Here is a 70694-nt window from a genome sequence, read left to right as displayed (position 1 = left end):
TGTGTGGAAATACCAAGTCCTATACATGACATATTATACACACCCCTGCAAATAAAACCTCACATTTACAGCTCTTGAAGATACCATAAATCTTATTTTCTACCAAGGAAGCCATTGGGACAATTGTCTCTTGAAGCCCTGCATTATCCTGGCATGGCTAGCCCTCAGAGTGTAAGAAGAACTGGGCTGACATCCCAGGAATGTAACTGACTGTGATGCTCTATGTCCCTATTTCCACTCTAACATGATTTTGCACATTATGTCTCTGAAAAGGTCAGAGTTTTTCCACGACACTTATGCAAAAGAGAGAAAAAAGAAATGTTAACTATGCTATTTGTTATTTGAGATATTTATTTATAAAGAAATATAGCTGTAAATGTTGAAGAAATATGATGCCCTTTAACCCAAACAGAAGTCAGTCTAGAGCCATTATAAATTACAATTGCTGCTATTAAAGTGCTTTAGAAAAATTGCCTGAAACATCTGTATTATATCGGCCACTTGCCAATAACAGCTTTATTCTGTCGGGTGACTTGGGGGCTGCCTCTTGCATGTATTAATAAATACAAGAATATCTTTTCTCTTTTTTTAATTTTTTATTGCATTGATCTGCACTTTGAATACACCTTTGCAAACAAACTGTCCTCATATGAAGAAGCAGAAGCAAACTCCTCACACAAATGGATTTACTAACCTGCTAGCTTTGTGCAGTACCTTCGTGTTACCTCCTACACAACCTTTTCTGAGTTTAGTTTAACTTTTCTATGAGATTATGAATTTCTGACCCTATTAACACTCATTATGTAAAATTCAAGTACTGTATGTATGCTGTATGCTCTTATAAGAATCCTGAAATATTTATTCTGTGCTTGTGTATGTGAATGTCAATGCAACTATTATTAGAGTGGACATTAAGCTTTACCGTTGAATGTAAATTCATTATTTCTTTTTTGTACACTTGTGGAAAAGTGGAGTAGTGTTAATTTTTTAAGCCACTGTTGATTATCAGTTTTTTGTGTATGAAACACAAGTAAAATATCTTTCTTAAATCAAGCTATGCATGCATTTGAGGATTTATTGGTAGGAATCTGTGAAGCTTAAGCTCTGTGAATTACTAAACCTAAGGGTATAAATGGAGTGCTGAATGTGCTTGAGGATGTTGATATAAAACCAATACATGTATTTTTAAATAGCATATAGCTGATGAGGGAATTCCAAGGAGTTTTCTACGTTATTATACATTCACAGAATAAAGCTGAAGTGTCGTATTAATTGGAACTGTGTAAGAAGCTACATAGCTCTAAGATTTCTAACAGGCCCTTTAATCTAGCATCAAAGAGAACAACTGGATTTCTTGAGACATGTCCTGAATGTTCTAAGTTTCCAAACTGCTGACAGTTCAGGACAATTCTTATTCATTTTTAAGAACCTGCAGCAAGTCTTAAAACACCACAGAAGGTACAGCTCTAATAGAAGAACTTTTATCTCAGAGCATAAACCACCAATGGCCTCATGTGGTCTATTTAGAGTTTTCTTGTGCTACCAGTCTTGGTTTACTGTCAATGAAAAAAATTATACTTGAGAAAGAGAATCCTAGATTCAGTTCTAAAGCCTAGCCAAGAGGAAAAGACTTAAGATTTGGGGAGGGAGCTGTTCTTTCATGCAAGTGTTCTATGCAAGTACATTTAGACTGACTTTTTTTATTTGGTGACTAATCCAACCATTTCCAAAATGTGCATAAACTGGAGTTATGGTGGTAACTCCAACACATAGAAGGATGCTCTTGGTTTGTTCTCATCATAAAGTAGTTCTCCTTAATGCCTCTGGCAAAAATCCAGCACAAAGATTAAAGTCTTACAGGAATCTTTAATATTTGATTATTTTTAGATATCAGTTTAGTCTTTATTTTTTCTTCTGAGTGCTTCTCTTTTCCTCTATACAACCTAATCTGATTCATTTTTCATCCGTGGTTATATGAAGCTGATTTTCCAAGATTTGCTTCTGTCAAAATGAACCAAGAGCTGCATTATGTTCAATTTGCCTGTTTTAACACAAACCTACATTTGCCAGTGCTGTCTTTGCTGCAGATGTTTACTGCTGGAGGTATTTATGTTTGCATAATTTGGTAGTCAAAAGCAGAATATGTGAAGAGAAGCATTCCAGTATAGAGATCTGATACCACAGCAGGAAAACTCTCAGAGGAGAAAAGATGCTCTTACTGGCATAGTTTAAAAGGAGGCTGGATTGCACCAATAGAATACACATTATACAGATTCATTGGGTTTGCAGAAGACTGAATCAGGCAGCTCACCAGATTTTTAGGAGATATTTCTGTATTTGGACCCTATAGTACAACTGGAATGCTGAGACGTTTTAAGTGAAGTTTGACTATTTCAAAACTAGTGTACAAATTATACCATTGACATCCTTGATTTTGGTGTCCAGGAGGAGGAGAAACCCTTGTCACAAAGTGTTTGTGGTGTAGGAAGGGGGCAGACTTTGCACATTCTGCCACAGTTTTGGGAGGTGCTCCTTAAATACTATGTAACAATGAGAACTGAGAATCAGAGGTGGCCAAGACCAGTAAGAACCAAGACACAAAAATCTCTTTTATTCTCTTGCTGACAATGAAAGGAGCAAGACAAAGTACACTGCAGAATTTGTTAACAAGGTAACTGCAGTTCTGGGGCCTTTTACCACCTGAACAATTTGTTTCTCTCAGAATCCATGTATTTTCTGTGAGTATATTGTCTTTGGAAGTCTGTTTTTATGCATACAAGATCAGTGAACAAAACTATTGGGCTTTTATAACAATTAAGTCTGAGTTATGTTGTATATTAATTATATATTGACATTAAAAAGATATCTTACTTTACATTAGGTTTCTTTCGGCTCAGTATTTGGGTCATCGCACATCACAGGGGAGGATCCAATTAAAGTTTTCCAATGTTCTTACATAAGGGGAAGAAAATAGAACCCCAAATGCATTTTCCAAATATTATATATGAAAATCCATTATGGAATTAATTGCAGTCGGCATTGATATCTTTTAGGATTGTCTTTCATTTTCCCTTCTTTTTCACTCATTTGATGCATTTCAAGAACTGCTTCCATTTTTGGAAAAAGCTGTTACATGGTTAATTGATTTTCTCCCCAGGAGAAATGTGAGTATGCTACCTTTATAAAACAGTGCTTTTTCCATAGAATATATAATTCATGTTGGCTGGTCAAAAAGTTAGTCCTGCACATTCTAGGACTTAACAGTCTCAAAGTTCCAATAAATAGCATTTCCTCTAGGAAACCTCACTATGTTTGTGCCCTAATCTATATGTAACATAAGTACATAATGAGTCCATGATTCTTCTTGCTTCATGCCATCTCAACACTTCAGTTAAGAGTTTTCACTGTTTGTAAGATCACTTGTTCTCAAACTATAATTGCATTCTTCAAATGTAAAGTCAATTACTGCCTTTCTTTTATACAACTGGCCTCACTTACTTGAACCCAGCCATGTTTGTGTCAACAACTGGGTAAAATAAACCATGCACATTCTTCCTTCCTAGTCCCTGGCAGCCCTGTTCCAGCTCTTTTGGTGATGTTTTGTGTGCCTCAAGTGTTTTGGCACCACTTGAGCAGCACCAAGGAGAATTAGAAAGTCCTTCCCTGTTAATTACAGGAATGGTGCCACACAAGAAGCCCAACGTGACACGGTAATTGTTAAAACACATCAATCACACAGCCACCCTAGACTTCTAATCCTGCAATAGTTTTCCTATTAGGTAAACCCTTCAGCTTTTCTGGGACTGAAATTCCACTCATGCAGCCTCAGTGGGAAAAACATGTGTGACTCTGGAGGAAGCTAGACTGAAAATGTGTGTAGATATAATCTTAACTAAGTCCCTAGTGCTTCATAGCCCTCCCTTAAGAAAACAAGAAGCAATCCCTGCCTTGAAGATCTTTTTTCCACAGCATCTAAAGAATCCTACCTAAAGTCTCTCTGCCTGTGAAATGGTGTGCTGAGCAGTTCTGTACTTGGACTTAAGGTTTTTCAGACATCACTGCTCCTACCCCCACATTATCTATACTGTCAAAGCTGTTACTGATGGGTGTCAGAACCTTCCCCTTCATCACCTATGATATGAACAGCCTTAGGACCCAAGAGCTCATTCCCATGGGCTAGCACAGGAGGCTCAGGCCCTGTCTGGAACAGCTATGCCAACCTGGCCCTTCCCAGACACTGTGAAACCCAGTTGTGGGGAGCTTCAGCTGGAACCAGGGCCACATTGTGACAGGATGAAAGGGCTTAACTTTGCTGAACTTGCTGCCAAATCCCTCCCTTGTGGTGTGGAAATTACCTGGGGTGCATGTTAGATAAGGTACAAGCCTAAAATTACGGAATTCTGTTTGTCTGCCTAAAAGGGACAATATTTAGGTACTGACATTTGAGGAAGTGATCCACAGAGCTCCTGATGGCTGTTTATTGGATAAAGAGGAGCTGCCTAACCCAAAAATATATATAAATTGCATTAGATCAGCTATCTGTAGACTCACAAAAGTTCTTTGTAGGACTGAATTTAAGCTGCCACCAAGCGTCACAAAAACTACCTCAATCTCTCAAAGCCACATGTAAGCATCTTCTGTTAATCTACTTGAGTGCAGTTGCAATATAAATGCAAACCTGAGGTTAAGCTGCATGTTACTCTGAAGGGTAACTGCACTGAGAACTGGTAGGCACAAGTATCTCCCTCTGTTTTCAGAGAGTAAATGGCACAAAAAGGTGAAACCAGTTTTATTTTTATCCTTAGGTTCTCTGCAAACACACAAGGGGGTCTGAGCTTGTCACATACAGTCATATTCTGTCCAGCACCACACGCAATGCGACATTTATTAGCCAGAAAGTGCTGGGAGTGTTATGTGGGTGGATTCTTCCATAACATTAGAATATACAAGAGATTCAAAGTGTGAGAGGTCAACCCAGGGCACTAAAGGCACTTGCTTTCAGTCAGAGGGAGGGGGCAATTCTGCCTATAGATCTTGCTAATGGCCCCCTGGGTCAAACAGGCTTTCACAAATAGCCTGTATCATCTGCATAGCTGTCAAATGTGCTGTTTGGCTGATGCAGGAACTGCTGACCTGTGAGTTAGATTGCTCCAATTGTTTTTACCTAAGAAAAAAAAATAAAATTCCTTTAAAGTATCTTTGCTTAGGCCCTTATTGCACACTCTGGGCTCCCCCTGTGAACCTGCCAAGCCATGGAGGAGCTGGCATTCATTAGTATGCACACAGGCTAATGCAAAGCAACCTGGAAGTAATGGGATATTACAGTGCTGTAGTGCAGAACCTTCACAGCCTGATCAATATTGATGGTGAAGTTAGTTCTGCATTGATTAAATTACAAAGCAAAAGCACCACAGCAAGTGAGTTTTGTGGTGAAACACTCATTGCCACGGTCTCTACCAGAATTGTTTCATTTCACCATTTTCAGCTCTTGGAGATGTGGCAGTTCACATTTCTCTGACTGGTGACTTAGGACAACCCCTTCAACGTGTAGACATGCTGTCAAGATCATCTTCTGTATGACAAAAGACAAGCATGAAATCACAGAAATAAAATAGGAATTTGATCCTGCAGTAAGCAAAAGGCACCAAGTCTTTTATCAGCCTCTAGCTTTTCACAGTAATGAAATGAAATGTGCCACAGTAAAAGCTGGGGGCAAATTTGCCTTCTCTGGCATGTTTTGAAAGCAGTGCAGCATTAGAAACACTGGTTTCCTCAGTCACTACAAGACATTTTCTGCTAGTCACATAAATGAGCTTCTTCCTCAAATATACCCAGCCAGGTCACTGTGATCATATTACTGCTTTCCTCCCTCTCCCCTCCCTCCCCCCCATTATAAGATCACTGTGATTCACTATGAATATGGCTAAAAAAAGGCACATATAGGTTCCAGGCATTAACAGGCACTATTTCTTTCCACCCGAGCAATGTTAATAATAAAGTGTCTGTTCTTTGTACATTCCTGCTGCAGGCAATAACCACATCAGATCCTACAAAGAAATGAGTGCATGAGGCATGCTGCTTTTAGAGACATGGTCCAGAACTGGCAATTTTAGGTTGCCTGCTTAAGAATCCAGCACTGTTGGAGAATATCTGCTAGTCCCACTGAGCATACACAACCAGGGTTTATTGTGTGGCAGAACCCATCCTGAACAATGAAACACAGTTTTATACACATTTAATGGTTCTGAGGTGGTTTATTTTTTGTCCTAAGGCAAAGAAATTGTTCAGATGGACTGATTGTTTTGATTGAGGTTAGAAATCTTACATATTTTACTAACATGTGCTTTTCATTCTGTGACTTTTAAAGTCGATCCTTTAATGCTTTATTTAATACCCTTCTCACTCATATAATTTTAAAAAAGATGTTATCTTATAAAAAGTCTGTTATATAATGAACAGTTGAGCTTCTTTTAATGTACAGCTTACTGTGTTTCAGACTAGGAAAGGAGGTTATTCTATGTTCAAACCCTGAGGATAGAGAAAAAAAATAATTTTAACAAAAATGTAAAAGAATAATTTGGTTACAAAAAAAAGAGAGAAACAACCATGTACTTATCAGTGTTTGGGAGTTCCACATCTTAAGAGCCTAGTAGCTACATCTGAACTTTTTTGCGCAGGATAGCAATAGTTTGGTTATGAACTTGAAATTTGTTTGCTAGATTTTTGAATCCTGGAAGAATGATTTTTCAAGCTGGTGGAAATCTACTTCTAACACTTAAAACCTGACAGATAAGTAAACAGGCAAGACACCCTCTCATGAAAAAGACTGTCTTGAACCACAAAAATAGCCATTTGTAGTTCTACTAGTGGGAAATTGATCTTCCAATGTTGCTGCCCTCCAAAATAGGCAAGAATGGCAAATACGTGCTCACAGTGCCTTCACCTCTGTAACGTGAACTCCCTATGTGCAACCCTAAAGCACATCATATAAATCCTTTATTTACATCATTTATATCCCTTCAGTCATCACCAGACTCTGGGACAGTGCTTTCACCTCTGCACCCGATGTCCTCTTACACTAGCATACTGTAAATAACTGCTAGGTCTGGCAGGTTAGATTTGTAGTGGGACAATGATGGGTTAATTTGCTTTCCTTTTCCACCTGTACCTTTCATCTAACTAGGGGCCACATTGCTCAGTAGATAACAATAGGAGGCATTTAAACAACTAACAAACATTACTCAGTGAGGGCAGGGCGAAGTCTAATGGCCAATTAGCGCTGCATTATCTATACCTCATGACAGCTTGCTTGAATCCACACTATTAGCAATGACAATGGAGACATTGAGTGGGGCCTGAAGAAACCGTATTGTTCCAGTTGGAAAAGATTTCGGGATTTCCTTATTGCACTGGAGGAGATGCTCTTTCAGTTTCTCTTCTTTCTGTCTTTTTTTACATTCACTTTCGCCCAATGATGACTTCTTCTGTCAGAGTTGAGTGCTGTCAGCTGTGGATCCTTTGGGTAAATCTGTGTGCACATAAGCCTGCTTCCTTACTGGCTGTGCTGCAAGGCTAAACTACTAATTTATTGTTGAGTGCTGAGATGGGAGGGTTTGCTATTATGAAGATGGTTAAATATCTTCCTTCTCCTCCTCCGTCCATTTTTTTTTCCAGTAAATAAATTAGTTACATTAATTTGTTTGCTTCTCTTATAAGACACAAGTGCTTATAATCATTTCTGTTAGGAAATCACTGGAAGAGAGAGAAGGAAGGAAATACAAGCTATCCTCTGATATTCAACTCCCCAGTTATCACTTCACACTGGCAGTGTCGGAGAACGACATGCATGATTTCACAAAGGGTTCGAGATGAATAGACCTCTAGAGTATCAGCGACTTTCAGACTATGGGAGCTCAGTCCTAAGTAGACACTTCATTCTGTGAGACAAGGAGTGAGCTGAAGTTGTATCTCTACCTTTGTTCTTCCTTTTTGGCAAGCAGCAGCTTTTGACTGCAACACAGAGGAAGCATTTTTGCATTTGCAGTTTCTATTTTGTCGGGGCAGGGGAAGAAACAATTTAAAAGAAGAAGAAAGTGCTTTCACCTAAACTTAAAGAATCTTAGGTTTAAAGAAAAATGTTGTTGTTTTTTTTTTTAATTTTGCTTATTCTCTTTAAGTCTTGTAACAATATTGCAGAGAAAACACATCACATTAAAAAACACGTGGGCTGGGAGGATAACTGCAAAGGCAGTAGGATAAACAGCTGAGCCACATGTGCTTTTAATTGATACTAATCAGTTAAAGCGTTTCAGTTAGGCTAAAAAACGTCCACTTTCATTCAGCTTGTGAAAGATATTGAATTGTTTGTTCTCTCTTCTAAATGATGTAAGGGGGTTTGAGGTGGAAGAGCAGTGTGAGCCTCGGGTTTAAAAACAATAAAGCCCCAGGCTGTCCGTGGTTTTTGCAGGTACTATGTTTTTTTTTTTTTCAAAGAAGGGGAAAGAATTTTGTTTCTGTATAATCTCAAATCGTTTGTGGCATCAAAGCTTGGTAGCATTCTGCCTCAAAAAGAGTCTGGATCTTAGGTAAGAAGTTAAAAATAACCTGGTGGTTTCTATAGTTCAGAATAACTGTACAAGTATGACTTTGCAAAGTGTGGGTTTCTCCTTTCTAAATGTAGATATCTGAAAGTGGAATAGTTATTCAAAGCCATTTCTTCATTTATTAGATATCATGAGTTTATTTGCCTTCTTCCACACATAACAAAGAACAGCATTCCTGGATGATAGCTCTTCTGAGTGCTTTTGGAACTGATTTCTCACTTGGACATACTCATTCTTCTTTTCTAAAGGATCAAAGTCCTTTTTCTTTTCCATTTTCAGAAGGGAGGGTGTGTATATAGAGTTACATCGGATCAAGTAACCAATTACTTAACTGACTAAAGTCATGTAATAAATGAAGCAATTTCTCAAGAAGCTGCTAAAATTCTGGCTGAGATTCCCTGGTTACAAATAAGGTTGTGCTGATCATTAATGCTCCAACAAATTCAGTGGTCATACCAGGCATGGAAGAGGAAGACAGGACAAGGCTTTATCCAAGCCATCAAGATAACTTTTGATATTTTAAAAAATGTTACTCAGTTCCACAGTGGTGATGATAAATTCTGAATTTAAGAAAATACATTTCAGAAGTCCACACTAAAAAAGTGCTGAGAAATTATGTGAAGTCACAAGATGAAGTAGATAATTCAGTGTTGCAGTATAATCAGGAAATCATTACCAAGAGAGCATTAGCTCTGTACTACAGGAAAAAGTTTCAAGTAGTATTTGGGTCTGGTTATGTTCCTCATTAGACAGAAGTTATTTCATTCAAGGAATCAGCTGTTTCCTCTCACTGTGAAAAATTTTAAGAGAGCCTTTCTAAGATGGGACCTTGCATAGCTGGACATGGGTCTCAAATCTAAACTGTACCTATCAAGCTCTTTGTTTCTGAAAAGCACGAAGTAAGAAATCTTAACTATTTCTGAATATTCATTTCTAAAAGGAAATCCCTTATTTCTGAATATATAAAATGTTATGCTGTCTTACTTAGTCCCCAGTGTTACAAATTGTTCTGAATAAATTTACTCTAAATCATAGGTGTGAAACTATGCTAAAAAGTGCTGTATTCACAGTTAGCTGTTCTCAGACTTTCCAAATTAGTCTGTTTCTTCTTTTCTGTAATTTTTTTTAATCCCTGTTTATGTTTTTATGCCCGTTAAAAAAGCAAACATAGAAGTCTCACTGTAAAACAAATAGAGTAACCCACTCATTCAAACAGAGCAGCTTGAAGGATGAAATCATCTAAGTTATAAATAAGGCAACAGTTTCTTCATTAGTGTAATGAGCACTTGTATTTTTGGACAAGACATTTGAGACCTTCTTTCTAGAGAACATTAAGCTTTCAAAACTTTTGGGCCTGGCAGGTGGCTGTAGCAAAATCTTAGGCCTGTTGTACCCTTGGAAGTAGGCACTCCATAAGCTGGATATAATTAATATCGGCTTGTTTGGAATTCAAACATGAGCACATCTGTATAATTATCAGTGTATAAGCATTTTAGTACCTGGTGTACCTAATAAAAGTGATATTGCCATTGCTAGAAACAGATTTTAGGCTTTACACTAGCTGTGTCAGTTTCCAGTCCCTGCCTATCAGGTTTGGTAGTAGCATGTTGCAAGAATTTATGTGTGAACTTGAACTTTAACTAGTGTTTTTAGCTATATACACAATTTAAAACATAAGATAGCAATGGAGGCCTTGAAAATACGGGCACATGTTGAAGTAAAGTACCCAGAACTGTGTCTGCAATGAGCTGATCAGTTGTGAACAGCCCCTGGTGATTAAAAAGGCACACCCTGGGAAGCTGAGAAAAGACTGCTTTGGCTGTAAGGTGGTTGGGAAGCAGAAACAGCAGCAGCTTATCAAGAGATTAAAGAAGAGAAAACCCACACAAAATTCCATCATGAAATGAAAAACAAAAAACAGGCCAAGACATATGTAGCAAGGTGGGAAAGTACCTATTTCCCTCTCCCAGCATAATGGGCACAGGTGAGCAGCTTAGAACTGTTTGGAAACAAACATTTATAAAAGGAGGAAAGTATTGAATTTAGGGTTGTAAAGAAATGTTTTCCCCCTTTGATTCCAGCTTCTCCTTTCTCACAGCTGATCCCTTTCACTTTCTGGACTGGGATCATCGAGGATAGGAGCCTTATGCTATTTGAATACATGGTGATTTTTATCATTAAGTACCAACAGCCATTAACTATGTGTATTGTTAATATCAAACAAGTGGAGTTGATTTTAGAGTTTAAAATCACCTTTATTTATCAGTCTTTTAAATGCTCCCATCACAGCAGTCTGTTTCCCTAACTAGTACTGCTGTACTCAATTACAACTTGCTAATAGGTCAACCAAGGAATTTTATTCTCAGTAGTAAATCAAATAAATAATATTTAATACTATAGCTAGTATTTCTATATTTCATGTTACATGGGCAAACAGGGAAATAAGTGGACAAGATATAGAACACCTAGTGGGATTCACCTCACCTAATCTGACAAGTCTGCAGCATAGATATCTGCATCTGATCTAATCCTTGAGTCTCCTTTCATACTCAGTGGAGGAAAATAAACTCTTCTGAATTTCTAGTCATTTGTCCTATTTTTGAGTAAGATGAGGTAATCCTTGAATGGCTTATTTCTGTCTTTTCATAAAGAGAGCTCAGACAATGAGCTCCAAGGTGACAGTCTACACCACAAATATCTCCATTTTGACAGAGGAATCCCATGTTTTGGGTTTTACAGTTGTCTACTCCTGCAAACATGTCTGGCCAGAAGCTCCTTTTCTGCCTCTTAGAATCATAGAATAGTTAGGGTTGGAAAGGACCTTAAGATCATCTAGTTCCAACTCCCCTGCTATGGGCAGGGACTTCTTCACATGGGATGCTATTAGAATCTTGGTTTAGAGTGGGAAAGCCCACTAAGATTATCCATTTGTTATTTTTACTTTTCATCTTCTTCAAGCAGTCCAGTTTTTGAGATAAGTAGATATTGATTAGTTATAAGTTCAGAGTAAATGTTATGCAATTATTTTTCTGCTTATATCAGTGTTCCCAGTCTCCCTCCTGCTTAAGCCTCACACACACGCAGTTTTGATACCAACAGAGTATTGTTTGACTGTAGGAGGAATGGAGGTTTCCATGTTGATGAAAAGGTTAATAGGTTGTTATTCTGGGGAACAAGGTATGATGGCAATGCAATTTATACTGGGTAGAGGGAGAGGATAACTAATTGAATGAAGTTCAGACTCTTCCAGAGGTCATTGCCTCATAATATACATCAAATAGGCACAGAAAGAGACAGCGCTGGATAAGTGGTTGTAGGGGTAATTATCTGCACAATAAGATGAGGCAGAAAACTACGATGCACTCAGGGAGCAATAGGAAAGCCAGAAATGAGGCAGTGTGACCTCAAAAACAATTGCTGATCGAACAGGCTGGAGCTCAAGAGACACAGACATGAAAGACTGTGGTGGAAGAGATCTGTAACATCTAGCATAGATCCCTGTGCTACTCCTTCCCTATGATCTTTTGGCTGCTGTGAGCCCAGTACCACCTTAAACTCTAAGCGGCTGTGGCAAATGCTTTATGAGGTAGGGCATGATTTGGGAAGCAGTGGGGTTAAAGGACACAGCAATAGGACATGGATTAACAAAAAATACACTAAAAGGAAAAATATTTGGTACTGGTTCCTAGTCTCTTGGAAGAAGATAATACACATATGTAGGAGTGTACCTGTCACATTGACTGCTCTTAGGAGCCTTGCTCAGAGCATACGTACTTGCATTTGCACTAAAATAGCTTCCAGACAAGGGAAGAAATTAACTTAAAGTGACAGCTGCTAGAATTCAAGGACTAGGAAAGACTCTAGGGATGTATTCTGCTATAGATTGCAGACAGATTAAAGGCATGGAGTAAACATGGGTGGTTTACACCATCTCTGTGTTGCTGACTCAAGGAAAAAAGTTACACTCCTTTTGCATATATTCCAGCTCCACCACCATCTCCCTGACTTGTACAACTTGGGAACATGCTGCAGTATGCCTTCACTGGTTTAAATCCAAATTATGGTAAACATCACATAAAGGTACAGCTGATAAAAGAGTAAAGTACTGTTAGAATATTTTCCGCCCCCTTCCCTCTCTGTGTCTGTCACCAGTTTAGCAGTACACTTTTGGATTCTCTGAACAGTTCCAGCTCCTGAAGTCTAGTGCTCCAATCTGCCTTTCTTGAGACTCATTAAGTGGCTCCACTGTGGCCTGTGCACACTTTACTGTGTACTTCTGGTCATATCATGCACATACAATGGAACTAGGTCCTATTATTATAGAAAAGAGTAAAGAGCACGCATCCTAACCTACCTCACTCTTATTTCTGAGCTGCAGCTGTTTTTTCTCTGAATTAATAACTTCAAATACCAGGTGAATGCTGAAAACTTTTGGATTGGAACAAAGCAGTTATTCCTTGATGTAATAAAAGGAATGGCAGCTGGCTAACTAGCTAGTCCTTAGAAGGAATCCTTCCCTATCTACACCCAGATCAAAGCACAGAGACTCCTGGTACTGTTTAAAACCAGCTTGTAGTTACTGGTGGTCTTTGTGCTATCAGGGTGGTTTGGGTTTTTTTTTGTTACAGTGATAAGGAAAGAGCACTTTGATTTACTTTGCTCCTACTATATGTCTGAGGCCTTTGTGAGCAGCTGACAGGATAGACTTCTTTTCACGAGCTTAAAACAATGGAGTTCCGTATACAAACTTCTGAGCATCTCAGTCATTAATTCCTGCAACAATCAAGCTGGTTTATGTTTAGACCAGCCTGGTGCTCCGGGATGCCTTATGCAGCTTTTGTTCAGACTGCTTTGCTTCATAAGTCTTGATCTTGTTCAGTTCAGGGTTTTTTGTTTGGTTGGTTTTTGGGGTTTGGAGGATGTTCTTGATTTCATTTGGGTTTTTTTTTGTTTTGGGGTTGGTTTTTTTTTTGACAGATTTTTGACTTTTGACAGTAGGTAGCAAGCTGATTAAGTCTGCATGGACAACTTTTCTTGCATCTCTATCCTGTTGTAATAATATTCGGCAGACGTTATGTCCTGCCTGTTGTTTCCCACCTTTTGTCTTGTGGTTGCAAGATTGTGTGTTAGTTGGAAGCACAGTTCTCTCACCTTGCTGTGTGCATCACTGTTGCTTGTTACAATAAAGGCCCTGCAATCTCACAAAAATGAGAACTGGGATTTTGAAAGGAGTTACTGAAGCAGTTGTTAATCCATAGGAAAGAAAACATGTAATATATTTTTTAAATTCTAGAAAGTCTGCATGTTATTAGCCTGACAATGAAAGTCCCACAAATGGGTGAGTGAAAGATGATGAAAATTAAAGGTGACAAAGTCATTATCACAGCTTAGTGTAAGTAGAGTATTTTTCTGTTTATTTAGATTTATTTACTCAAAGCACTTGGCTTGAGCCATTAAACACTTTTATAACTTTTTTAAAACATGAAACTCCAGCAAGCCTAGTGTCCTTAAAAATCTACAGAATTCCTTATTCCTCTTCAAAGTTTAAAGCTCCTAAGCTCAGTGTTAATAAAACCCATGTTGAGAGACTAACTTTGCATCTTGTCATATCCAGGAAAGATGTGAATTCAACTTGTAGGTGACCAAAAGAAAATACCAGGTCACTGGTTTCCTCCCATTTGAAAAGCTTGTCATGTATCAAAGCAGCTCAGTAACTAAAAATTTCCTTAATGTCACATGGGGAGAAAGATGATTGCCAAAATGAAGAAGACACAAGCAACTGAGCTTTGTAGATAAAAATTAATAGGTGAAAGCATTGCACTTCAAAATATAGGTATGTTGTACTCTTTGCGTTATTTGATACACAAGAATTTAGGAAATTAAAGAAGTCCAGTGTCAAAAATACTGTGGCACCCTGTTGACAAAGACATAGAGTGCTCTAGCAGGACCTGCCTTGTAATAATTTACTTTCATATTCTTCTCTGGTTCATAATGGAAAGTTGTCATCAAATAGTGCTGCTAATGATCCTTGCCATCATGTGTGTAAATAGCCAGTTATATAAAAATGGCTGGAATAAACTCAGTATACCAAACACCTTAACAACCTTCTCACAAGAATTCTTGCTAAATTTGCAACCAAGGTGCTCTACAGTGTGAGGTTAGATGCACAGCCTGGTACAGTATCATTACATATAGAATATATGTACATACAGTGGTATAATTTCCACAAAGATGTAAGAGATGACCAAATGATCTTCTGCATTACTTGGAATATTAAATACATGCAGCTGTTATCCCTGACACATTATCCAAAACTATTCTTAAAACTTCTTATTGAGAGGATCCTGCTGCCTCTCCAGATAGCCCATTCCAGAGCTCAACTATCCTTATAGTAGCAAGTGTTTTTCTAGCATGTAACCTAAATCCTCTTTGCTGCAAATTAAGCAGATTACTTCTTGCCTTCCTCCAGAGGACACGGAGAACAACTGATCAGTGTCCTCATTGTAATAACCTTTGATAAACTGGAAGACTCTCTTGCCTTCCCTTAATCACCTTATCATCTAAAAAGACAGTGGTTTGGGGGAAAAAAGCACCTTATTTTTCTTGCTCTCTGTTGGATATTCTCTATACCCATGTTTCTTTAATTACAGTGCCCAAAGCAGGAACCAAGCTCTCACTAGTAACAAGTAGAGCAGAATAATTACCTCTTTTGTCTTGCATAGAGTGTGTCTGATAATATACCCCAGAATGAGATTTTTTGGGTTTTGAAAGTGACATCTCAATAGTCTGTGAACCACTATAACCCCAGTTATTTTCTACAGTACTACTCACTCATTTAATTCCCCATTTCACTCACATGTATTTGCTCTGACCTGCCTGACAGTACCTTTCTGAACGTGTCATTATGAAATTCTGTCTTATTTGAGACTCTTCCTCCCCAAATTGACAAGGTAGTTTTGAATACCAAAAGGCTTGCCTTTTTCCCTCTCTGGCATCAGCTAAAATTTTGTGTGCATTACAATAGCACATAAGGTGCTAGCAAACCACTTCTGTAGAGTTGGATGCATGACAGATTCCTGCAGGAGTATACATGAAATGTCATCACAGATCGACAGTTTAAACACTGAATTTTTTCAGAGTCTATTACTTACAGACCTCATGGTGATTTAATCTAAACCATTTCTAGGGTGTAACCAGGCTGGGTTTTGAAGTTTATTTGCAAATTCAGCACAGAAAAGTGAAATGTCAAGTTCAAGGCTGAGGAAGGGAGGAGGAAGAGGTCAGAGCTGGAATAACAGGATATTAAAAGGTGACTTGATCTACATTGCATCAGGAAAAAATAAACATACTGGAGAAAAAGAAGATGAGACCAGCCACAAAGATTCACAAAGGTTTTCTGGAGGAAGAAGAACAGAGGAATATTAGCAGACAGTTAACAGAGACATCCTGTAGGCAGGGAAGTAAGTGTGAAAAGAAATTAGGTGTTCTTTAGCCAGGAATGGACCAGATTTGAAGAACAAACTAATTTGGAAAGTAGAAAGATAACTGTACCAAAAGGCATCTTGCAGAATTTCGAAACATTATGAGCAAAAGCAACAGAGTGTGTTTGGGAACTAGATCCCAACTCTTGCTTAGGGAAACAGCTCACTTTTGAATGAAAAGGAAACAGAGGAAACAGGCTAGAATCCTCAATGCTGTGACAGAGGGATTTGTAATAGGAGATTGAAAGCAGGAAAGGTAGATGAAAAAAACAGATGAAGAGAAAGAGCAGTAAGAGATGATAGATACTTATATATCTTCTCAAAAAAAAAAAAAACATGTCACTCACTGTAGCAAACATGGGAATTGAGATGGATTATGCAGAGTGACAGCTTAAACTCTCTGACATTTTCATAGCTGGTTTGATAAACCAGAGATTTTAAGGAGTTTAACCCTTGAAGAGACTGTATTAGTTTTCCCATTTTTGTCTATATAATGTGGTTAGTGAGTTTTGTCAAATATCAAGAGCCCTATCAGGATCATTGCCAGCAGAAGATGTATTAGGAATTTTACTTCTATGCAAAGGGCAGAAAACTTCTTGGTCAACCACTTTTTATGATGCAAGTCCCTCCTTTATGTGCTATCTTTCTGTTTCAGAGCAGTCTGGGATTTCCCTGTACATTTACTGTCACTTATGTTTCCTGTAATCAAGGGTGACAGCCCAGTGGGGTAAGCCAAGCCCTCTGGTGCCCATGTAACTGGATGCTTCTGTGAACAATAAGCACCTTTTACTGCACAGTCCGCAATGTCTCTCATGTGTGAATCATTCTGTTCTGCTCATGCTTCCTTCACTCTGCATCGTTTTATTGCTCAAGGGCATTCTGTTCTTACTTAAAGAAGCCTACATCTTCCTTCCTTTTGATGCTTCACTGTCATTTATTTATGTTTAAGAGCTGAAAGAGTTAAATCTTAATTTCAGCTCACTGAAGTCTACCTTTAGGTTGTCCTTGTCTGCTTTTTGGGACAACAGTCAGCACAAATTCAGTCTCTGTGTATGATAAGTGACTAGCAGTAAGAAAGGTCAATGCTTTTCAGTCACGTACACAAAGGCACACAGACTCTTTCAATTAAAGGAAAATAAGAAGTGTCTTTATAAATGTTCTTGTTATGCAGTTGAGGCAGAAAGATGTTTTGGAGAAGTGAAAAGCTTTTCTGGGCACAGACTGTGGTAGAGATCAGTATGAGGGGTATCAGGTAAGTAAGATGTGAGGAAAAACAGGGTCTGTTCAAAGAAAGGTAGTGTAGTCAGAGACTAAAATGTTTGGTTTGGTTTTGTTTTTTTTTCCCATCTGCATTTTGACTCCATGGTATATGTCACAGGCAGATGAGCAGTAACGGGGAAGGATGCAGGAACTGTATGGTTCTGAGGAGCTGTGTACTTCTGAGTAAAGAACAGTTTAACTGTGGGGCAGTGCTGACTCATTTGACAGTTCCTGAAGGTAAGCCTGAGGCAGATCCACATGGACGCCCTGGCCCGGCTTAGCAAAACTATTCTAGTGCTAACTGGGCTGAGTCCATGTTCCAGAAAGTTGGGAACAGCATATGCTACAATGAGATACTGAGTGGGATAGATTTACACAGCTTTTACAGTGCTCAGAGATGCTGATATAGCAGCAGAACTGAGAGGTACCACAATATCCAGATACGAGATGGGAAAAAATAAAAATAAAATCTAGTTGCTTTATACTCTCAACTGATATTTAATATATCCCCTTCCCAAATCCCAATTCTTTTCAGAGCTTAGGACTTAGGTTGGGTGAGGCAGTGCAACTAGAGAGCTGTGTCTGGTTCCTCACATGGGTTGTGTAATATGGTCTGTGGCAGCCATAAAGGAAAACATGTTCACTTTGGTATCTTCAGCATCAATCAGCTTCAGGATTTGCTTTTTGACCTTTACTCAGTACTGCACAATCCCCTGCTCAGGTCTGTTGAGCAATAGCCATACTTCCATACGCATAAATATTCAAGGACCAATCATTAGCTAAAGGCATTTGTGGTATAGAGGTGCACCACAATGCTGTGGCATGAAAACATTCCTTCTCTGGCTTCCTTCCTCTGTTCACAGTTCATTCCAGAAAGAGGATTTATGCATCTTCTTCCCTGAGGAAGAATAATGGCAGAGTGCTCTATGATGCAGCTATGTGCTGCACATATGTACCCTATATAAGTAAATGCCACACTAGCGTGTGAAGTTTTAAAACGTATTACAGTGTCTATGAAACTACAAAACTAAACTTTCCAAGCATTACTTAACAGTACATACTGTTATTAGATTTTCTTAGTAAAGAATCCACTCTCCTCCTTTTTGTCTATGAAATGACCACAATATCAGCCTGACAGAGATGAATGTGTTGCTTTCTTGCTGCCAGACTGAGCTGTGACATTCTGCAATCTGAACTCACTGTTATTAGAGAGAATCAATATGTGTGGTCCCAGTTCTGATCTTCAGAACAGATAACTGTCAAAGCCTGCATTTAATTTCCTTCCAAATATTAGGCAATTTTGGAATTATCTTTGTAACAGATTACATTGCTATAAACATTACTCTTGGTAAAATAAATTAGTAATTCTTTAACATTCTTTGCTATTTGGTTGATGTTATCTAGAGCAACTGCCTTCAACCTTAACAAACTTTTTATCTATAAACATTCTGTTCTTGCACAAATAACTTCAGTGTTGACTGAAGTACAGTTTTGGGAACAAACGTCATGAAACTTTGTTTCTCTTAAGGCAAGCAGGGAGATGAGTTTTAGAGCTGAGAAGCATTCACTGAAGAAGTTTTTCTACAGGCAAAGACCTGGAGTTCCTCTAGAACTAGTTTCTGGGAAGTACAACAGCCTCAGATGATAGAATGCATGAGAGGGTTGTATGAAAAACTCACAAGTATTTTTGGTTTATAATTAAGTCCTTGCATTCAGTTGAACATAGGGTGTGCTCTCTCTTATTAAAACATGGCATATTGACCATTCGAAAACATAAATGGAAGCTACTGACTAATTGCACAGCAGCACTGTAAAGATAAAGTAGTAAAGAGGCTTTCTGTTAGCTGGGGGTTTACTGTAGAAATAGTGTCTACTTGAGTATCTACTGGTGTGTTCTGAGTGTAGTTATGCACTACTGTATGTCCTTTCCCCCAAGCTGGGACAGTTACCACGCTTGACCACAGCATTGTGAGCAGAGGTAGAAGGTTCAGCTGGAGACCAGTTATGAGGAGATGCTCAGAATGTTGGTAGAGCTTACCCTAGAGAAGGATCAGAGGGGATTTTATCAATAAAATACCTGATTGGAGGGAGTAAAGCAGACAGAGACAGATATTGACAGGGCAATAGGCAGGAGCAGAAATATCGATGCAGGAGTCCCGGACAACGCGGAGACTATCAATGTGATCAAGCAATTGCCAAAGTTTATTCAGATACAGTGCTCCTTTTATACCCTTACACCCTTAGGTTTCTTATGTAACAGCCTTGGATACTGAGCTCTAATTGGTTAGTCTAGAGGTTACTACCGTTTACAAAGCTAATGTTTATAACTTGTTATAATTGCGATTAAATACCTTACTCTAAAAATACAGTGGGAAACTACAACCTTGGCAGGGATCATTCTCTGCACGTTTTCAGTGGAAAATTACAGAGGCCTAACAAGACAATTGACCTTGCTTATGCCTGTGAAAAATCTTCTTACTATACAGTAACAAGGCTCAGGGTATTGGGATTGCTCACTACGTGGCCTTGGCTCTTTAAGAATTCCCACACAGAAATACATGAAATTCAGTTCCAAGCATAAAAAAAACCTTTCATACTATAACAGTAGATGACTACTGGAACAGGTTGCCCAGAGAGATTGTGATGTCTTAATTCCTGGAGGTATTCAAAACCCAACTGCTTTAGCTTACCCAGCTTTGGGCAGTGTGTTGAACTAGATGTCCAGAAGGTACATCCTAATGTCAACTGTTCTGTGGCTCTGGGAATGATAAGCAAACCGGTTCCTAGTAAAGCAGCTTGACAGTGAGCTCCTCGGAACAAAAGACAAGTTCAGAATCAAAGAAAGAATTGGTCACATTGAGTTAATGTACAATTCATGCACTTTCAGTAGAAGATGGGAATTCACATTTTGCTGAAATAAGTGTATTATGCCCCTAGGGCTAGTTGACCAAAAGATATTAGAAGTAGGCTAATACATTCAATTTCATGAAGCTGAGTAAACTAAAATTTGATTTACATTTTATCTTTTTATTTCATGTATTTAACTTCAAAGCCAGATTTTTCCTTTTGCAAGCTTTTCATGCTGTATGTACCCTAATCGTTAACTTCCTAATTTAGTAAGATGAAGCATAGTGTCAAATCATTTTTATGTCCATAGTTTCCCTCTGTGATATTTGTTACCACTGTGAAAAATTCTGTCAGATTTGATAGGAATAATCCCCCATGTGTGAATCCCACAGAGTCAAACTCTCCTTAATTAAATCATAACAGTCCAGCTGGCCTGCTCCATCTTGGCTTAGCAGTGTCCTCTGTTACCCTTCCTGCATGCTTTTTTATTCTTGCATTTTCCTTAGTATGAAAGACAGGTGTTACAACCGAATCTTTCTAAACACCTCTTTGCTTCCAGAAGCATACTGAATACATATGCTAATATTGCCCCAGTTCTTTTGGCATTTGCCTCAGGATTCTGCAAAGGAGGCTTTCTCATTCTGCATAGTTGCTTAATCTTCCAATGCTCTATTTTTTTCTTGTATTTTTTTTTCCATTCTTTCTTTTTAAGTACCAGATCTGGCAAAACACCAGTTTCCTTCAGTGGGTTTTGTTTTCTAAAGCAAGAGCATCTGTTCCTGGCAAAAGTGGCTTGCCTTAATAACTGCATGGTTTTTAGTAATTCCCATGGGTATTCTTGTTTCTCATTTTTCTGTTGTCAGTTGTGCTGATGTTATAGTTACTGCTGAACAGTCAGGCCACTTGGTCAAAAGCACTGCAGTCTGCTCAAAACCAAACTTGTTCAAAAACATTATATACTTGCTGATGATGAAAATAAGGCAGTAGCACAAACTTTCTTTGCATTATGGTGACCATTTAACATGTGATATGTATAACACAAGGTGAAACTATAAGATGGAGATCATACTTCATAATTTTTACTCATACTTTCCTTATCTTTGTACATCTGGATAAATGAAAAGCTGACGTTAAACCTGGAATTTTTGTATTAGGAATGCTCGTCTGGTTCAGTAACTGCAACACATCCTCTTAAATTTTAAAGTAATTCCCTGTAAACTTCATATTTTTCTAATACATTTTGCAGTTGGAGAAAAGGTATTAGAAGGCAAATGATCAAGTAGGTCAAGAAGACTGTTCTCTTTCATGATCTCTGTTTCTCAATTTTAATCCAGAATATTCACCAAAAAAATCTGCTATAATCAATTTTAGAATGTGCTTTTATATGGAGATTATGTTTGGACTTGCAGGGATATATATGTAAATAAGCCCCAACAGTTCGTTAGCATTCAATTTACATCTTCCCCTCAGTCATTCTGTGCACATGCTTAATTTTGTCTCCCTGTCCTTCTGCTGTTTCTTGCTTCATTGTTGACACACTTTTGATTTTTGTAGACTTATATCTAACCTTGTCATCTATTTCTCCCTAAGCTATATATTTTTAACTCCTTTTCCTCACATTTAATTTCCTTCAGCCCTTTTATCAGTTGTTAATATTTTTTTGGACTGGCTTAGTTTATGAGCATGTTGCACTTGAGCTATCCTGTGTGATGCAGCCATCCATTTATTATAAAACGGATATTATAGAAACAGAGAGAATAGAAACCTGTCAGATTTCCAGATGGATCTAGGAACTGTAGTTAATTAAAAATATTACAAAAACTTCATGTCTACTGTTTAGAAAATAGGAAGCTTTCTAGAAGTTTGTGTACCAAAAAGAGTACAGAGTTACAGGGGTGTAGTTGAACTTCTTGTCTTTTTAATGTAGAGTGGATGGTATAATCAAATATATGAACTAAGCAGCAAGAAATGATGTAAAATTTGACAAAATATACCATTCACTTGCAGGGTACATTACCTTTTACCTTAGATTACACCAGCTAAACCCAAGGTAACAGCCTGGAGGATGCACTACTTTTCAGGGTATTTCAAAAGTGCTTCTTATAATCAAAATATACAGAATAGGAATAAATAGGAATACATATCATAATATTATAAAAGTAGAATAATCTTTTCTGGCTAGTTTGTAGGAGTTAGAGTTGTAAACATCACCCTTGAGGAAGCCCAGGTAGTGAAATATTTCAGCTTGCATGGGTAACATTAAAACCTCTCTTCTGTTTCCTTTCAGTAGGATTTATGTATTCGTGATTATATAGCATTTCAAAGGAGCAAACTTTAGTCTGTTTTGTTACCACTCCACATCACAGCCAGTTTTGCCCACATCCTGATCACATTCCCTAGAAAATTCTGCCCAACTTAATACTGCAGTGAAGGGCAAAGGACTCAGGACAGATTATGGGCTTGCAAGGATAGCCTCCTCCAAACACAAGAAAGCACTGTTCCAAACCATGGGAAGTCAAACAGTCATTGCAGAAGCCAACATGAATGTGCAACAAAGTCCTGAGATCAAGTGCGAACAGGATTTGCAAAGTGAAAGTGGGAATGGACTGCTCAAAGGGTATATAGAAACCTGACTTGACCATGCTGAGGTCATATCAGTGAGGCTGACACTGAGCTGGAGTAGGAACCAGTGTGTGATGATATAGCAAGAAAGCTCCCAGAATTGCAATGACAGCAAAAAGAAGTCTAAGGAAAACAGCAGCCCACTGCTCAGTGGGGTGGGTGGTGTAACGACAAATGACATGACTTTCTTCTTCCACTTAAGGCAGACTAAACTCATATTTCACCCAAAAAAGGCAATGGCATAAATGCAGACTTTAAGAATCCCATGTTTACTGTCTGACTGTAATAGGTTATACAGAGAAGCTGCGGCTGCCCCATCCCTGGCAGTGTGTAAGGCCAGGTTGGATGTGGCTTGCAGCAACCTGCCCCAGTGGATGGTGTCCTTGCCCATGGTAGGGGGATTGGAACTAGATAAGATTTCAGGTCCCTTCCAACCCAAACCTGTCTGGGGTCCTACGATTCTGTGACAGAGCTCAGATCAACCATGTTCATAACATAAGCAAGAAGTATGTTCTCTATTACCAAGAAGCACCATTTCTGATAGAACTCAGGCTGTTTGCACTCTCTGGTGGATAGGTGCAACAGGGAAGATAATATTTAACACATCACATTGGTTTTTATGTTCTGAAAGATCATACTTTCAGAATATACAATGGCAGACGGGGTAGTAGCTGGCTACAGACATTACAAAGGCCAGCATCTGACCCTGTAGATACATCTTCATTAAGACCTCAGTTCATATTTGTGATATGGAACAGGCAGAGCAGAGATGGCTCTACAGATCTCAAAGGGAATATGTATATAAATATATATATATAATATATATATGCAGAACCAAATATAGCTAGGGGATCAACAAGATGTCTACCCTTCAAAAGACAGCTGGAATTGAAATGAGGTATTTACAAAATGACAAAAACTGATAAAAGACAACCTATTTTACTTAATACACACATATGCAGTCCATGAAGGATAGCCCAGAGATCAGTCTGTCATTTGAAAGAATCCTGTGGGAAATGGACTCACAGGAAGCAACATCTGATGCACACAGCTCTTTTGACTAGAAGAAAAGGGACTTGTGTATGTTTCCAAAGGTATGGAGCTGGAACTTTGTTTTATCTTTGTTGTTTCAGTAATGCCTGTGAAAATCTCTGGTTGTCTTTGTCTTTAGAAGGGGCACAATGAAGAGTAAAAGCTGAATTTGGTTCATTTTATTATTTAAAAACATAATTCCTAGAGAATCTGAGTGTTAATTAAAAGATTAGATTATTTTGAATGTTAATAGTTATGAATGCTAATAGATTAGGAATCAAATGTGGAGAGACTAAATACAGAAGACATGATATTTGACCTAGAGCATGTTAGGTACCGATGGATTTATTTTGCAAATGCAAAATGGATTTTGTTATCATCTGATGTGCCCTGTGTATGGTGTGCACTGCTTATTTGTATCCACTGCTTCCTGCAACAGGACTGCTGAGTTGTTACAGAATTACAAACTCTCTTTAGAATGACCCTCCCTATTGACTTGAAGGTATCAAATCAGAGGTATGCCTTGACCATTTTTTTTTGCTATTCTAAATTGTACTTGATTCCTTATTTTCACTTATTTAAACTTCTGAATCATAACAGGGACATGTTAAAGAGCCACCTAATAGATATCTGTTAATCAGAGTCTGATCAAGCCATCTATAATTTCAGAACGGTAAGTTGGAGACTGGAGTTTTTCAGTCTCTTGACCTTGTTCTTCAGGCCCACTCTCACCGTTCCTCTGTGAACTACCAACATTTCTGAAGTGCACACATGGAGACAACAGTATGTTTCTATCAAAGAAATGCTGTATTTCTACTTAGTGCTCTCCTGTAATAATCCAGCTGTTGTGTTAGCTTTCCCAGTGGTGTTCAAGACATTGCCTACAGAAATTTTCAGTCTGTCCAGAGCCAACATTTTCTGAAGTACTGCCTACAGACAGGTCTCTGTGTATGGTTCTGGTCCTGCAGGAATAACATTGTGGGGGTTTGTATTAAAAAGTGCGTTGGTGTGCCATAGCAAGCATTCTACAGCTCTGTGAGCTAATATCTAGCTTTCTTATTTATCAATATTTGTATAATCTGAAAACTTTGCAGGAACAAAAATATATTTACAGTATCATTATATCTCTATATAAAAGCACAAAAGAAAGTCTTCATAGGACATTACTAGTCTAATTGTAATTTGATGCAGCCAGATTAATTGCAGTGAGACTATCAACTTGACAAATTCAATTCAGTATGTGCTATCCCAATTATCCATGGTGCCCTTGTTTTTTACTTTTTTATCTGAATGTTAGAAGCATAAAGCCAGAAGTCTTACAAAAGTCTGATTATATATCAGTGCTGCAGTCTCAGTTATCATTCATATTTGTAATCTTGTCAGAGAAAGATATCAAATCTTTTTGACATAATCTGCTTTCCATTAAGATGTGCTCTCCTCATTAGACTTGTGATAAGAGTTTAAACTGTTGCCACACAGTGACAGGACTATCTAGGTTCTTCTACTTTTTGCTGCTTTCTAGTAGGAAATAAGCTTCAACTTGTTTACTTCTTCCTGATGGCTGGAAGCACTGTTTTCCCCTTGCTTGTGACTTTAGCTGCATGTTTACCCTTGTGTCCAAGTCCAATAATTGTGTTTTAGAAATAACAAGTTGATTCCTTTATCTGCAGGTTGGCAGCGAGTACTGTATGCAACAATAACTGGAGCATACACAGAGGACTGGAAGATGTTACAGAGCTCTGTTCAATACCCATGTCTTTCTGGCACTGAAGACAAAGCCAGGCATCCTATATGTTGCATATATATACACACGCTACACTGTGCTGTGTTTCACCTTGAGTAGCACCAGGGACCTCTACTGAAGCATTGAGTGTCACTCAGCATGTTCACTCTGATACTAAAAGTAACAAGAAAGAAACAGACAAAAATTAGATAAAATCCTAAGAAGCTAAAGGGTCGTAAGAATTTAGGAAATTACTACCTCAATAAAAATTGTATTTCCAGTTTCCTTGTAAAAGCACTTAAGAAAAGTCTATGAATACATTTTCTGCTCTGGTTATAGATACACATACATTTAGGGATGTTTGCAATGTCAATTCAGAAATCTTCAGAATAGTCTCAGGGTTTTGTTCCCATGGGCTACGAAACCAGTACCTGCAGTCCTCTGAAAGGTCCTCAGTGTCTGTCACTATTTCACTTAGTGACAAAAGAATCACTTTTGGTGTGGATAAATTAGTTTCCCAGTCTAACCACATAGCTGCTGCTCTAATCAACCTTTTATTGTTGATACTAGGCGTCGCTGGTTTTCTGTCTTCCAACACTGCAACTTGCAGAAGCTTTATTGTCAGCCAGCCGTGACTCACTGTTCTGAAGCTGGAGAGTATTTGAGCCATCACTGAGGTAAGGAGGAAAGCAAACAGGTTAAAAATCTCAGATTCACAGAGGCAATATCAGTTGGTTTGTCTGAATGTTATGTAAATGAAATGAATTGATAGGCTATTATCGTATTTGCTTTTCTTTAATTATTCTTCTCCTGTAGTTCACTTTTAGGCAAGGCTGCCTTGAAGAAAATTTTTGCTGTATCCTCATGATGCTGGAACTCATTTATCTGTGCAGTTCAACAGTGCAATTCATCTTGATTTTTCTGTTGTTTTGCTCATGAGGTATGGGTGCAGGTTATGTGCAAAGCAAGAATCACTACATAGGTTTATTCTGTTCAGCTTAAAGGGCTTGCCAAATAGCTTATCTGATGTCTTTCTGTTATGTGCATTTATTAGAAAGTGTTAATAAACAAAGAGACTGGATAGCCAGGAGTCTCTTGGTTTAGCTTTTTATGTGAAAGGAACTTATACTCCCATCTGCTGAACAACTATGTAATGAACATTTATGTCTTCTGTTGCTGTATCAAATATCCTGGTTTTACCCTCAGAATAGCAGACGATTGTGTGTTGGGCACAGAGTGGGGTTTTCTGTATGTTCAGAAGGATACACATTTAAACTCGAGTTTGAAATTAGAAAGTTCAGCTGAAGGGATGTGTGTTTTATTCACACAAGAAGCCTGTATTAATTCTTAATCTCTCTGAGAGTCACCCATGACTTTGTACCAGATGTGGGGAAATTATTTTTGAGCATTTCTTTCTTTTGCTACCTTGACTGATTTATCAAGAAACAGAATGAGGTATATGAAAGAAAAAAAATGAAGCAAAGAGATACTGATATAGTTGTTAGCTACTGCCTGCAAATTAATATATGTTTTGAAAGGAAGGCTAAGAATCACTCCAGTCCCATGCTAAAGTTCCTATCATCTGATATCTAGAGGCGAGTTTGAACCTTTTTAGGCAGAGTTTAATTTTGAAACCTTAACCATAAACTGGTATTAATATGATTAATAAGATAATATCATCTTCATCTCCATTTTAGAGTTTCAAAAGAGAGCACTGTTCTCTGCCTAGCAGCACCACAGTTCACATAGGTACTGCACAAAGTCTATCCTTTAAATGCCAAGTGAATCAAATCTCATTAGGAAGACAGACATGGGATCACAAATTTCTGAATCCCATTGGGGAACTCAAATGAAAAACTAAGGTGCTTGCTAATGTCAGGACACATCTGCACATGGAGAGGCAGAACTTTGTGGTCTGACAGAACTCTAGAGGTAGAGAGCTCATGTTCCTCTGCAGTGTATCTCTGAGTTCTCTGTCTCTGAGGAGACAGAGCAGGGCTTCCAGGATTACAACTCAAAAACTTTGTCTTTAATTTCCAATTAAGTAGTCTTTAATCATTTGGGCCTTCAGGACTAGTCCTAACTACACACATAACAATTGTTCAAGATATGTTTTCTATATATGTATTTTTTTTCAACAGTGGAAATGTTATGTCCTCCTTAATTAGACATATACAAATTCATTTTCCTCTAACACAATACAGAATACATGGCTCAGTTATATTTCAAATGTCTTAGAGGATTTTAGGACTAAACTGTACAGGCCAAGTAAAATAATAAATTCATCTTCAGCAGAAATTAAATACTGTGACATGCAGGCACAAAAATGTTTTGCACATTAACAAAAATGAGCCCAAACCTATTTTGCTTAAGACAGTGCATTACGTGCTTGCTTATTGAAAATCAGATTTGCTTAATGTGCTTTGGCTGGACCTTCTTTATCGAGCACCTCCACATCACTAATCTTGTTTTAAAATCTTGGCTTAAATTTTAAAAGTTGTATTTTTTTAAGGTACTTTAAATTTAAAAATTGGTCATGGACAAAACTGTGAATTTAGCTTCAAATTGAAGTTTGTGATTAGGAATATCATATATACATAAGAATTCCTGACAACTGTCTCTCTAAATAGGTGTCTGTACCCCACTTTCTTTGTCTTCTGTAAAGATTAAAATGGAAGATAAGCATGTAGTAATGAATCTGGATACAATTCTTTAAGCATATTTAAAAAGGTATGAATATATTCTGCATTAGAGATACACTGGCCTGACAGAGAAGTTAAGTCCTTCAGCCCTGGTGTCTCCTTCAGCAATCCCTGATTCCCTGGATTTAAGCTGGCTGCTGTCCTCACTTGCCCTGTGCTCCCACTGCTGGGGGGAACCAGTGTATTGCTCGATATTGCAGCAATTTAATTTTTGATCTGTGGCAAGGATAGAAAGCCAGTGCTAGGAACCCCAAGGGATAAAGCAATCTCCATGGCTGCTCCATGACCTATATCCCCTCCCAAACCTAGCTCAGTCCAGAGTGCTGCATTCATACTCACAGTCTCACCACCTCACTAGTGACCTTGTCCCCTTTCCCTGCAGCCGTCTGTTTTGAGTTTTAAACTCACTGGGTCTGAGCTTGTTTCCCTGGGTCTGAGTGTGTACTCCTTTCCCCAGTGCACTGAGAAGCACAACAGGAGCCAGCTCCCCAGGATGCTGATGCAGATGGATGGATAGATAGATAGATAGGCAGACAGATAACCGATGGATGGGTGGGTAGGTAAATGGATGGATGGATGGATAGATAGATAAGACAGATAATAGAGACCTGCCTGTCTCTGGTCCTTGCCCAGCCGAGCCCGGGGAGCTGCCTGGCTGTTTCCAAGCCTGTTTCTGCCGCTCCCTCCCGTGGCTGGCGGAGCCGCCGTTGGTCTGTTTCCGCGGCGGCGGCTGCCCTCCGCTGGCGCGGAGTAGGGATTGCCACAGCTATTCCGGGCCCACTGCCCGGCATTCCACCCCGGGCAGAACTCCGGGCAGGGGCTGACTTACTGCTGGACGAAACGACTGCATTGAAGTGATCCCAAGTGGTGCCAAAGCCTCATCACCTTGATGGATGGGCTTTAACAGATAAATTTTTCCATGTAACAGTGCTCGTTGAATACAGGCCGTTTTCTAATAGCCCTCCCCATCACTGATCCTTCCTTCCTTCCTTCCCCTTCTTTCTTTCCTTCCTTCCTTCTCCTTCCTTCCCCTTCTTTCTTCCTTCCTTCCTTCCTTCCGTCCTTCTTTCCCCTTCTTTCTTTCTTTCCCCTTCTTTCCTTCCTTCCCCTTCTTTTCTTCCTGCCTGCCTGCCTTTCCTCCTTCCTTCCTTCCTCCCTCCCTCCCTTCCTCTTCCTTCCTTCCTTCCTTCCTTCCTTCCTTCCTTCCTTCCTTCCTTCCTTCCTTCCTTCCTTCCTTCCTTCCTTCCTTCCTTCCTTCCTTCCTTCCTTCCTTCCTTCTTTCCTTCCTTCCTTCCTTCCTTCCTTCCTTCCTTCCTTCCCCTTCCTTCCCCTTCCTTCCCCTTCCTTCCCCTTCCTTCCCCTTCCTTCCCCTTCCTTCCCCTTCCTTCCCCTTCCTTCCCCTTCCTTCCCCTCCCTTCCTTCCCCTCCCTTCCTTCCCCTCCCTTCCTTCCCCTCCCTTCCTTCCCCTCCCTTCCTTCCCCTCCTTTCCTTCCCCTTCCTTCCTTCCCCTTCTTTCCTTCCCCTCGCTTCCTTCCTTCCTTCCTGCCTGCCTTCCTTCCCCTTCCTTCCTCCCCCTTCCTCCCCCTTCCTTCCCCTTCCTTCCCTTTCTTTCCTTCCCCTTCTTTCCTTCCCCTTCCTTCCTTCCTTCCTTCCCCTTCCTTCCTTCCCCTTCCTTCCCCTTCCTTCCTTCCTTCCTGCCTGCCTGCCTTCTTTCCCCTTCCTTCCTTCCCCTTCTTTCCCCTTCTTTCCCCTTCCTTCCCCTTCCTTCACCTTCTTTCCCCTTCTTTCCTTCCTTCCCATCCCTTCCTGCCATCCAAGTGTTACAGGATTGGAAACTTCACTTCATCCTGTTAAACTGAGATAGTAGGGTTCTCTCTTGGTTTGCTGTTACTTTCTGATAATTTTCTTGCTCCCAAGTTGAAAGAGAGACATTTTGAGGGATAAATATGAAAAACAGGCAATGTAGGTCATAAGCCAGACATTGGGAATTGGAGAGGGACAGGCAGGTGCTTGAAGACCTGTATCTCCACTTTTCTTTCTCTTACCTTCCTTTCCTGCCTAAGTGGTTAGTTTTTCCTTCTTTATGTTTATTTTGGCTCCTTTTTGATCCATGCTTTGACTTCAGACAGCATCTACTGCCCTTTTCAATCTGATCAACTGGACCCCACTTGCCCTTTACTAAGGCCCATTTTGATTCTTTTCTTACAGGTGCTACACCAAACCAGTTCATCATAAGATGCTTTGAGGATCGATCCTTCTTGTATTTCCCTGTCCTTACCCTTCCTGATCAGCCTTGTCAACCAAATAGAATGCTTGTTCACTGTTGGCCCCTCTTGCATAGCACTTTTCCCTCTTCTAAAAATTGTTGTCCCTCCTTCTACTCACCCTTTCTCTCCTTCCCTTCCAATTCTTCTTCCCAGCTTGATACCTGCTTCTACCCTTCCCTTCCAATTCTGCTTCCCAGCTTGATCCCTGTTTCTCTCATCAGTTGACAGCTAGACTTTCAAAATCAGCCTGTCTAAGGCCAAGCTCTCACTGTATCCTTTCCTTCCTGGCCTGTCCATTGAAGACAGAATATGTATATCTTTGTTAAGAACAATATACAGTCTGACTTTTTCTCACTTGCTTATTATATCACTCAACCATTTTCCTTCAATCACTTCTAATCATTATGTTCAGGTAGCCAGTTGTAGAAACATTTCTTCACAAGCTGAAAATTTCTTGCCCTTATACATGAAATGCCTGTGTGGCACTTCTGTCCCTGAAGTCTCTTTTTCAAGTCTATCCAAATGTCACTGAGAAAACCATCTTATTCTCTGCTGCTTCATGGAAAGCACACAGAAAGCCAAAATTATTCACACAGCAAAACTGGCTAGCCCAACAACCTTGTGCTGCTTGACTGCTCATGGTGTGACTTTCCAATGGAATCTATCTCTTTGTACTCAACTGAAACAGCCACTGCAGGGAACCAGGAAAGGAGTCTCAGAGAAATTGGACACACAAACATGAAAATAAAGAGGTCAGTAGATGACATTTTTCCCCACAAAATACATTGTGTTAGAGCTAGAAACTGAAATTTTATTTGTAGGCCATTTGAGAGCTCAAACAGAAGAAAACACACAGTTTTAGGGACTTAGGCAGAAAATTGCTGCATATTTGGTCTAGGAGTGAGGTTGAGGATGGAAAAATTAGATCCCACTAAACACAAAGTTCATGAAGATGAGAATAATTACTTGGTTTCAAAAGGCATTTGTAACAGGAAAGTGTTGAAGCTGAGAGGATTTATTTTTAAATGAGGAGTACTGAGAACACCATGTCTAGACATGTCTAGACATGGCAAGAATTCATTGCCTTCAAAAGATGTAGGATTGAAAGGGTTTGGGTAGACATCTGGCAGGTATCTTCTGTCCAGCACTGGTTTTGGAGATTGTAGAGTGCAGAATGTCTCTGAGAAGGTTTATGAGCTCAGACTTCAGAAGCAGGGAATTTCCCTTTATTTGGCAAAGTTGGAAGGTATGCAGGAGAGATTTTTAGAGCAGATAACCTTACAAAGTGATGCTAATAGAAAGGAACTACTACTACTGAGGAGGAAATATGGGCCCCATTTTGTCTAAGGAGAAAGAGCAACATTTCTGCCTCAATCAAAACACCAGAGTCCTGGCAGTGAAGGGGCTGTTGGACGAAAACGTCCGGATTGTTCTGGAGAGTGATACTTGCACACTCTTCTTTAAGATATTCTTTGAAAATCCATTGCAGCTGATCCAAGGAATAGTGGATGTTCTTACACTATTAATGCTAAATTGATCATTAACTTCAGGTTACTTTAGGAGATGATGTACAGCACCTGGAGATCTCCTTGTGAAACAGAAAATATCCAAAACTCTGAGCCTCCTGCAAGCTGCCTGTGCCTCAAGCCTCAATCATGTCTGGCTTCTGGAAAGTATAGTGCACAACACATGAGCAGTACTGGCTACAATTGCCCACAGCTTACATCTTTGTTAAAGCACATTTGGAGCTAGTTTGTTTTTTTTTTTCAGTGATATCCAGTGATAGGACAAAGGGCAACGGGTGTAAACTGGAGCATAGGAGGTTCCATGTGAACATTAGGAAGAACTTCTTTACTGTGAGAGTTACAGAGCACTGGAACAAGTTGCCCAGGGGGGTTGAGAAGTCTCCTACGTTGGAGATATTCAAGGCCCGCCTGGACAAGTTCCTGTGTGATGTAATCTAGGTTACCCTGCTCTTGCAGGGGGGTTGGACTAGATGATCTTTCGAGGTCCCTTCCAACCCTTGGGATTCTGTGATTCTGTGATTTGCTAGCAGGTTTGTATAGGACGCCTTCTAGACTTTTCATACTTACCTGAATTATTAGAGCCAAACCAAATGCCTTGATAGCTACTAAGAACGTACGTTTATTTGCCAAAGACTTCAGGGAGGAGACGTGGTTCATAACTTGCCCTAGGGACAGCCAAGAACCTAACAGAGGAGACGCTGTGCTGAGGCTGGTGCAGTTCCTGCGCAGGATGCCAAGTGTCGCTGCTGGCCAGCGCAGGGCGGGGGCTCCCATGCAGGGAGGGACCAGCGAGATGCTGCCTGGCTGACATCAGCTGAGAGCCCAACCGGAATGCCCCGGCTGTACTGCAATACGCCTTAGTTCAAAGCCTTTTCAAGGGATGTGCTGGGAATTGCTGCATTGAGAACCGGCCGGAAACATAAAGAGCAGAGGGGGGAGGCAGAAGGAGGGAGACAGCCTCTCAGGTCCAGCCCTGGGAAATTCGGAAGCATTTTGCCGCAGGTCTGGCGTGACTCAATCAGAGCCCGTTGGGTGGTAAGCACCGAGTTAACACCGAGAGAAAGTACTGTTTATATTTAACGGAATGATGGGGAAAGCACTAATTGGAATAAATGCAGAAAGAGAAGGCCGGCTTAGTTCTCGGAAAATGAACCCTAAACAGGAGCTCTACCAGCCGTTTTTACAGTATAACGGAGAACCAGCAGGTTGGGAACTATTGCTCTCGGCTTTCCTCACGTTTGCATCTAGCTGAGAGCTCAGGGCAGCCATTTTCGTAGGAGAGCTGGGAATTCAAGCGCCGAGTGCTGGAGGAGAGAACAGAAACCAGTCTTCGAGCTGTCTGGGAACGAGAGGATGGGAACGTTGGTGCCTGTTTGCATGACTCTTGAAAAACACAGGGACTCGGGGTAGCGTCTCTGCTTTCGACCTGCAGGCAAGGACTCCTCCCAAGCCCGGCTGTCCTCGGGGTGTGCTGGACGTGGACGGATTCCAGGGATGGGGAAAAAAAATTTCACCTAGGAGAGCAACCAAATTTGCCATGGAGTCTCCGAGGTTTTGCTTGGCTCATCTGAATTTCCAACTAGAAGACCAACAGGAAGAAACTGAAATCGTTCAGGCTGCAAAAGTGCAGCAGAATCTTCATTTAGAAACACTGTGCTCTGAAATACAGCGACATACCAGGAACTGAGCAGAATATGCTGCAGTAGCTCTTTGCTAGTGTTAAGACGTAAATCTCAGGGTAAAGAAAATAACCAGTTTTCCACCATTTTAAACTACCTTCTTAAGATAAAGATGTTACCACTAAAGCAAGAAAAGAGGAAGCCTACAACATTACTGAGTGCTCCAGGAGATAAGTTAATTCTCTGTCGCCTATATGCAAATCAGATTTTTTATTGTGGGTATAGTTCCTTATAGTGTGTCCTAAAACACAGTGTGCTGTTGACTGGCAGCATACGTACTTCTTTTTTCCAGTTAAACACAACCATTTTATTGTTGTGACCCAATGGAAAATACCAGCATCCATCCAAAACCCAATGGAGCATGGTAAATGACCCTCTTTATTTGGTATTTCTCTAAGATATGAGCTTCAGTCTGTCCTGGTTTAAGCCCAGGAGGTAACTCAGAACCACGCAGCTGCTCACTCTCTCCTCGTCTTCTTCCTCCCCCCTCTCTTGGAGGGATGGGGAGGAGAATCGAAAGAACGCAGCTCCCAGGGGCTGAGATAAGAGTAGTCCAGAAACTAACGTATAACACAAAACCGCTACTGCTACCACCAATAATAATAATGGTAAGGCAAGTAACAGGGGAAGAGAATGCAATCACCACCTGCCAACTGATACCCAGCCTGAACTGAGCAGTGATCTAGCCCTTCCAGGTAACTTCCCCCAGTTTATATACTGAGCATGATGTGCCATGGTATGGAATACCCTTTTGGTTAGTCTGGGTCAGGTATCCTATCTCTGCTTCCTCCCGGCTTCCCCTCCCCCTGTGAACATGAGACTGAAAAAGTCTTTGGTTGGAGTAAACATTACTGAGCAACAACTAAAACCATCGGTGTTTTCAGCTTTATTCCCAGGCTGAAAGTCAAGAACACAGCACTGCACTGGCTACTAAGGAGAAAAATGACTGCTACTGCTGAACCCAGGACATAGTCTAAGGACAGTATTTTCTGATGTTCTGATGTCCTCTTACACCCTTCTATGTCTGAAGTGGAAAGACACCATTCCCCTTCTGAAATAAGGTGAGTAACAATTGCCAGGTTATTGCTGAGAGGGTGGGAAGTGTCTGTGGAAGCTCTTCCCAGCTTGTGTCTGTTCCAAAGGTTAGGTTATGCAGAAGCAAAACTACCTTCCTCTCTCTGAGGTACCAAGACCTGAGCAGGAGCACTGGCAAGGGCAAAAAGCAAATGGATTCCAAGTATCACTGTTATTTTTGCATGGCACGAATGAGGGGACAAGCAGTGTTCCAACACTTCTACCGCTGTACTTGATCTATGTTTGGTTTTACATCAAGCTTCTTTGCTGGTGAGAATAATAGTCACTCAAGAGATGGACAGGGACACGTCCCTGCAACGGAAGAAAGGAAGACAGAGCTGCCCTGATCTTTGATGTAAGTTAACCTTTTCAATTCTATTACCCCTAAATTTCAAATGGGGGTAAAAAGAAATCACAAAAGATGGCTACACCTGTGAAAAATCCTAATAGCTAAAAATGTAGTTAAAATCCTGCAAAAGTCAACCTTGGCTACTATATTCTCCTACTGATACAGTCACGAAGTTTTTATTTTAAAACAAATGAATGCATCAGCGAATTTCTGGAACTTCACCTGGTGAGTATTGCTGGAGAGTGGCAGCCCTTTTAGCAAACAAAAAATAAAGCGGAAACACCTAGGAAATTAAAGGAAGTTGTGTGAAGAACAAGGAGGTCAGGACACTTTCCATATATACAAAAAAGTAGCGCACCAGTGGGCCTTTCCCGGAGCAAACCTCTGCGTCTCTTGTGGTTTCTGGTTGAACCTCTCTTGATTTACACTTGAATGGTTCATGTAATTGAGTCATTAGATCCTGGGTCGTTGCTATTATCCCATTTAGCTCCTGCTCATTACCTTTGTGTACCTGGGAGTTTAATTTATGAGTTCCCCTGTCTCCTTGCTTTTGTATTAAATAGCTGTAGGCCGTGTATCCTTACTCAGGGAGAGGAGTTCAGGTTTGACGTCTGAGTAGAGGAACTTCTAAAGTATTTCTAAGCTTGCGGGGATAACAGTAGAGGAGTAAGGACTGTACACCGTCTTATGAAGACAGGCGGAGAAAGCTGGGGTTATTCAGCCTGGAGAAGTCACCCTCGGGGAGACTTTGGAGCAGCTTCCAGTGCCTAAAGTATCCTACAAGAAATCTGGAGAGTAGCTTTTTATAAGGGCATGTAAGGATAGGTCAAGGTGTAATGGCTTTAAAGAGGGGAAATTGAAATTAGATATTAGGAAACAAATCTTTCCTGTGAAGGTGGTAAGACACTGACGGAGGTTGCCTGGAGGAGCTGGGGCTGCCCCATCCCTGGCAGTGTTCAGGCAATCCAAAAGCTGCTTATGAAGAGCTTGTGGCTGTGAGCTGGGAAAGTGATACCCTGAGCATGCAGAGAGGAAGCCGGCTTCCAAGAGAGAAGAGCATTTACACTGCGCCTGTTAGCTTCGTTTTGGCAAGGAGGCTGCAGAATCAAGCAGCAAGCTCCGAACCAGCAGCACTGGCCCGAGTAAGGCAGAGGATGGACTATTCCTTCTTACGACGCTGGGTGGGGATGTTGCCCACGGACCTGCAGGCTCTGCTACCCACCCCGGGTTTGCAGGCACAGGGAGACAAAAGAAAGCCGTAGGAGCTACTCGGGAAGAGCTGCGCGGGTCGGAGCTGGGGTGCTCGGAGGCTTTCAAATCACATAACCCCAGGATTCCTGACAAACACCGCTCTGCCTCTGATGCTGCTTAGAAATGCTGGGAATCACGGAGGACGGTGGATGGCCTTTCTGGAGAGTAATGGCGGGCGGGATACGGAACAGAGATAGCAAGAGGCAAGTGATCTTGTTTTTTCTGTGCGTTTGCGTGTGTCAGAGCGGGGCCGAAACCTTTCGCTATTCTCTGCAGGAGGAAATGGAGAAAGACTCCTTTGTCGCCAATATAGCAAAGGACCTAGGGGTTTCTCCGAGCCAGCTTGTGGCTCGCAATGCCCGTGTTGTATCCGAGGGGAACGAGCAGTTTTTCCTCTTTAATCAAAACACCGGAGTCTTGACTGCAAAGGAGTCTCTGGACCGAGAGGAGATCTGTCCGCAGAGGGACATCTGCACGCTAGTCTTTAAGATATTCCTTGAAAATCCGCTGCAGCTGATCCGAGGGGAGGTGGAGATTCGTGATGTGAACGACAACTCCCCCGTGTTCCCGGAGAAGGAGATGGTTTTAGAGATTCTGGAAACGGCATCCCCTGGGTCCCGTTTCCCTCTGGAAAGCGCCCAAGACCAGGACGTGGGCAGTAACGGCTTGCAGAACTACAGCCTTGGATCAAATTTACATTTCTCCCTCGCTCTGGAAACAGGGAAAAATGGAATGAAATATGCTGAGCTCATCCTACAGCACCAGCTGGACCGCGAAGAACAGCGAGAGATGAATTTACTTATCACGGCCACCGACGGGGGGTCGCCACCCAGGTCAGGGACGGCTCAGGTCCGGATCGTGGTGATGGATGCCAATGACAACACCCCAGTCTTCGCTCGGGAGGTCTACGAGGTGCGCGTGACCGAGAACAGCCCTCCGGAGCAGCTGGTGGTCAGAGTAACGGCCGCTGATCCCGACGAAGGGTCCTACGGGAAAGTGCGGTACGCCTTCACCCAGACAACGGAGCGGTCCCGGCAGCTCTTCGAGCTTAACCCCGCCACCGGGGAGATACGGGTAGCGGGCAACCTGGATTTCGAGGAAGCGAAAACCCACGAGATGGTGGTAAAAGCCACTGACGGCGGGGGGCTGTCGGCGCATTGCAAAGTGCAGGTGGAGATCCTGGACATGAATGACAACGCTCCGGAGATCTCGCTCACCTCCCTCACAGCCTCTATCGCTGAGGCCGCTCCTCCCCTCACCGTGGTGGCCCTGTTCATTGTGCAGGACCGGGACTCCGGGGACAACGGCAGGACAGAGTGTTCGATCGACGGGGACTTGCCCTTCAGTCTCACCCGGACGTTTGATAACTGCTACGAACTGAGAACAAACGCGGTCCTGGACAGGGAGACGACAGCAGAATACAACATCACCATCACAGCCACGGACTGGGGCACGACGAGGCTCAGCTCCCGGAAAAACCTCTTTGTGCAGATATCGGACGTGAATGATAATTCCCCAGAGTTCACCCAGGAGGGTTATACCATGTCGGTCACTGAGAACAACAGCCCCATGCTCCGGATAGGCAGCGTGAACGCCACGGACGCCGACGCGGGGAGCAACGCCCGCATAAACTACGCGCTGGTGCAGCAGGAAGGCAAGGAGAAGCCCGTCGTGTCGGTCAACTCAGAAAATGGGGATGTTTATATCCTCCGCCCGATGGACTACGAGGAGGTGCGCGCCTTCGAGGTGGCGGTACGAGCTACCGACGGCGGCTCGCCGCCCCTCAGCGCCCAGACTGTGCTGCGCGTGGTAGTGCGGGACGAGAACGACAACGCACCTCTCGTGCTGCACCCACCTCCCGATAGCAGTGCTGCGACGGGTGAGCTGGTGCCGCGCTGGGCTCGGGCAGGCTACCTGGTGGCCAAGGTGGTGGCGGTGGACTCGGACGCGGGGCAGAACGCGTGGCTGTCGTACGAGCTGGCAAAGGCATCGGAGCCGGGGCTGTTCCGCGTGGGGCTGCACAGCGGCGAGGTGCGCACGGTGCGGGCCGTGTCAGAGAAGGACGCGTCCCGGCAGAGGCTGGTCGTCCTGGTGCGGGACCAGGGGCAGCCGCCGCGCTCCGCCACTGCCACCCTCGGCATCACCCTCGTGGACGGCTTCTCCGATGCCCATCTGCGAGTGAGCGAGGAGGTACCAGCATCTGAGCCAGACGGGCCGCTGACTCTGTACCTCATTTCCTCCCTGGCCTGCGTGTCGGCGCTATTTCTGGCCACCGCGGTGGGCGCCTTAGCCATGAAGGTGCGGCAGGCCAGGCAGAGTGAAGTGGAGTCCTTGCCCACGTTTCCGACGGCTTCCACAGATAGCAACGAGGGCTCCCTGCCCCGCAGCTACCTGTACGACGTCTGCTTCGCCACTGGGACCGTCAACAGCGAGTTTCGGTTCCTAAGGCCCCTCTTGCCCTGCTTCCCCGCCGGGCTGCCCGCCGGCCAGGGCGAACAGCGGAGTTCGGTGTGCTCACAAGACGCGGCTATCCCCGGAGAGGGAGGCGGCTGGTCTGCACAGGTGAGGGACCTAGCGACGACGGGGGGAGCGGGGAGGAAGCAGCGCGGCGGTAGGGTGTGACTGACAGTAACGACTATCGACGTTGAGGAGCTGATGCTCCCGAAGTGTTGAATAACCACGCCTCTCCACCCCAGCTCTGTGCTTTGAGCATTAGTGTTAGATCAAGTCTGGTGGGCTTGATCTGTGGGCTCACAGAGGGGGCAGCTGGGCCAAGGGGATATGAGACTTAGAGGTATAGAATTGTGACCCATGCAGTGTGTAGAGCCGGTACGGATCCAGAGCAAGAGGTACACACCTCCTAGGGACACGTCTGCTAGCACTGGGAATGTAGTGATCCTGTCCGGAGTCAACCGGGACTGCGGAGACAACAGTGGGAAGGGGTGTCACGTAGCTAATTATGTCCCCTGCACTGCTGTTAGGAGTTGGTGCTCGGGGCTGCCAGTGCTGTTCAGCAGGGTGGTGGCAGTGCCGAGCTTGGGCTGTCTGATAAGCTGCTGGAGGCCACGGAGGTGGGGACCTCTGCCATTGAATTCTCTTACATTTTTTGTGGCTTGCATCAATAGTATTGTCCAGAAAAATATGATTATCTGGACTTTACAACGCAACCTCACGGCCTTTTTCTGACCTTGCGGTTGCTGCCAGACATTATCAGCTGTCAATGTTGCTGTGAACTCAGAGTGCAGTCATGTCTGAGGCATCCATTAACCTTCGGCTGTTCAAAGAGCATAGGGGAGATAAGAGGTGATCATTGAAGCACTTCCTTCTCAGTCTCCTAGGAGGCCCAAGTCCCCTCTAAATATGCGGTTACTAGTTTCTGGGGATCCATCTAGCACTTCACAATGGTCCAAAGCATGAACAGATATGAGGCTGAGGACCTCATATATATTTAAAGACCCCAAAACCCGTAATTTTTGTTTACAGTCACATTTTCATGTATCATAATTACAGAGGACATATTGCAGGTTCTCAGAACCTGGTGCAGTAGCCTCAGGGGAGACCAGGACCCACCTTGATACAGCAACATTAAACCACATTTAGTGTTAGTGAGAGAATGGTTTTATTCCGGGCTCTTACCATCTTAAATTACTTCCTCAGACTCATAAAGGTTTACCTTTGTCATATCCGCAGTGGAGGATGCTTTCTAGCGTTAGATTTTCCCTGTTCAGGTCAGAGACCCACCACCAAGTCCAAATTTCTCTTTGGCTCTGGGTAGAGAAGTGTGGTGTCACACAGGCAGTGGTGTAAGACATGCCCTAAAGTTTCTCGCTGCTGTCTGCTTACCATCAAAGCCCAAATATAACCTCCACTCTGTTCTCTGCAGGGCAAAGCTCCCCTCCCCGAAGGTGTGGGTCCAGGCCCCGCAGAAGCAGCCTGCACTGCGAGCAGGGGGTTGGAGCTACATGTCAGTTCTGATCAAAACCCTTGACTCACCCGGTAGTAAGTGAAGAGAGAGACAAGCACGCCTGTCCTCATTGATGAACGTCCTCAGAGGGAAAAGGGAACAGAGACCAAACACCCACCAAAAAGTACCAGGGAGGTACAAAGCTTCCCTGTGTGAGCAAAACCACTCTTCTCTTGAGCAGTTCTTTATTCATGTAGGTATTTTGTAATTATGATATGGATGAAGGAGGAGAACTGTAACTCATGATGATTACACCGAGACTTGTATGATTGTGAGAGTGCTACTGCTTCTAAATGGGAAATACTGAACACTGGAGGCAGGTCTTCAAGATAACTTTTTCCCACATAATCTTTTATTTGTTGTTGTTTGTTTGTTTTTCTTTTGGAGAGAAATCTTTAACCATGTCTTAATTTTCTTCAGCCTGTTCAACACCAGGACAAGCAGATACTAAACAAAATGAAGTGGTGCTTGCAAAGAAATTCCTTAGTAGCAAGCCGAAGCCGGTTACATTAAAAACAGCTGATATTGGCACACTTTCTATGTGTGACCAGAAATTTACCGGGTCTCCATATTGTAAAGAGTGAGATTACGCAATGTATTCAATTTTATTTTCCATAACGTAAGGTTGGAATTAACATTTCATCGAGTAGAAACTAGTAGAGAATTAAACGTACCATTTGTGGGTTTACAGCAAAATAAACTAAACAGTTTAGAATTAACTTGAGGCGTAGTAGAATATAGGACGTCAAGAAGCTTTCTGTTTTCATTTCTTTTCATTAATTGGTATTGATCTATAAGGTAATGTGATATTTCCCGTCACTCACACATTTTTAAAAGTCAAATGCCTGATGACAGAAAATAAAACCTACTCGGACCTCCCCCAGGTACTTTCTCCAAGAGTATTTGCCATAATCCATGTCCTAGAAAACAGCTGCCTCAAGAGCAGGATTTCCGAAATAAATCCGTGGACATTGTGAAGGGGAAATCAGCAGGCCGTTCTCAGAAACTGGAGGAAGGTTCCAAGAAGCTGAGTAAAATCTCGGTATTAGGAAATAGGTCCCAGGGTACCTTAGTGATGGTGATGCCTGCTAACGATTTAGACACAGGAATGACTGGGAAAAAGTCATCCCACTGAACAGCATAGCCTTCGTCAGTGTGCGGGACGGGACCAGCACTGAGCTAAAACGAGCCGGAGGGGACTACCTTGGGCCGCCTGAGTGCCACGTACGCAGAGGCGAGAAACAATGCCCGTCTGAGATATGCGCTGGAGCCGGCACCACAGGTAGCATCATTTCTCTCGTGGACTCGGAGAGGCGAAACGTGCAGGTGTCTGCTGGACTAAGAGGAAGTGCACGCCTACAAAGTGGCACCGGGCGATGCCACGCACATGGATTGCTCATTCAAGTGCGGGATGAGAACACCAGTGTTCCAGTCGCGCTGTACTCAAACCTTGACAGGAGGCGGGCGGGCAACCTGGTGGCCAAGGTGATGGCGATGGACGCGGAAGAGGAGTAGAATGCGTGGTTGACGTACGATCTGGCCAAGCCGACGGACTCGCTGCTGTTCCGCGATGGGCTGCACAGCGGCGAAGTGCACACGGTGCCGGCAGTATCGGAGACGGACGCGTCCCGGCAGTGGCTGGCCGTGCTGGTGCGAGAACAGGGACAAACGGCACTTTCCACCACCACTACATCCGGCATAACGTTTGTTGACAGCTTTTCCGACACGTCCTTCAAGCGAAGCAGAAGAGCAACTGCCCGGTGCCCGAGGAGGACCCAGTCAGGACAGGTGTCATCAGTCTTCCTCTTGCGCGACCACGGCTTTGAGGCGGCCAGGCTATCCACGCCTCGCCTCCGAGACATTGATAGCCGCGGGCTCTGGCAGCTGGCAAAGCCGCGAGACAGCTGCCGGAGATGCCCGGGAGCTCGAGATGCAGCCGCTGCCCCGCGGGGCTCTCTGCGATGTGTGTACATGTCCTGCCGCGGGACCCCAGAGTGGGCAAGCGCCCGGGAGCCACGCACGGATTCGTCTGCCGGGGCTAGCACATAGAGAAGGAAGCTGGCGGGAGCGGGCGCAGTCCCACATAGGGCCGCAGGGTGGTGCTGCCGGCCAAGGCGATAGACAGAGGCTGCGAGAGGGGAGGCGGCTGAGCCCACACTTGCTTTGCCCAGCCCAACGCAGTCGAGCCGACCCAAGCCCGGCAGAGGCGAGCTGGGCAGCGGGGACGACCAGAATCCCCTACAACCCGCTGAAGGGGCACAGCGGCCGCGCTCCGGACCGCCAGTCGGACTCAGACATAGGAAGGGCGCACGCCCGCCTTTCCGACGCGCTGCAGCCGGGCGCCGCTTACCGCAGAGGACTGCGCAGGCCATCCCCGACACGGAGGCTGTCCGCCGCCCCGCCATGGAGACCGCAAGGCAAGTGCTCTGTCTCTGTGCTTTCCTCTCCCTGCCGCACGCTCGCGCCGAGCCCATCCGCTACTCCGTAGCCGAGGAGAGCGAGAGCGGCTCCGTGGTAGCCAACGTGGCGGAGGACGCGGGGCTGGCCCCGGCGCAGCTCTCGGCTCGCCGCGCCCGCCTGCTCTCGGAGGACGGCCGGCAGCACTTTCGCTTAGACCCGGGCAGCGGCCGCCTCGTCGTGGCCGAGAGGCTGGACCGCGAGGAGCTGTGCGGGCAGTCCGCTACCTGCACGCTGCCCTTCGAGCTCCTGCTGGCAAACCCCGTGCAGTTCTTTCGGGTGGAGGTGGCCGTGGAGGACATCAATGACCACGCGCCCGTTTTCCCGGAGGAACGGGTCACTCTTAAGATACTGGAAACGAGCAGCCCTGGCTCTCGTTTTCCTCTGCAGGGGGCTCGCGACCTGGATGTTGGCAGCAACAGCATCCAGGCTTATGGCATCTCTCCCGAAAATGAGTACTTTAGTGTTGACTTTGGGAGTCAGTCTCAGGACGCGAAATATATTGAACTAGTCCTGGAAAAGCCACTCGATAGAGAAGAACAGGCAGAGTTGGGTTTCAATCTCATTGCCGTGGATGGGGGCTCTCCACCCAGGAGTGGGACCACCCAAATCGACGTTGTCGTTCTAGATGTAAATGACAACGCTCCCACATTCATACAGAAGGTTTTCATTGCACAGGTTTTGGAAAATGCCCCAGAGTGTTCTGTTGTTCTCAGAGTAGCGGCAACAGATCGTGATATAGGAGTTAATGGGGACATCTCCTACCAGTTCAGCCAAGCAGGAGACCAGAGCTACTCAGCTTTCGTGATTGACCCCATGAGTGGTGAAATTAAACTCACAAAGCCTCTGGACTTTGAGGCAGCAGAGAAACATGAGCTCAGTGTTCAAGCAACAGATGGTGGGGGCCTCTCAGCAATCTGCAGAGTGTTGGTGGAGGTGGTGGATGTGAATGACAATGCACCAGAGGTGATAATCAGTTCCTTCAGCAGCCCCCTCCCTGAGGACACATTGCCTGGGACAGTCGTTGCCCTGTTTACTGTCAGGGACCGAGATGCTGGTGCCAATGGGAAGATCTCCTGTGCCCTTGAGGACCAGCTGTCATTCTCCTTGCGGCCAGCCTATAAGAATTACTTTGAGCTGGTGACTGTGAGTGCATTGGACAGGGAGGAGATGGCACGGTACATCCTGACAGTCACAGCAGCAGATGCGGGATCACCTCCTCTCACAACCACCCAGACCTTCACAGTGGACGTCTCTGATGTGAATGACAATGCACCTGTGTTCAGCCAGACATCATACACCATGTATGTACGTGAGAACAATGTTCCCACAGTGCTTGTTGGGACCGTCATTGCTGGAGATGCTGATGTGGGGCTCAATGGCAAGGTGACCTACTCCCTGGTCCCAGCCCACCTTACAGAGCAGCCTTCCTGCTCCTGCATCTCTGTGAACTCTGAGAATGGAGACGTGTTTGTGCTGCGGCCCCTGGACTATGAGCAGGTGAAGCAGATCGAGGTCTTGGTGCGTGCTTCTGATGCAGGGTCACCTCCTCTTAGTGCTAGTGTTGCTGTCTACATTTCTGTGGTTGATGAGAACGACAATGCCCCACTGGTGCTGTACCCCTCGCAGGACAGCAGCCCTGCATCCAGTGAGCTGGTGCCCATTTCAGCTGAGGCAGGCTACCTCATCACTAAAGTGGTGGCCGTTGATGCTGACTCAGGGCAGAACTCATGGCTCTCGTACCACCTGCTGAAGGCCTCTGATCCTGGGCTCTTTGCGGTGGGTGCCCAAAGTGGGGAGGTGCGACTGAGGAGATCAGTGACAGAGAGAGACGCTGTGAAGCAGAAGCTCATCATACTGGTGCGAGACAATGGGCAGCCACCACTGTCAGCCACTGTGGCACTGAGTGCCCTCCTGCTCAGTGACTTCTCGGACGTGCGCCTACCACACAGCAGCCTGTCCACAGAAGAGAATGAAGGTGCCTCCTTGACAATCTATTTAATAATTTCCTTGGTCTTCGTCTCACTCCTCTTCCTGGTGTCCACAGCAGCCTTCGTCGTTCGCAAGGTGTGCAAGAGAAAGCAGATGAAGGATGGGCATGTGCTTTATGGTGCCAGCAACTTACAGAGCAGCCTGGCTGATGCAGCTGCTGCAGGGACCCTGCCCCACGCCTATTGCTACGAGATCAACCTCACAACGGGCTCTGGCAACAGTGAGTTCAAGTTCCTGAAGCCCATCCTCCCCAGCCTGCCACCACAGCTTCATGCCACAGGTGGGGGTACCAACAATGAGCAAGATTTCCCCCGTGGCACTCTCACTGTGGAGGATGTGGCACCAGACAGCCATGGGGTGCGTTCTGCAGAACAGTTCAATAGTCTGTCCTTTAACTAGCATGGTGTTGGCACAGACGGAGGTTTAGTGTCTCATGACTGTAAGGGATCCCTGCTGTATTTAGAGTTGGCATCAGTGACTTCCCGTAAAAACAAAGTGACAGAAAATACTGACTTCACCTGCTAAAAAAACCCAACCAACCAAACAAAAAAAATTTACAAATCCAACGAAAAAACCTAAAGCTCTCTCTTTCAGGGAACTGCATGTTTCTGCTCTGTTACAGCCATTTCTTAAATGTTTTGAAATTGAGATTTGTTCCAGGATCTTGGTTAATTTTTTTGTCTCAGTTGCTGGCAGACAGGACTATGGACCAATTCCTTCTTGCTGTAACCGAATAACACAGTCAGGCAGATAAACTACAACCTCACTAAAGTGCGTGAGTCATGAAAGCAAGGGCATGGTGAGTACCGTGTAACAGTGTGGTGTGAGTATGCAGCTCCTTCTCCTCTGGGTTCTGGTTGCCTCTGTCTGAGTTGGGTGGGCTCTGTGTGCTTTCTTCTGCTGGTCACGTTGTCTGTCTGTACCTCAGCTGAGTGCCTGCCTACGCTGCTCAAAGGCTAGACACCAAATCAGGCAGTTGCACATATCCAGCCTTTGCACACCATTCCAGCAAAGGAGAAGGAAAGTTGTTTTGACCTTTTGATTACAGCAGTCTCATTGTCCTTAAGGGAGAATGAGGTCTTTCATTTGCCCATAAGGAGTGATGGGATGGGCTGTCTCCTTGGGATGCAGGCAGCATCACAAATGGTATTTGGATAAATTGCAATGGACCAGACCAGACTAGAAATATTTCATTTTGAAGGCAGCTACAGTGATCATCTGGTCCAACTGCCTGACCCCTCAGGGCTTACTGGAAGTTAAAGCATGTTTCTAAGGACATTGTACAATGCCTGTTAAACACTGGCAGGCTTGGGTCATCAACCACTTCCCTAGGAAGCCTGTTGCAGTGTTTGGCCACTCTTTCAGGAAATAAATGCTTCCTAGTATCAAGTCTGTTTCTCCAGTGGTGTGGCTATGAACCTTACCCACTATTACTGGATATAAGGGAGAAGAGTTCATTGCCTTCCTGTCTACCTCCCCTTTTTATGAAGCTGACCCTCACATGCTGTTTAAATTGTGGCATCCAGCAGAGCACACAGTAGTCAAGGTGGGGCCACACCAATGCTAAATGCAGGAGGATAATCAAGACTTGTGAGTGACTGGTTGTGATGGTTTTGATGCCAACAGGATGAAGTTTATAATCTTGGCTGCCAGATCACACTGCTGGCTTCTACTGAGCCCACAGCCCACCAGTACCTCCAGCAGCTACCTTTCTGCAGGGCTGCCCTCCAGCCTCTGCTTGCCCAATTTAGACTAAAATCCAGAAAAACTACATCCACCGCCTTCTCTTCATTAATGAGGCAGGTGACCTTTGTACCCAGTATGATCTTCTTCATATGTTTTCCAGGAGCTGTTTTCTCACCTGTTGGCGAGACCAACAGGTCTGTAGTTGCCTGTTTCTTTCCTCGTGCCCTTTTTGCACACTGGAAGGACACTGTCTAGCTGCTAGTCAGACAGCTCAGGGTCTGGGCAGCCCTGGGGGCTAACGATTAAATTAAAACTTGAGGCAAGAGAAGCACAGAATGACTTCTTCTCAGTCCCTGTTACTCTCAGGAGGGATCACCTCCCACAAGTAGCAGTCTAATGTTTTCTTTTGACCTTCACTTGCTGGAAATGTACTTAAAAATGCCATTCTTGTCACCTAAAACAACACAGGCCAGTTTCCACTGTGATGTAGTTTTGGCCTGTCGTGTCTTCTCCATGCACATATGAACCACAGCTCTGTAAGCTTCCTGCAATGCCAAACCTTGCTTCCAGATGTCATACCATTTCTTTTTCCTCTGGAGCTTCACAGAGAGTTTCCTGTTTGGCCAGGCTGGTCTTCTGACTCAAAAGCTTGACTTATGGCACATGGAATTGCCTACTTATAGGCTGTAATCAAACAGAGTTGTGAGAACATGTTCCTTGTTCTGGGTTAGATTGTAGGGAAACTCCACAAGCTGATTCAAGGGACTTTTTCTGAAGGTGGAATTGAGATGAAATCAGAAAAGGGACTTTGGGTTTGGACTTGTTATTGTTGTTTCTGAATACAGAGGTTTCTTGGTGGGAGTGGGAAGATGTGCTGTTATGACTTTCTGTGTTTTCTGTTAGACAACTGCATTCTCCTTTTTGCCTTTTCTTCTTCTTCTCTTTGAACTCTGAGTATTGTATCTTCCTTTTAAGAAGGATTCTCTCACCCATGTATAATAGTGGACTTTTTGAATGAAGGCAGCGTGGCATGGTATATTTGGAAGCCCTCACGGTGTGTTGTGCTGCAGTTATAAACTCTGCTTTTATAATGTGAGGGACTCTTATGTGTAAAAGCAAAATAACGAGAACTTCCAAATGCTTTGTGTGGAGCAATCAGTCATTGTAGAGCTATTCTTTCTGGAAAAGCTTTCTCCTAGATTCCAAAGAGCCAGGAATATTTTTCACATGTGCCTTGTCTGAGGTAAAGTTGAGTGGGTACAGTTCTTGAGCTGGGAGATGTTGCTGGCAGAACCTTCAGGAAAGTTGTAGGGAGCATGGAATTACCTGCAGACCTCTACGGGTCTCATTGGTATTGAGTGTTTTGCTATGATGGGGCACAGTCATATGCAGATTGGGGTGACCTGTCCTCTACCTTCCTAGAGACCCTGGGTCTGCCTTTGTGTCTGCAAAGCAGGGAGGTGGGGAGAACGACCTGCCCTGACAGCTCCAGATGCAGATGGCAACTGTAAGGCTTTTCAGAACAAAGTGTTTGTGACACTAAAGTTGTAGGAGTTTCAGAAGATGGATGTCACAAAGGTGGCATCCTTTGGTTGTTTTTTTTTTTTTTTTTGGAAGTGATTGGGGCAGCACTAAGAGCTGAGAATTTTGTGAGAAAAACCATCGATCAGGGAGAGGCTTCTTTCCACAAATGTCTCAGTCTTCACTGGCAAGTGCTCTAGCCTCATCACCCAAGCCACAGAGGGCAAGTCATGGACTGGGAGAATGATGACAACTCACTGTAGAGAAGATTAGGCTTGAGACAATATAAAGAACATGAAGATGCAGGAATACACAGAACCTGAAGAGATGCAAGTGGCCAGGATATTAATCATGTTTCAGAAGTCATGTTGGCCAGGATAAGATCCCAGTGACAGAAAAATGGGAAACATTACCCCAGTAATTACAAAAGGAGGCAGAGCCAGGGAACTACAGGCTGATCAGTCTCACCTTACAGCTCTGCAAGATTATGGACCAGATATCCCTGGAATGCATGCAAAAGCTCATGGAATGTAAGGATGTGATTGGTGCCTGCCGACATGGCCTCACTAACATTCCTGAACAATTTGATGGCCTTCCACAATGGGGTTATGGCATGTCTCCATATGGCAAGACCGAATGCTGTCATCTGCTTGGAGTTGGCCAAGGACTTGACTCTGTCCCACCATGCACCCTTCTCCTGAAACTGGAGAAGTAGTTATATGATGAATTCACTTGAAAGGGATATGGATATGGAATTGGAAGAATGATTGCACTCAAAGATTTGTGGTTAATGGCTCGATGTCCAAGTGTCATGTAGTGTTGGTTGATGCAAATCTAAACGTGACCTGGCAAGGCATGCTTCCAGATCTGATATAGTTCTGCTGGAGTGAGCCAACAGGAGTGTCACAAAGATGGTCAGATGAGTGGAGCACTGATACTATCAGAAAACCGTGAGAGAGCTGGGGATGTTCAGCCTGGAGAAGTGAGGGTGTGAGATGGCTTTAGAGCTGATTTCCAAAAGGAGGAGTACAAGGGCAGCTAGTGATAGGACAGCTGATAATGGCTTTAAATTGAAAGAGGGTAGATAAAGATCACATTTTAAGATGAAGTTCTTCCCTGTGAGCCTGGTGATAGACCTGAAGAAGTGGTTTGATGTCACACCCAATGCCTGGTTGGATGGGGCCTGGCAACCTCAATAAGCAGAATGTGTCCCTGGCCATGGCAGAGGGTTGGAACTGCATGAGCTTTAATATCCCTACCAAGCCAAACCATTCACAGATTTCTTCATTCTATGAAATGCAGAGGACTACAGCCATACCTTCTAGAAGGCCCTGATATAAAGATAAGTGCTGAGCAAAGACTCTGCTATCTGGTCAACCTGAGCAGAAACATAGAATCATCTGAGATGGAATAGATCCTTGAGAACATTGAGTCCAACGGTTACTTAACACTGCCAAGGGCACCACAAAACCATGTCCAAAAGTGACATGTCCAGGGATGGTGACTCCACCTCTTTCCTAGGAAGTGTGTGCCAACACTTGACAACCCTTTTAGTGAAGAAGTGTCTCCTAGCATCCAGTCTGGACCTTCCTGGCACAAAGTAAGGCTGTTGTCTCACGTTCTGTCATTTCTTACTTGCAAGAGACTGACTGCATCCTCATTACAATCTCCTTTCAGGCACGGGCCTTGGCTGTCATCTGCTGTGTTCTGTTGCACAAATCCTGTGGTGGAAGAAGAAATTCAATTCACTGTAAGCGAGGAACCTGCAGGCAGCACCCACTTGCTGCTGGTGAGAAAGCCACCAGCAAGCAATCAGTCCCCATAGGTACTTCTTTACCCTGGACAGTGGAAATGAATACAAAGTGCCTGCTGGCAGGATGTCTGAACTGGCTTGAAAAGCTGACATGGGGGAACTCCCAGTTTTCCCTGAGTGGGGTCTCTCTGGCAAACAGTGCTTATTTGCAGTCCTGCATGAAGCTACTCTGCTCAGAATTCTCTACATCTAAGAGGGATGCAGGATTAGGTATGCTAGTCTTCTCCAGTAGTGACAGCTGTAACAAACGGAGTTGTGAAAGACATTTGGGAAAGTCGGTGTGTCTTTCCTCCGGAGATCAAAAGGAACCAGCACCTCCTGGTGTAAAACTGCTGCTTCTCGGATCGTTTCAGCTGGATGGGCCAGGTGTCTGGTGCAGTGCTTAAGTGGAGGTTCTATCACGGATTTAAGAGTGAGATGACGAAAGCCTCTTTCCAGCACTTGAGAGCCTGCATGCACTGCTTTCCTTGCAGAATATTCGTAGGCGGCCTTAAAGGGAGCATTCTTTAAGAAGCGTTGAAGTAGAAGCGATCAGAGAGACTATTCCGGGGGCAGGCACTTTCCGTGCCTTTGCAAGCACAACCACCCTCGGCATCGTCTCGTTGGACGGATTCTGCCCCGCTCCTGCGTGTCCGACCTCGCCTTCGGGGCCGCGAATTTGTGCACGGCTCGCCTCCGCGACGTCACCAGCGTGGGATCTGGGCAGCGGAGGAAGTGATGAGGCAGCTGCCGGCGGCCCCGCGGTGCTCTTGGGGACCCGCAAGCATCCGACAGCCGTGCACGGGACCGTGGAATGAAGTGAGCCGATTGCGCGGTTAGCGTGCAGCGGCGAGTGCAGATCGCCTTCGGGCCGCAGGGTGGTGCTGCCGGCCAAGGGGATGCATAGCTGCTTTCGGAGGGGAGGTGGCTGATTCCACACTGTCCCTGCCCAGCAAAGTCGAGTAGAGCCGAACCCGGTGGAGCAGAGTCACGCAGCGCGGCAAGCTGTGGCCCCTTCCACCCGCTGCAGGGACACGGCGGCCGCACTCCGGACCGCCAGCAGGCCTTGGACAGAGAAAGGGAATTGGATCACCGCACCATCGCTCTGCTGCCGGGCGCCGCTTACTGTGGAGGACTGCGCGGGCCATCCCCGACACGGAGGCTGTCCGCCGCCCCGCCATGGAGACCGCAAGGCAAGTGCTCTGTCTCTGTGTTTTCGTCTCCCTGCCGCACGCTCGCGCCGAGCCCATCCGCTACTCCGTAGCCGAGGAGAGCGAGAGCGGCTCCGTGGTAGCCAACGTGGCGGAGGACGCGGGGCTGGCCCCGGCGCAGCTCTCGGCTCGCCGCGCCCGCCTGCTCTCGGAGGACGGCCGGCAGCACTTTCGCTTAGACCCGGGCAGCGGCCGCCTCGTCGTGGCCGAGAGGCTGGACCGCGAGGAGCTGTGTGGGCAGTCCGCTACCTGCACGCTGCCCTTCGAGCTCCTGCTGGCAAACCCCGTGCAGTTCTTTCGGGTGGAGGTGGCCGTGGAGGACATCAATGACCACGCGCCCGTTTTCCCGGCGGAGCGGGTCACTCTTAAGATACTGGAAAGGAGCGACCCTGGCTCTCGTTTTCCTCTGCAGGGGGCTCGCGACCTGGATGTTGGCAGCAACAGCGTCCAAGGTTATAGAATCTCTCCCGAAAATGAGTACTTTAGTGTTGACTTTGGTAGTCAGTCTCAGGACGCTAAATATATTGAACTGGTCTTGGAAAAGCTACTCGACAGGGAGGAGCAGGCAGAGGTGGATTTCAATCTCATTGCTGTTGATGGGGGCTCTCCACCCAGGAGTGGGACCACCCAAATCCACGTTATCATTCTAGATGTAAATGACAACGCTCCCACATTCACACAGAAGGTTTTCATTGCACAGGTTTTGGAAAATGCCCCAGAGGGTTCTGTTGTTTTCAGAGTAGCAGCAACAGATCGTGATACGGGAGTTAATGGGGACATCTCCTACCAGTTCAGCCAAGCAGGAGACCAGAGCTACTCAGCTTTCGTGATTGACCCCATGAGTGGTGAAATTAAACTCACAAAGCCTCTGGACTTTGAGGCAGCAAAGAAACATGAGCTCAGTGTTCAAGCAACAGATGGTGGGGGCCTCTCAGCAATCTGCAGAGTGTTGGTGGAGGTGGTGGATGTGAATGACAATGCACCAGAGGTGATAATCAGTTCCTTCAGCAGCCCCCTCCCTGAGGACACATTGCCTGGGACAGTCGTTGCCCTGTTTACTGTCAGGGACCGAGATGCTGGTGCCAATGGGAAGATCTCCTGTGCCCTTGAGGACCAGCTGTCATTCTCCTTGCGGCCAGCCTATAAGAATTACTTTGAGCTGGTGACTGTGAGTGCACTGGACAGGGAGGAGATGGCACAGTACATCCTGACAGTCACAGCAGCAGATGCGGGATCACCTCCTCTCACAACCACCCAGACCTTCACAGTGGACATCTCTGATGTGAATGACAATGCACCTGTGTTCAGCCAGACATCATACACCATGTATGTACGTGAGAACAATGTTCCCACAGTGCTTGTTGGGACCGTCATTGCTGCAGATGCTGATGTGGGGCTCAATGGCAAGGTGACCTACTCCCTGGTCCCAGCCCACCTTACAGAGCAGCCTTCCTGCTCCTGCATCTCTGTGAACTCTGAGAATGGAGACGTGTTTGTGCTGCGGCCCCTGGACTATGAGCAGGTGAAGCAGATCGAGGTCTTGGTGCGTGCTTCTGATGCAGGGTCACCTCCTCTTAGTGCTAGTGTTGCTGTCTACATTTCTGTGGTTGATGAGAACGACAATGCCCCACTGGTGCTGTACCCCTCGCAGGACAGCAGCCCTGCATCCAGTGAGCTGGTGCCCATTTCAGCTGAGGCAGGCTACCTCATCACTAAAGTGGTGGCCGTTGATGCTGACTCAGGGCAGAACTCATGGCTCTCGTACCACCTGCTGAAGGCCTCTGATCCTGGGCTCTTTGCGGTGGGTGCCCAAAGTGGGGAGGTGCGACTGAGGAGATCAGTGACAGAGAGAGACGCTGTGAAGCAGAAGCTCATCATACTGGTGCGAGACAATGGGCAGCCACCACTGTCAGCCACTGTGGCACTGAGTGCCCTCCTGCTCAGTGACTTCTCGGACGTGCGCCTACCACACAGCAGCCTGTCCACAGAAGAGAATGAAGGTGCCTCCTTGACAATCTATTTAATAATTTCCTTGGTCTTCGTCTCACTCCTCTTCCTGGTGTCCACAGCAGCCTTCGTCGTTCGCAAGGTGTGCAAGAGAAAGCAGATGAAGGATGGGCATGTGCTTTATGGTGCCAGCAACTTACAGAGCAGCCTGGCTGATGCAGCTGCTGCAGGGACCCTGCCCCACGCCTATTGCTACGAGATCAACCTCACAACGGGCTCTGGCAACAGTGAGTTCAAGTTCCTGAAGCCCATCCTCCCCAGCCTGCCACCACAGCTTCATGCCACAGGTGGGGGTATCAACAATGAGCAAGATTTTCCCCGTGGCACTCTCACTGTGGAGGATGTGGCACCAGACAGCCATGGGGTGCGTTCTGCAGAACAGTTCAATAGTCTGTCCTTTAACTAGCATGGTGTTGGCACAGACAGAGGTTTAGTGTCTCATGACTGTAAGGGATCCCTGCTGTATTTAGAGTTGGCATCAGTGACTTCCCGTAAAAACAAAGTGACAGAAAATACTGACTTCACCTGCTAAAAAAACCCAACCAACCAAACAAAAAAAATTTACAAATCCAACGAAAAAACCTAAAGCTCTCTCTTTCAGGGAACTGCATGTTTCTGCTCTGTTACAGCCATTTCTTAAATGTTTTGAAATTGAGATTTGTTCCAGGATCTTGGTTAATTTTTTTGTCTCAGTTGCTGGCAGACAGGACTATGGACCAATTCCTTCTTGCTGTAACCGAATAACACAGTCAGGCAGATAAACTACAACCTCACTAAAGTGCGTGAGTCATGAAAGCAAGGGCATGGTGAGTACCGTGTAACAGTGTGGTGTGAGTATGCAGCTCCTTCTCCTCTGGGTTCTGGTTGCCTCTGTCTGAGTTGGGTGGGCTCTGTGTGCTTTCTTCTGCTGGTCACGTTGTCTGTCTGTACCTCAGCTGAGTGCCTGCCTACGCTGCTCAAAGGCTAGACACCAAATCAGGCAGTTGCACATATCCAGCCTTTGCACACCATTCCAGCAAAGGAGAAGGAAAGTTGTTTTGACCTTTTGATTACAGCAGTCTCATTGTCCTTAAGGGAGAATGAGGTCTTTCATTTGCCCATAAGGAGTGATGGGATGGGCTGTCTCCTTGGGATGCAGGCAGCATCACAAATGGTATTTGGATAAATTGCAATGGACCAGACCAGACTAGAAATATTTCATTTTGAAGGCAGCTACAGTGATCATCTGGTCCAACTGCCTGACCCCTCAGGGCTTACTGGAAGTTAAAGCATGTTTCTAAGGACATTGTACAATGCCTGTTAAACACTGGCAGGCTTGGGTCATCAACCACTTCCCTAGGAAGCCTGTTGCAGTGTTTGGCCACTCTTTCAGGAAATAAATGCTTCCTAGTATCAAGTCTGTTTCTCCAGTGGTGTGGCTATGAACCTTACCCACTATTACTGGATATAAGGGAGAAGAGTTCATTGCCTTCCTGTCTACCTCCCCTTTTTATGAAGCTGACCCTCACATGCTGTTTAAATTGTGGCATCCAGCAGAGCACACAGTAGTCAAGGTGGGGCCACACCAATGCTGAATGCAGGAGGATAATCAAGACTTGTGAGTGACTGGTTGTGATGGTTTTGATGCCAACAGGATGAAGTTTATAATCTTGGCTGCCAGATCACACTGCTGGCTTCTACTGAGCCCACAGTCCACCAGTACCTCCAGCAGCTGCCTTTCTGCAGGGCTGCCCTCCAGCCTCTGCTTGCCCAATTTAGACTAAAATCCAGAAAAACTACATCCACCCCCTTCTCTTCATCAATGAGTCAGGTGACCTTTGTACCCAGTATGATCTTCTCCATATGTTTTCCAGGAGCTGTTTTCTCACCTGTTGGCGAGACCAACGGGTCTGTAGTGGCCTGTGTCTTTCCTCATGCCCTTTTTGCACACTGGAAGGACATTGTCTAGCTGCTAGTCAGACAGCTCAGGGGTCTGGGCAGCCCTGGGGGCTAACAATTAAATTAAAACTTGAGGCAAGAGAAGCACAGAATGACTTCTTCTCAGTCCCTGTTACTCTCAGGAGGGATCACCTCCCACAAGTAGCAGTCTAATGTTTTCTTTTGACCTTCACTTGCTGGAAATGTACTTAAAAATGCCATTCTTGTCACCTAAAACAACACAGGCCAGTTTCCACTGTGATGCAGTTTTGGCCTCTCGTGTCTTCTCCATGCACATATGAACCACAGCTCTGTAAGCTTCCTGCAATGCCAGACCTTGCTTCCAGATGTCATACCATTTCTTTTTCCTCTGGAGCTTCACAGAGAGTTTCCTGTTTGGCCAGGCTGGTCTTCTGACTCCAAAGCTTGACTTATGGCACATGGAATTGCCTACTTATAGGCTGTAATCAAACAGAGTTGTGAGAACATGTTCCTTGTTCTGGGTTAGATTGTAGGGAAACTCCACAAGCTGATTCAAGGGACTTTTTCTGAAGGTGGAATTGAGATGAAATCAGAAAAGGGACTTTGGGTTTGGACTTGTTATTGTTGTTTCTGAATACAGAGGTTTTTTGGTGGGAGTGGGAAGATGTACTGTTATGACTTTCTGTGTTTTCTGTTAGACAACTGCATTCTCCTTTTTGCCTTTTCTTCTTCTTCTCTTTGAACTCTGAGTATTGTATCTTCCTTTTAAGAAGGATTCTCTCACCCATGTATAATAGTGGACTTTTTGAATGAAGGCAGCGTGGCGTGGTATATTTGGAAGCCCTCACGGTGTGTTGTGCTGCAGTTATAAACTCTGCTTTTGTAATGTGAGGGACTCTTATGTGTAAAAGCAAAATAAAGAGAACATCCAAATGCTTTGTGAGGAGCAATCAGTCATTGTAGAGCTGTTCTTTCTGGAAAAGCTTTCTCCTAGATTCCAAAGAGCCAGGAATATTTTTCACATGTGCCTTGTCTGAGGTAAAGTTGAGTGGGTGCAGTTCTTGAGCTGGGAGATATTGCTGGCAGAACCTTCAGGAAAGTTGTAGGGAGCATGGAATTGCTGGCAGACCTCTACGGGTCTCCTTGGTACTGAGTGTTTTGCTATGATGGGGCGCAGTTATATGCAGATTGGGGTGACCTGTCCTCTACCTTCCTAGAGACCCTGGGTCTGCCTTTGTGTCTGCAAAGCAGGGAGGTGGGGAGAGTTATCTGCCCTGACAGCTCCAGATGCAGATGGCAACTGTAAGGCTTTTCAGGACTAAGTGCTTGTGACACTGAATTTGTAGGAGTTTCAGAAGATGGATGTCACAAAGGTGGCATCCTTTGGTTGGTTTTTTTTTTGGAAGTGTTTGGGGCAGCACTAAGAGCTGAGAATTTGGTGAGAAAAGCTAGCAATCAGGGAGAGGCTTCTTTCCACAAATGTCTCAGTCTTCACTGGCAAGTGCTCTAGCCTCATCACCCAAGCCACAGAGGGCAAGTCGTGGACTGGGAGAATGATGACAACCCACTGTAGAGAAGATCAGGTTTGAGACAATATAAAGAACATGAAGATGCAGAAATACACAGAACCTGGAGAGATGCAAATGGCCAAGATATTCATCATGTTTCAGAAGTCATGTCGGCCAGGATAAGATCCCAGTGACAGAAAAATGGGAAACATTACCCCAGTAATTACAAAAGGAGGCAGAGCCAGGGAACTACAGGCTGATCAGTCTCACCTTACAGCTCTGCAAGTTCATGGACCAGGTCTCCCTGGAATGCATGGAAAAGCTCATGGAATGTAAGGATGTGATTGGTGTCTGCTGACATGGCCTCACTAACATTCCTGAACAATTTGATGGCCTTCCACAACGGGGTTGTGGCCCCACAGTGGGAAGACCGAATGCTGTCATCTACTTGGACTTGGCCAAAAACTTGACTCTGTCCCACCATGCACCCTTCTCCTGAAACTGGAGAAGTAGTTATATGATTAATTTACTTGGAATGGATATGGATATGGAATTGGAAGGATGATTGCACTCAAAGATTTGTGGTTAATGGTTCGATGTCCAAGTGTCATGTAGTGTTGGTTGATGCAAAGCTAAATGTGACCTGGCAAGGCATGCTTCCAGATCTGATATAGTTCTGCTGGAGTGAGCCAACAGGAGTGTCATGAAGATGATCAGAGGAGTGGAGCACTGGTACTATGAGAAAATCGTGAGAGAGTTGGGGTTGTTCAGCCTGGAGAAATGAGGGTGTGAGATGGCTTTAGAGCTGATGTCCAAAAGCAGGAGTACAAGGGCAACTAGAACAGGACAGCTGGAACTAGTGATAGGACAGCTGGTAATGGCTTTAAATTGAAAGAGGGTGGGTAAAGATCAGATTTTAGGAAGAAGTTCTTCCCTGTGAGACTGGTGATAGACTGGAACAAGTGGTTTGATGTCACACCCGATGCCTGGTTGGATGGGGCCTGAGCAACCTCAATAAGCAGAATGTGTCCCTGGCCATGGCAGAGGGCTGGAACTGCATGAGCTTTAAGGTCCCTACCAAGCCAAACCATTCACAGATTTCTTCATTCTATGAAATGCAGAGGACTACAGCCATACCTTCTAGAAGGCCCTGATATAAAGATAAGTGCTGAGCAAAGACTCTGCTATCCGGTCAACCTGAGCAGAAACATAGAATCATCTGAGATGGAATAGATCCTTGAGAACATTGAGTCCAACGGTTACTTAACACTGCCAAGGGCACCACAAAACCATGTCCAAAAGTGACATGTCCAGGGATGGTGACTCCACCTCTTTCCTAGGAAGTGTGTGCCAACACTTGACAACTCTTTTAGTGAAGAAGTGTCTCCTAGCATCCAGTCTGGACCTTCCTGGCACAAAGTGAGGCTGTTGTCTCACGTTCTGTCATTTCTTACTTGCAAGAGTCTGACTGCATCCTCATTACAATCTCCTTTCAGGCACGGGCCTTGGCTGTCATCTGCTGTGTTCTGTTGCACAAATCCTTTGGTGGAAGAAGAAATTCAATTCACTGTAAGCGAGGAACCTGCAGGCAGCACCCACTTGCTGCTGGTGAGAAAGCCACCAGCAAGCAATCAGTCCCCGTAGGGACTTCTTTACCCTGGACAGTGGAAATGAATACAAAGTGCCCTCTGGCAGGAGAAGTCTGAACTGCCTTGTAAAGCTGACATGGCGGAACTCCCTGTTTTCCCTGAGTGGGGTCTATCTGGCAAGCAGTACTTATCTGGAGTCCTGCGTGAAGCTACTCTGCTCAGAATTCTCCACATCTAAGGGGATGCAGGATTAGGTATGCTAATCTTCTCCAATAGTGACAGCTGTAACAAATGGAGTTGTGAAAGACATTTGGGAAAGTCGGTTTGTCTTTCCTCTGGAGATCAGAAGGAACCAGCACCTCCTGGTGTAAAAGTGCTGCTTCTCGGATCGTTTCAGCTGGATGGGCCAGGTGTCTGGTGCAGTGCTTAAGTAGAGGTTCTATCACGGATTTAACAGAGTGAGATGAAGAAAGCCTCTTTCCAGCACTTGAGAGCCTGCATGCACTGCATTTCTGGCGGAATCTTCGTAGGCGGCCTTAAAGGGAGCATTCTTTAAGAAGCGTTGAGGAGGGTAGAAGCGATCAGAGAGAGTATTCCGGGGACAGGCACTTTCCGTGGCTCTGCAAGCACAACCACCCTCGGCATCGTCTCGTTGGGCGGATTCTGCCCTGCTTCTTGCGTGTCCGACCTCGCCTTTGGAGTCGCGAATTGGTGCACGGCTCGCCTCCGGGACGTCACCAGCGATGGGATCTGGGCAGCGGAGGAAGTGATGAGGCAGCTGCCGGCGGCCCCGCGGTGCTCTTGGGGACCCGCAAGCATCCGACAGCCGTGCACGGGACCGTGGAATGAAGTGAGCCGATTGCGCGGTTAGCGTGCAGCGGCGAGTGCAGATCGCCTTCGGGCCGCAGGGTGGTGCTGCCGGCCAAGGGGACGCATAGCTGCTTTCGGAGGGGAGGTGGCTGATTCTACACTGTCCCTGCCCAGCAAAGTCGAGTAGAGCCGAACCCGGTGGAGCAGAGTCACGCAGCGCGGCAAGAGGTGGCACCTTCCACCCGCTGCAGGGACACAGCGGCCGCGCTCTGGACCGCCAGCCGACCTTGGACAGAGAAAAGGAATTCGATCACCGCACCATCGCTCTGCTGCCGGTCGCCACTTACTGTGGAGGACTGCGCGGGCCATCCCCGACACGGAGGCTGTCCGCCGCCCCGCCATGGAGACCGCAAGGCAAGTGCTCTGTCTCTGTGCTTTCCTCTCCCTGCCGCACGCTCGCGCCGAGCCCATCCGCTACTCCGTAGCCGAGGAGAGCGAGAGCGGCTCCGTGGTAGCCAACGTGGCGGAGGACGCGGGGCTGGCCCCGGCGCAGCTCTCGGCTCGCCGCGCCCGCCTGCTCTCGGAGGACGGCCGGCAGCACTTTCGCTTAGACCCGGGCAGCGGCCGCCTCGTCGTGGCCGAGAGGCTGGACCGCGAGGAGCTGTGCGGGCAGTCCGCTACCTGCACGCTGCCCTTCGAGCTCCTGCTGGCAAACCCCGTGCAGTTCTTTCGGGTGGAGGTGGCCGTGGAGGACATCAATGACCACGCGCCCGTTTTCCCGGAGGAGCGGGTCACCATTAAAAGCCCAGAAATGAGCAACCCTGGCTCTCGTTTTCCTCTGCAGGGGGCTCGGGACCTGGATGTTGGCAGCAACGGCATCCAGGCTTATAGAATCTCTCCGGAAAACGAGTACTTTAGTGTTGACTTTGGTAGTCAGTCTCAGGACGCTAAATATATTGAACTGGTCTTGGAAAAGCCACTCGACAGGGAGGAGCAGGCAGAGGTGGATTTCAGTCTCATTGCCGTGGATGGGGGCTCTCCACCCAGGAGTGGGACCACCCAAGTCCACGTTGTCGTTCTAGATGTAAATGACAACGCTCCCACATTCACACGGAAAGTTTTCATTGCACAGGTTTTGGAAAATGCCCCAGAGGGTTCTGTTGTTGTCAGAGTAGCAGCAACAGATCGTGATATGGGAGTTAATGGGGACATCTCCTACCAGTTCAGCCAAGCAGGAGACCAGAGCTACTCAGCTTTTGTGATTGACCCCATGAGTGGTGAAATTAAACTCACAAAGCCTCTGGACTTTGAGGCAGCAAAGAAACATGAGCTCAGTGTTCAAGCAACAGATGGTGGGGGCCTCTCAGCAATCTGCAGAGTGTTGGTGGAAGTGGTGGATGTGAATGACAATGCACCAGAGGTGATAATCAGTTCCTTCAGCAGCCCCATCCCTGAGGACTCATTGCCTGGGACAGTCGTTGCCCTGTTTACTGTCAGGGACCGAGATGCTGGTGCCAATGGGAAGATCTCCTGTGCCCTTGAGGACCAGCTGTCATTCTCCCTGCGGCCAGCGTATAAGAATTACTTTGAGCTGGTGACTGTGAGTGCACTGGACAGGGAGGAGATGGCACGGTACATCCTGACAGTCACAGCAGCAGACGCGGGATCACCTCCTCTCACAACCACCCAGACCTTCACAGTGGACATCTCTGATGTGAATGACAATGCACCTGTGTTCAGCCAGACATCATACACCATGTATGTACGTGAGAACAACGTTCCCACAGTGCTTGTTGGGACCGTCATTGCTGGAGATGCTGATGTGGGGCTCAATGGCAAGGTGACCTACTCCCTGGTCCCAGCCCACCCTACAGAGCAGCCTCCCTGCTCCTGCATCTCTGTGAACTCTGAGAATGGAGATGTGTTTGTGCTGCGGCCCCTGGACTACGAGCAGGTGAAGCAGATCGAGGTCTTGGTGCGTGCCTCTGATGCAGGGTCACCTCCTCTTAGTGCTAGTGTTGCTGTCTACATTTCTGTGGTGGATGAGAATGACAATGCCCCACTGGTGCTGTACCCCTCACAGGACAGCAGCCCTGCATCCAGTGAGCTGGTGCCCATTTCAGCTGAGGCAGGCTACCTCATCACTAAAGTGGTGGCCGTTGATGCTGACTCAGGGCAGAACTCATGGCTCTCGTACCACCTGCTGAAGGCCTCTGATCCTGGGCTGTTTGTGGTGGGTGCCCAAAGTGGGGAGGTGCGACTGAGGAGATCAGTGACAGAGAGAGACGCTGTGAAGCAGAAACTCGTAGTGCTAGTGCGAGACAATGGGCAGCCACCACTGTCAGCCACTGTGGCACTGAGTGCACTCCTGCTCAGTGACTTCTCGGACGTGCGCCTACCACACAGCAGCCTGACCACAGAAGAGAATGAAGGTGCCTCCTTGACAGTCTATTTAATAGTTTCCTTGGTCTTTGTCTCACTCCTCTTCCTGGTGTCCACAGCAGCCTTCGTTGTTCGCAAGGTATGCAAGAGAAAGGAGCTAAAGAATGGGCATGTGCTTTATGGTACCAGCAACTTACAGAGCAGCCTGGCTGACGCAGCTGCTGCAGGGACCCTGCCTCATGCCTATTGCTATGAGATCAACCTCACAACGGGCTCTGGCAACAGTGAGTTCAAGTTCCTGAAGCCCATCCTCCCCAGCCTGCCACCACAGCTTCATGCCACAGGTGGGGGTACCAACAGTGAGCAAGATTTCCCCTGTGGCACTCTCACTGTGGAGGATGTGGCACCAGACAACCATGGGATGCGTTCTGCAGAACAGTTCAATAGTCTATCCTTTAACTAGCATGGTGTTGGCACAGACAGAGGTTTAGTGTCTCATGACTGCAAGGGATCCCTACTAAGATATGTGGTAATGTGACCTCCAGAGTAAATCTGTATATAGAGTTGACATCAGTGACTTCCCATGAAGACAAAGTGACAGAAAATACTGACTTCACCTGCCAAAAAAAACCCAACCACCCAAACAAAAAAAAATTACAAATCCAACAAAAAAACCTGAAGATCTAGCATTCAGGGAACTGCATGTTTCTGCTCTGTTACAGCTATTTCTTAAATGTTTTGAAATTGAGATTTGTTCCAGGATCTTAGTTAATTTTTTGTCTCAGTTGCTGGCAGACTGGACTATGGACCAATTCCTTCTTGCTGTAATGGAATAACACAGTCAGGCAGATAAACTGCAACCTCACTAAAATGTGTGAGTCATGAAAGCAAGGGCATGGTGAGTACCATGAAACAATGTGGTGTGAGTATGCGGCTCCTTCTCATCTGGGTTCTGTTTGCCTCTATCTGAGTTGGGTGGGCTCTGTGTGCTTTCTTCTGCTGGTCACGTTGTCTGTCTGTACCTCAGCTGAGTGCCTGCCTATGCTGCTCAAAGGCTAGACATCAAATCAGGCAGTTGTGCATATCCAGCCTTTGCACACCATTCCAGAAAGGAGAAGGAAAGTTGTTTTGACCTTTTGAGTACAGCAGTCTCATTGTCCTTAAGGGAGAATGAAGTCTTTCATTTGCCCATAAGGAGTGATGGGATGGGCTGTCTCCTTGGGATGCAGGCAGCATCACAAATGGTATTTGGATAAATTGCAATGGACCAGACTCGACTAGAAATATTTCATTTTGAAGGCACCTACAGTGATCATCTGGTCCAACTGCCTGACCCCTCAGGGCTTACTGGAAGTTAAAGCATGTTTCTTAGGACATTGTACAATGCCTGTTAAACACTGACAGGCTTGGGTCATCAACCACTTCCCTAGGAAGCCTGTTGCAGTGTTTGGCCACTCTTTCAGGAAAGAAATGTTTCCTAGTATCAAGTCTGTTTCTCCAGTGGTGTGGCTATGAACCTTACCCACTATTACTAGATATAAGGGAGAAGAGTTCATTGCCTTCCTGTCTACCTCCCGTTTTTAGGAAGCTGACCCTCACATGCTGTTTAAATTGTGGCACCCAGCAGAGCACACAGTAGTCAAGGTGGGGCCACACCAATGCTGAATGCAGGAGGATAATCAAGACTTGTGAGTGACTGGTTGTGATGGTTTTGATGCCAACAGGATGAAGTTTATAATCTTGGCTGCCAGATCACACTGCTGGCTTCTACTGAGCCCACAGTCCACCAGTACCTCCAGCAGCTGCCTTTCTGCAGGGCTGCCCTCCAGCCTCTGCTTGCCCAATTTAGACTAAAATCCAGAAAAACTACATCCACCCCCTTCTCTTCATTAATGAGTCAGGTGACCTTTGTACCCAGTATGATCTTCTCCATATGTTTTCCAGGAGCTGCTTTCTCACCTGTTGGCGAGACCAACGGGTCTGTAGTTGCCTGTGTCTTTCCTCATGCCCTTTTTGCATACTGGAAGGACATTTTCTAGCTGCTAGTCAGACAACTCAGGGGTCTGGGCAGCCCTGGGGGCTAACGATTAAATTAAAACTTGAGGCAAGAGAAGCACGGAATGACTTCTTCTTAGTCCCTGTTACTCTCAGGAGGGATCACCTCCCACAAGTAGCAGTCTAATGTTTTCTTTTGACCTTCACTTGCTAGAAATGTACTTAAAAATGCCATTCTTGTCACCTAAAACAACACAGGCCAGTTTCAACTGTGATGCAGTTTTGGCCTCCCGTGTCTTCTCCATGCATATATGAACCACAGCTCTGTAAGCTTCCTGCAATGCCAGACCTTGCTTCCAGATGTCATACAATTTCTTTTTCCTCTGGAGCTTCCCAGAGAGTTTCCTGTTTGGCCAGTCTGGTCTTCTGACTCAAAAGCTTGACTTATGGCACATGGAATTGCCTACTTATAGGCTGTAATCAAACAGAGTTGTGAGAACATGTTCCTTGTTCTGGGTTAGATTGTAGGGAAACTCCACAAGCTGATTCAAGGGACTTTTTCTGAAGGTGGAATTGAGATGAAATCAGAAAAGGGACTTTGGGTTTGGACTTGTTATTGTTGTTTCTGAATACAGAGGTTTCTTGGTGGGAGTGGGAAGATGTGCTGTTATGACTTTCTGTGTTTTCTGTTAGACAACTGCATTCTCCTTTTTGCCTTTTCTTCTTCTTCTCTTTGAACTCTGAGTATTGTATCTTCCTTTTAAGAAGGATTCTCTCACCCATGTATAATAGTGGACTTTTTGAATGAAGGCAGCGTGGCGTGGTATATTTGGAAGCCCTCACGGTGTGTTGTGCTGCAGTTATAAACTCTGCTTTTGTAATGTGAGGGACTCTTATGTGTAAAAGCAAAATAAAGAGAACTTCCAAATGCTTTGTGTGGAGCAATCAGTCATTGTAGAGCTGTTCTTTCTGGAAAAGCTTTCTCCTAGATTCCAAAGAGCCAGGAATATTTTTCACATGTGCCTTGTCTGAGGTAAAGTTGACTGGGTACAGTTCTTGAGCTGGGAGATGTTGCTGGCAGAACCTTCAGGAAAGTTGTAGGGAGCATGGAATTGCTGGCAGACCTCTACAGGTCTCCTTGGTACTGAGTGTTTTGCTATGATGGGGCACAGTTATATGCAGATTGGGGTGACCTGTCCTCTACCTTCCTAGAGACCCTGGGTCTGCCTTTGTGTCTGCAAAGCAGGGAGATGGGGAGAGTTATCTGCCCTGACAGCTCCAGATGCAGATGGCAACTGTAAGGCTTTTCAGGACTAAGTGCTTGTGACACTGAAGTTGTAGGAGTTTCAGAAGATGGATGTCACAAAGGTGGCATCCTTTGGTTGGTTTTTTTTTTGGAAGTGTTTGGGGCAGCACTAAGAGCTGAGAATTTGGTGAGAAAAGCTAGCAATCAGGGAGAGGCTTCTTTCCACAAATGTCTCAGTCTTCACTGGCAAGTGCTCTAGCCTCATCACCCAAGCCACAGAGGGCAAGTCGTGGACTGGGAGAATGATGACAACCCACTGTAGAGAAGATCAGGTTTGAGACAATATAAAGAACATGAAGATGCAGAAATACACAGAACCTGGAGAGATGCAAATGGCCAAGATATTCATCATGTTTCAGAAGTCATGTCGGCCAGGATAAGATCCCAGTGACAGAAAAATGGGAAACATTACCCCAGTAATTACAAAAGGAGGCAGAGCCAGGGAACTACAGGCTGATCAGTCTCACCTTACAGCTCTGCAAGTTCATGGACCAGGTCTCCCTGGAATGCATGGAAAAGCTCATGGAATGTAAGGATGTGATTGGTGTCTGCTGACATGGCCTCACTAACATTCCTGAACAATTTCATGGCCTTCCACAACGGGGTTGTGGCCCCACAGTGGGAAGACCGAATGCTGTCATCTACTTGGACTTGGCCAAAAACTTGACTCTGTCCCACCATGCACCCTTCTCCTGAAACTGGAGAAGTAGTTATATGATTAATTTACTTGGAATGGATATGGATATGGAATTGGAAGGATGATTGCACTCAAAGATTTGTGGTTAATGGTTCGATGTCCAAGTGTCATGTAGTGTTGGTTGATGCAAAGCTAAATGTGACCTGGCAAGGCATGCTTCCAGATCTGATATAGTTCTGCTGGAGTGAGCCAACAGGAGTGTCATGAAGATGATCAGAGGAGTGGAGCACTGGTACTATGAGAAAATCGTGAGAGAGTTGGGGTTGTTCAGCCTGGAGAAATGAGGGTGTGAGATGGCTTTAGAGCTGATGTCCAAAAGCAGGAGTACAAGGGCAACTAGAACAGGACAGCTGGAACTAGTGATAGGACAGCTGGTAATGGCTTTAAATTGAAAGAGGGTGGGTAAAGATCAGATTTTAGGAAGAAGTTCTTCCCTGTGAGACTGGTGATAGACTGGAACAAGTGGTTTGATGTCACACCCGATGCCTGGTTGGATGGGGCCTGAGCAACCTCAATAAGCAGAATGTGTCCCTGGCCATGGCAGAGGGCTGGAACTGCATGAGCTTTAAGGTCCCTACCAAGCCAAACCATTCACAGATTTCTTCATTCTATGAAATGCAGAGGACTACAGCCATACCTTCTAGAAGGCCCTGATATAAAGATAAGTGCTGAGCAAAGACTCTGCTATCCGGTCAACCTGAGCAGAAACATAGAATCATCTGAGATGGAATAGATCCTTGAGAACATTGAGTCCAACGGTTACTTAACACTGCCAAGGGCACCACAAAACCATGTCCAAAAGTGACATGTCCAGGGATGGTGACTCCACCTCTTTCCTAGGAAGTGTGTGCCAACACTTGACAACTCTTTTAGTGAAGAAGTGTCTCCTAGCATCCAGTCTGGACCTTCCTGGCACAAAGTGAGGCTGTTGTCTCACGTTCTGTCATTTCTTACTTGCAAGAGTCTGACTGCATCCTCATTACAATCTCCTTTCAGGCACGGGCCTTGGCTGTCATCTGCTGTGTTCTGTTGCACAAATCCTTTGGTGGAAGAAGAAATTCAATTCACTGTAAGCGAGGAACCTGCAGGCAGCACCCACTTGCTGCTGGTGAGAAAGCCACCAGCAAGCAATCAGTCCCCGTAGGGACTTCTTTACCCTGGACAGTGGAAATGAATACAAAGTGCCCTCTGGCAGGAGAAGTCTGAACTGCCTTGTAAAGCTGACATGGCGGAACTCCCTGTTTTCCCTGAGTGGGGTCTATCTGGCAAGCAGTACTTATCTGGAGTCCTGCGTGAAGCTACTCTGCTCAGAATTCTCCACATCTAAGGGGATGCAGGATTAGGTATGCTAATCTTCTCCAATAGTGACAGCTGTAACAAATGGAGTTGTGAAAGACATTTGGGAAAGTCGGTTTGTCTTTCCTCTGGAGATCAGAAGGAACCAGCACCTCCTGGTGTAAAAGTGCTGCTTCTCGGATCGTTTCAGCTGGATGGGCCAGGTGTCTGGTGCAGTGCTTAAGTAGAGGTTCTATCACGGATTTAACAGAGTGAGATGAAGAAAGCCTCTTTCCAGCACTTGAGAGCCTGCATGCACTGCATTTCTGGCGGAATCTTCGTAGGCGGCCTTAAAGGGAGCATTCTTTAAGAAGCGTTGAGGAGGGTAGAAGCGATCAGAGAGAGTATTCCGGGGACAGGCACTTTCCGTGGCTCTGCAAGCACAACCACCCTCGGCATCGTCTCGTTGGGCGGATTCTGCCCTGCTTCTGCGTGTCCGACCTCGCCTTTGGAGTCGCGAATTGGTGCACGGCTCGCCTCCGGGACGTCACCAGCGATGGGATCTGGGCAGCGGAGGAAGTGATGAGGCAGCTGCCGGCGGCCCCGCGGTGCTCTTGGGGACCCGCAAGCATCCGACAGCCGTGCACGGGACCGTGGAATGAAGTGAGCCGATTGCGCGGTTAGCGTGCAGCGGCGAGTGCAGATCGCCTTCGGGCCGCAGGGTGGTGCTGCCGGCCAAGGGGACGCATAGCTGCTTTCGGAGGGGAGGTGGCTGATTCTACACTGTCCCTGCCCAGCAAAGTCGAGTAGAGCCGAACCCGGTGGAGCAGAGTCACGCAGCGCGGCAAGAGGTGGCACCTTCCACCCGCTGCAGGGACACAGCGGCCGCGCTCTGGACCGCCAGCCGACCTTGGACAGAGAAAAGGAATTCGATCACCGCACCATCGCTCTGCTGCCGGTCGCCACTTACTGTGGAGGACTGCGCGGGCCATCCCCGACACGGAGGCTGTCCGCCGCCCCGCCATGGAGACCGCAAGGCAAGTGCTCTGTCTCTGTGCTTTCCTCTCCCTGCCGCACGCTCGCGCCGAGCCCATCCGCTACTCCGTAGCCGAGGAGAGCGAGAGCGGCTCCGTGGTAGCCAACGTGGCGGAGGACGCGGGGCTGGCCCCGGCGCAGCTCTCGGCTCGCCGCGCCCGCCTGCTCTCGGAGGACGGCCGGCAGCACTTTCGCTTAGACCCGGGCAGCGGCCGCCTCGTCGTGGCCGAGAGGCTGGACCGCGAGGAGCTGTGCGGGCAGTCCGCTACCTGCACGCTGCCCTTCGAGCTCCTGCTGGCAAACCCCGTGCAGTTCTTTCGGGTGGAGGTGGCCGTGGAGGACATCAATGACCACGCGCCCGTTTTCCCGGAGGAGCGGGTCACTCTTAAGATACTGGAAACGAGCAACCCTGGCTCTCGTTTTCCTCTGCAGGGGGCTCAGGACCTGGATGTTGGCAGCAACGGCGTCCAAGCTTATAGAATCTCTCCGGAAAATGAGTACTTTAGTGTTGACTTTGGTAGTCAGTCTCAGGACGCTAAATATATTGAACTGGTCTTGGAAAAGCTACTCGACAGGGAGGAGCAGGCAGAGGTTGATTTCAATCTCATTGCCGTGGATGGGGGCTCTCCACCCAGGAGTGGCACCACCCAAATTCACGTTGTCATTCTAGATGTAAATGACAACGCTCCCACATTCACACAGAAGGTTTTCATTGCACAGGTTTTGGAAAATGCCCCAGAGGGTTCTGTTGTTGTCAGAGTAGCAGCAACAGATCATGATATGGGAGTTAATGGGGACATCTCCTACCAGTTCAGCCAAGCAGGAGACCAGAGCTACTCAGCTTTTGTGATTGACCCCATGAGTGGTGAAATTAAACTCACAAAGCCTCTGGACTTTGAGGCAGCAAAGAAACATGAGCTCAGTGTTCAAGCAACAGATGGTGGGGGCCTCTCAGCAATCTGCAGAGTGTTGGTGGAAGTGGTGGATGTGAATGACAATGCACCAGAGGTGATAATCAGTTCCTTCAGCAGCCCCATCCCTGAGGACTCATTGCCTGGGACAGTCGTTGCCCTGTTTACTGTCAGGGACCGAGATGCTGGTGCCAATGGGAAGATCTCCTGTGCCCTTGAGGACCAGCTGTCATTCTCCCTGCGGCCAGCGTATAAGAATTACTTTGAGCTGGTGACTGTGAGTGCACTGGACAGGGAGGAGATGGCACGGTACATCCTGACAGTCACAGCAGCAGACGCGGGATCACCTCCTCTCACAACCACCCAGACCTTCACAGTGGACATCTCTGATGTGAATGACAATGCACCTGTGTTCAGCCAGACATCATACACCATGTATGTACGTGAGAACAACGTTCCCACAGTGCTAGTTGGGACCGTCATTGCTGGAGATGCTGATGTGGGGCTCAATGGCAAGGTGACCTACTCCCTGGTCCCAGCCCACTCTACAGAGCAGCCTCCCTGCTCCTGCATCTCTGTGAACTCTGAGAATGGAGATGTGTTTGTGCTGCGGCCCCTGGACTACGAGCAGGTGAAGCAGATCGAGGTCTTGGTGCGTGCCTCTGATGCAGGGTCACCTCCTCTTAGTGCTAGTGTTGCTGTCTACATTTCTGTGGTGGATGAGAATGACAATGCCCCACTGGTGCTGTACCCCTCACAGGACAGCAGCCCTGCATCCAGTGAGCTGGTGCCCATTTCAGCTGAGGCAGGCTACCTCATCACTAAAGTGGTGGCCGTTGATGCTGACTCAGGGCAGAACTCATGGCTCTCGTACCACCTGCTGAAGGCCTCTGATCCTGGGCTGTTTGTGGTGGGTGCCCAAAGTGGGGAGGTGCGACTGAGGAGATCAGTGACAGAGAGAGACACTGTGAAGCAGAAACTCGTAGTGCTAGTGCGAGACAATGGGCAGCCACCACTGTCAGCCACTGCGGCACTGAGTGCACTCCTGCTCAGTGACTTCTCGGACGTGCGCCTACCACACAGCAGCCTGACCACAGAAGAGAATGAAGGTGCCTCCTTGACAGTCTATTTAATAGTTTCCTTGGTCTTTGTCTCACTCCTCTTCCTGGTGTCCACAGCAGCCTTCGTTGTTCGAAAGGTGTGCAAGAGAAAGGAGCTAAAGAATGGGCATGTGCTTTATGGTGCCAGCAACTTACAGAGCAGCCTGGCTGACGCAGCTGCTGCAGGGACCCTGCCTCATGCCTATTGCTATGAGATCAACCTCACAACGGGCTCTGGCAACAGTGAGTTCAAGTTCCTGAAGCCCATCCTCCCCAGCCTGCCACCACAGCTTCATGCCACAGGTGGGGGTACCAACAGTGAGCAAGATTTCCCCTGTGGCACTCTCACTGTGGAGGATGTGGCACCAGACAACCATGGGATGCGTTCTGCAGAACAGTTCAATAGTCTATCCTTTAACTAGCATGGTGTTGGCACAGACAGAGGTTTAGTGTCTCATGACTGCAAGGGATCCCTACTAAGATATGTGGTAATGTGACCTCCAGAGTAAATCTGTATATAGAGTTGACATCAGTGACTTCCCATAAAGACGAAATGACAGAAAATACTGACTTCACCTGCCAAAAAACCCCAACCAACCAAACAAAAAAAAAAAATTACAAATCCAACGAAAAAAACTAAAGCTCTCTCATTCAGGGAACTGCATGTTTCTGCTCTGTTACAGCTATTTCTTAAATGTTTTGAAATTGAGATTTGTTCCAGGATCTTAGTTAATTTTTTGTCTCAGTTGCTGGCAGACTGGACTATGGGCCAATTCCTTCTTGCTGTAATGGAATAACACAGTCAGGCAGATAAACTGCAACCTCACTAAAATGTGTGAGTCATGAAAGCAAGGGCATGGTGAGTACCATGAAACAATGTGGTGTGAGTATGCGGCTCCTTCTCATCTGGGTTCTGTTTGCCTCTATCTGAGTTGGGTGGGCTCTGTGTGCTTTCTTCTGCTGGTCACGTTGTCTGTCTGTACCTCAGCTGAGTGCCTGCCTATGCTGCTCAAAGGCTAGACATCAAATCAGGCAGTTGTGCATATCCAGCCTTTGCACACCATTCCAGAAAGGAGAAGGAAAGTTGTTTTGACCTTTTGAGTACAGCAGTCTCATTGTCCTTAAGGGAGAATGAAGTCTT

General features: G+C 45.5%; 5 protein-coding genes across 7 annotated transcripts in view; all 5 read left to right on the top strand.

Annotated features, from left to right (window-relative positions):
• The window catches only part of LOC101878671 (protocadherin alpha-C2), a 132701-nt gene extending 131647 nt beyond the window's left edge, over positions 1-1054 (top strand). For all 3 annotated transcript variants that reach the window (XM_034066918.1, XM_034066917.1, XM_005144960.3), the window contains one exon: positions 1-1054. This exon is cut by the window's left edge. The gene's annotated coding sequence lies outside the window, so the exon portion shown is untranslated.
• Positions 1055-36940: 35886 nt separating this feature from the next.
• Positions 36941-41066, top strand: LOC101870878 (protocadherin beta-15-like). Its single transcript, XM_034066794.1, has 2 exons — positions 36941-38978; positions 40300-41066. The coding sequence occupies exons 1-2, from the start codon at positions 36996-36998 to the stop codon at positions 40402-40404; spliced, it is 2088 nt and encodes a 695-aa protein (XP_033922685.1). The 5' UTR covers positions 36941-36995; the 3' UTR covers positions 40405-41066.
• A 1693-nt stretch (positions 41067-42759) lies between these two features.
• LOC117436729 (protocadherin beta-15-like) lies at positions 42760-46373 on the top strand. Its single transcript, XM_034066836.1, has one exon. The coding sequence runs from the start codon at positions 42784-42786 to the stop codon at positions 45226-45228; it is 2445 nt and encodes an 814-aa protein (XP_033922727.1). The 5' UTR covers positions 42760-42783; the 3' UTR covers positions 45229-46373.
• A 4634-nt stretch (positions 46374-51007) lies between these two features.
• On the top strand, positions 51008-61712 carry LOC117436747 (uncharacterized). The gene is made up of 2 exons (XM_034066956.1): positions 51008-53435; positions 59104-61712. The coding sequence occupies exons 1-2, from the start codon at positions 51008-51010 to the stop codon at positions 61695-61697; spliced, it is 5022 nt and encodes a 1673-aa protein (XP_033922847.1). The 3' UTR covers positions 61698-61712.
• Positions 61713-67506: 5794 nt separating this feature from the next.
• On the top strand, positions 67507-69990 carry LOC117436730 (protocadherin beta-15-like). Its single transcript, XM_034066846.1, has one exon. It carries the CDS (start codon positions 67531-67533, stop codon positions 69973-69975), a length of 2445 nt encoding a protein of 814 aa, XP_033922737.1. The 5' UTR covers positions 67507-67530; the 3' UTR covers positions 69976-69990.
• The last annotated feature ends 704 nt before the right edge of the window (positions 69991-70694 follow it).

The sequence above is a fragment of the Melopsittacus undulatus genome, chromosome 10, assembly GCF_012275295.1.
Source record: "Melopsittacus undulatus isolate bMelUnd1 chromosome 10, bMelUnd1.mat.Z, whole genome shotgun sequence".
NCBI lineage: Eukaryota > Metazoa > Chordata > Aves > Psittaciformes > Psittaculidae > Melopsittacus > Melopsittacus undulatus.
Note: the sequence above shows the minus strand (reverse complement) of the source record. Positions and strands in the feature narration are given on the sequence as shown.

Bases quoted from the DNA above. Each gene is read 5' to 3' on its own strand.
- LOC101870878 (XM_034066794.1), top strand. From the start codon at position 36,996: ATGGTTTTAGAGATTCTGGAAACGGCATCCCCTGGGTCCCGTTTCCCT. The intron at 38,979-40,299 runs GTGAGGGACCTA...TGTTCTCTGCAG, and splicing joins GAGGCGGCTGGTCTGCACAG to GGCAAAGCTCCCCTCCCCGA.
- LOC117436729 (XM_034066836.1), top strand. From the start codon at position 42,784: ATGGAGACCGCAAGGCAAGTGCTCTGTCTCTGTGCTTTCCTCTCCCTG.
- LOC117436747 (XM_034066956.1), top strand. From the start codon at position 51,008: ATGGAGACCGCAAGGCAAGTGCTCTGTCTCTGTGTTTTCGTCTCCCTG. The intron at 53,436-59,103 runs GTCTGTCCTTTA...CACCCGCTGCAG, and splicing joins TTCTGCAGAACAGTTCAATA to GGACACAGCGGCCGCGCTCT.
- LOC117436730 (XM_034066846.1), top strand. From the start codon at position 67,531: ATGGAGACCGCAAGGCAAGTGCTCTGTCTCTGTGCTTTCCTCTCCCTG.